At 46.5% G+C, this 72,089-nt stretch overlaps 2 non-coding genes across 2 annotated transcripts; both read right to left on the minus strand.

The window, feature by feature from the left end:
• Positions 1–39,730: 39,730 nt before the first annotated feature.
• LOC123414395 lies at positions 39,731–39,825 on the minus strand. The gene has a single exon (XR_006614369.1). It is a non-coding gene; the product is annotated as a small nucleolar RNA Z103 (small nucleolar RNA).
• Positions 39,826–40,143: 318 nt separating this feature from the next.
• On the minus strand, positions 40,144–40,289 carry LOC123414518. Its single transcript, XR_006614455.1, has one exon. It is a non-coding gene; the product is annotated as a small nucleolar RNA F1/F2/snoR5a (small nucleolar RNA).
• Positions 40,290–72,089: the final 31,800 nt, after the last annotated feature.

The raw sequence follows: 72,089 nt of genomic DNA on the forward strand, positions 1-72,089 counted from the left end.
ACACTACTGGCGTACTATGATTGACATAATGGCTGAGGCCATAAGGCGGTGTGTTCAACCTCTCCAACAAAGATCCCATCCACTCTGGCAATTCAACGACTCAAGTGATGCCACTCGATACAAGCGGGAAGGCCCGACGGATCCGACAACATTGGCTGCCGTTTGGCCGATCTTTATAAAGGGGAAATGGAAGATTTTATGAGTCAAAACACCAAGGGGGATAATCAAACCACAACCCCATCTAATGGTTTAGTATAGTTTAATTCCCCTAATTCGGATTCTTATAGCATCCCTGATCTAACTGAATCCCTGAAATTTTGTTCAAACAGGAATGGAGGCGTGTGGTAGAAAAAATTAGCTGCCCTCCTCCTCATCCAGAGAACTATGCCAAGGATGACGACCCGAGATTCCATGATAATCCGGATACGTCGATCATCTTTGAAAATGGTTTATTTTATCACATGAGTATAAATGACACCAAGGTCATCGTCATTGCTGACTATCCGAAGATACCTCCTTCATCGAACAAGGAGAAAAATAGGAAAGCGCCTTCCCAAAAAGGTTGCTTGACTGACACAACAACCCCTCCTGCTATGATGGGTCGCTGTTCCACGCGTCGAACACTTATTATTGTAGGGTGTGCCGAACCCGCGCCGAATAATGTCCGGTCCTCTAAACATGGAGCATCTACAGGGACCGCTCCAACTGCTCCCCCTTCAAGAGGTATCAATTTTAAAATAAGCGTTGCTTTCCCAATAAACGACAAGTATTTACACCCATCGGTGTATTCGACAGGAAACGAACACAACCAACCTCTTGACGATGATGGACAATGTGGAACTTCCTTGTGCAGGTTAGTCCACCAAGGATCATGACGAGGTTTCAGTTACAAACTCCGAAGTGGAGAGTGTAATGAACCATTATCTGCGGCAAGAATCCTTGTGCCATCCCGAATTTACTAAACACAAGTTTAACACCTTGAGTTAGGTTGATGCGCACCTCGAAGCCGCCCGAGTAGGACTTGAAGGAGTAGCCAACCGTATGTCAACAAGCCTTAAGGTATGTATTCAAATTCTTGCCATTACATACAAATGCCAACCACTAGCCCCAAATCCTCAATTGGACAGCATGGCCGATCTGAGGGTCTAATCCTAACTGTCCATATGCTATTTAGGTTGCGAGGGACAAAAATAAGGAGTTGTCTTAGGAGATTGGGACGTATCGAACACAACTCGAGGTTGTTAAAGCCGAATTAAAACAAGTAAAGAGTTTCACAAGACAAGCACATGGTAAGAGTTTTTGTTTTGAACTCATATGCATAGTTGTCCTATTGTCCTTTTTAAACAAAAATATATTTTGTAGCAGCTGAATCTGTAGGTCAACTGCAAAAAGATCTAGAAACGACCAAGCAATCACAGAGATACGTCGTATCTTAGAATGAGGCGAGCTGCAATTCGTAATTCCAAGTGTAAATGAGAATGAAAAGCTTAAGGCGGAAAAAACAGGACATATAAGGGAAATTGAGAGTTTAAAGACTCAACTAGGACAAATCACTAAAGAAAACAAGAGATTGAAAGGTGGAATGTTCGGTAACTAATATACCAAATTTTGTGAATATACGAATATGAGTTTTGATATTAATCACATATTTCATTCCTTTGGTATAACACTCCTGACTGGGCGTCCTGAGGAAGAAGCCAGTTTGTTTAGTGGTGACCTTCTAAAGGAATTCTCCATAAGTTATGAGCGCGGGCGCAAAGTGATGAGGAGCATGCCAAAGGCAATATGGCCGACCGAGAAGCCCATGGAAAGGATGCCGGAACTAGATGAGCGCTTTAAAGGAGCTCGGAGCCGTTTCGAATTATGGAAGACATCGACCCGCCAAGAAGGTGCCCGGGAGGCGTGTGTGATGGTGAAGACGAGGTTTATGAAGCTTAATCCTGAAGAACTGGCATGAGTCAGGCCGGCGGGGCCCGATGGTCTGCAGGTGCCTCTTCGCGGGTTTATGACCAAGTAATGCCCGCCGCACTCTTGTCGCAACAAGATTATGACCTGGATACAGTAATAGATAGCTTGGGTCAGCAGCCCGATGCATGATTTTATGTAACTAGGTGTTTGTATTACTTTGTTCTTCGTCCGATGTGTTAATACTATCTAAACCGACCATCCGCGTATGCCTTCGTGGATAAACATGAGGAAGTGTTCCGTACTATGTAACTTGTGAATAGGTAAACTGTTCGGGGAACCAGACAAACCGACCATGTGGTGCTAACACATAGATAATTATCATGCAGTAATGTTATATTACTTTTTTACTTAAGAAGAAACATCTTCCCTTGGAAATATTTCCTTTATAGGTTCCTTTCTCGGGGTTTTGTGAGCATCCATTGTGTACAGAGCTAGTGTATACTTGGGAATTTTAACCCTTGGTTCTAACCACCTAATTATTATTGCCTTCCTTTGCTAGACCAGATTTTCATTAAGAACTCTATCTTCTGGCTTCACCCGACTGAGGTATGCATCCGAGTTACCCGGACGAAACCATCACAGAGGTGCTCCCTTTATCCTCTAGCCAAACAATCGTGAACTTAGAGGACAAACACATGAGCTGGGCAACCTAGCTTGGCAAAACCTTAAGTCAAATATAGTGCATATTGATGCTTTATGTGCAGGAATAACACACACATTACAAAAATGATGCACGAACGTATTATCATCGGCTTTACGAAGCCCCCAAGTGTCTACAGAAATGACATATTTCACAGACACAGTTCGGTTAATCCAAACATGAACTGGGATACATTAATCCCCTTGACATAAGAAAAATGATACAAGAAAAACTAAAAAAAGATAATGAGGAAATGAATAAGCGTAATTGTATCAGCTTAGCTGTAGAAACACCGAAGACGAGCCACATTCCATGGCTTTGGTTCAATACGATTATCCGACGTGTTGCGAAGATGATATACCCTTCTGATAAGTACATCATCGATGACGAAGGGGCCCTCCCATATGAGTGCAAGTTTATTATTTTTCTTCTAAGGGAGGCGCAACACAAACTCGCTGCTACGGCAACAAAAGTCCTTTCCCGGCAATGGTGCCAGAAATTCTTATGTCGTCTCTTGAGCTTGCGTTGGTTTTTCCCTTGAAGAGGAAAGGGCGATGCAGCACAGGAGCAGTAAGTATTTCACTCAGTTTGAGAACCAAGGTATCAATCCAGTAGGAGAATCTCTTCAAGTATAGAGTACCTGCACAAACACAAAGAGCTTGCACCCAACGCTATAAAGGTGTTGTCAATCCCTTCAAGATTGATTGCAAAGCGAGATCAGAAGGCGGAAAGTGCAACGAAGAAAAAGTGTAAGGCTGAAAATATGGTGTGGAGTAGACCCCGAGGCCATAGTGTTCACTAGAGGCTTCTCTCAAAATAGCAAATATTACAGTGGGTGAACAAATTACTGTCGAGCAATTGATAGAACCGCGCAAAGTCATGACGATATCTAAGGCAATAATCATAGATATAGGCATCACGTCCGAGACAAGTAGACCGATACTTTCTGCATCTACTACTATTAGTCCACACATCGACCGCTATCCAGAATGCATCTAGTGTATTGAGTTCATGACGAATAGAGTAACGCCTTAAGCAAGATGACATGATGTAGAGGGATAATCTCAAACCAATGATGAAAGCCCCATATTTTTACCCTTGATGGCAACAACATGATGCGTGCCTCGCTACCCCTTTTTTCACTAGGTGAGGTCACCGCACGGTACGAACCCAAAACCAAGCACTTCTCCCATTGCGAGAATCATAGATTTAGTTGGCCAAACAAAACCCACAACTCGAAGAGAATTACAAGGATATGAAATCATGCATAAGAGAGATCAGAAGAAACTCAAATAAGATTCATAGATAATCTGATCATAAAACTATAATTCATCGGATCTCGACAAACACACCGCAAAAGAAGATTACATCGGATAGATCTCCATGAAATCATGGAGAACTTTGTATTGAAGATCCAAGAGAGAGAAGAAGCCATCTAGTTACTAGCGATGGACCCGTAGGTCTATGGTGAACTACTCACGCATCATCGGAGAGGTCATGGTGTTGATGAAGAAGTCGTCCGTATCCGAATCCCCCCTCCGGCAGGGCACTAGAACGTGCCCCAGATGGGATCTTGCGGAGAAAGAATCTTGCCGCGGCGGAAAAGTACTTTCGATGACCTCCTGATTTTTTCTGGGATTTTAGGGAATTTATAGGCGAAAGTCCTAGGGCAGAGGTGGCCCAGGGAGCCCACAAGCCAGGGAGGCGCGACCCCCCTAGCCGCAGCTAGGGGGCTTGTGGGGTCCCTGCAGGCCCCCTGCCCTGATTCTCATGCTTCCCGATCTTTTTCTGTTTCGGAAAAAATCTTTTTGGCAGTTTCGTTCCGTTTGGACTCTGTTCAAAATCCTCCTCTAAAAGGGGTCAAAAACATGGAAAAAACAGGAATTGGCACTTGGCACTGAGTTAATAAGTTAGTCCCAAAAATATATAAAAGGCATACAAAACATCCAAAGTTTGACAAGATAATAGCATGAAACCATAAAAAATTATAGATATGTTGGAGACGTATCACTCGCCTACGTTGTAAGTCTTTGCCTGGACTTCGCTACTCTGATAGCGCCAAGCCTGTGCTTGATAGAAGGTGGATCGTGCCAGAGCTATCTCACGCTCTTCTTCCAGTGCGTCCAAGTCATCCGACCAATCTAACACAACTTCTTTTTCCTCATACATGTGCACTCTAGGTGCACTGTGGATAATGTCACAAGGGAGGACTGCCTCTGCCCCGTACACCATAAAGAACGGTGTGTATCCCGTGGACCTATTCGGAGTTTTACACAAGCCCCACGATATATACGGGGTCAAGCTCTTCTACCCAATGGCAATCAGATTATTTGAGAGATCGGACTAGTCGAGGTTTGATTCCGCTCATGATGAGACTGTTAGGCCGTTCACGTGTCCATTTGTTTGTGGGTGGTAGACGGAGGCGTAGTCGAGCTTAATGCCCAAGTTCGCACACTAGTCCTTAACTTCCTGGGCTGTAAAATTAGACCCATTATCCATGATTATACTGTGTGGAACGCCATAACGGTGAACGACATATGATATAAACTCGATGACCGGTCCGGACATGGAAGAATTTACTTGTTTAGCTTTGATCCACTTAGTGAATTTATCGACCATAACTAGTAAGTATTTCCTTTTCTTGGATCCTCCTTCGAGAGGTCCAACCATATACAACCCACAGACAACGATCGGCCAAGTGATTGGTATTGTCGGAAGAGCTGTTGCACGCATGTGCTCTGATTTGCGAAGAGTTTACACCCCACGCAATGCTGGAAAAGCGAATGAGCGTTTTCTCAAGCTGTTGGCCAAAAGAAACCAGCTCGGAACGCTTTGCCTACCAGAGATCTAGCTGCTATGAGATGGCCGCCCATACCTGCATGTATTCCAACCAAGAGTTGTTTACCTTCTTCTTCGAATATGCATTGCTCGAGGACACCGGTAGTGCTTTTTGTATAGAGTTCCCATTCATGAACTTTGTAAGACTTGGATCACCGAACTATATGTCTTGCTTCTGTTTCGTCATCGGGGAGTTCCTAGCGAAGGAGGTAAGGCAAAAATGTTCGTCCATGGCGCAATTACAGCCATAATCGCGTGAGCTAAGAGTGTTTCCTCTAAGGTAGACCAGTCGATGATTTGATCATTTGGCTCAACTGTAGGAGGAGTAGTTTGCTCCTTTTGTGGCTTCAATATCCTCATGCTCATCCTGCCATACCACGGAAGGCTTAAACAGTCGTCCCAACAAGATATTTTTGGGGATAGGGTCACGCTTGGCACCCATGCGGGCAAGGATATCGACAACATAATTATTATCTCTAGAGAGATGGTGGAACTCGAGGCCTTTGAACCGAGCTGATATTTTGAGGACAACGTTCCTATAAGTTGCCATCTTAGGATTTTTGGCATCAAATTTTCCATTGATTTGTGAGATAGCGAGGTTCGAGTCCGCTCGCACCTCCAGCCTTTGTATGCCCATAAAAGTTGCCGTCCTTAAGCCATGTAGCAGAGCTTCATATTCGGCCGCATTCTTAGAATCACTATACATGATTTGCAAAACGTACCGAATATTTTCGCCGGTGTGAGATGTAAGTATGACACTAGCCCCGAGGCTAGCAAGCATCTTGGAGTCGTCAAAGTACATTGTCCATTGGGAACATGTACTATACTCCTTAGGGAGTTTGGCTTTCGTCCATTCGGTTAGAAAGCTAGCCAACACCTTAGATTTAATAGCTCGGCGTGGCTTGTACATGATTTCAAAGGGTAATAGTTCTATGGCCCATTTAGCTATGCATCCTGTAGCATCCTTGTCGGTGAATACTCACAACATATGCCATAGGTAGACTAAAGTCGGTGAGAACCGAAGGGATAAAGGTGGGCGCTGCGAACGAGGTTGGTACACGCATGGGACACACAATGTACCCAGGTTCAGGGCTATCCATAGAGATAACACCCCTAATCCTGCTGGTGTGTTTGATGTATAGGAACAAAGTACAATGTCACTCCTGGAGCTGTGCTGGGAGGAGGAAGAGGGGAGCAGCCGGCTCGTGTCTACCTCTCTCTCTGTGGGTTGGTGAGTGTGTAGTGTTGAATGACTGGTGAGTGATCGGCCCCCTTGCATGGGGGGCGACCGGGGGTTTTATAGACGAACCCGCCGGCCTACAATATGGATAAAGGGTACAAGCGTGGGACCCGGCTGGCTGCTTCGCCGGCTGGCCAGGGGCCCACAAGGGTCCTGTCTTGTCGATGAGGGGCCCGCCGGCTGCATGGTCTCGATTGCCTGTGGGACCCGCCGGCTGGCCAATGGGACTCTCGCGTAAGGCTGACGCTGAGCACGCGTTGTAGGTCCAGCGTCGCCCCGCGAGATTCTTCATGGGCAGGTAGTACGACCGCCTCCACTGTTCCCCACACCGAGTGCAGTAATGGAGTGGGAGTGTGACGGTCCAACACTATGCTAGGTGATGGATCAGAGCCGGGGTAGGTCAGCGGCGTGGCCGCCGACCCTCGTACCTGCCGGGCGCCCTGATCATGTACCTTTGCTGACGCATAGCTACCTTTAATCGAGAGGTCTCTTCCTGACCTACGATCTGACATGACTTGTGATCCTCAAGCCGGCTATCCTGCTTGGTCAGCCGGCTTGAGTGCGGCCGGCACCTCCTTAGTCCGGCTGGCGGGACTAGGCCGGCTCTGAAGGGGAGGCCGCCTGGATTCTAGCCGGCAGGGGTTGCCTGGCCGGCCAGAAAGGTGGCCGCCTCGCCTTCCAGCTGGCAGTTGATGCCTATCCGGTCAGACGACTTGGGACTTGGGAATCTTCATGCGTTCATGTCCATTGAGCCGTAAATGAAGGAACAGGCTGGATGAGCCTACCCCGGGGTTATCCCCCCGACAGTAGTCCCCGAAGCTGGCGAGGTATGCCGCCTGCGAGCGGGCGGCCTCACCGCTTGTTGATTTGTCTTGATATTTTGGTTGTTGTTCGCGGTGAAGGACGCCGGCTTCGGAACCGGATGGCTTCGAAGCGATGCCTCGGTCCATTAGTAACTGGCCCGGAGAACGCCACGTGCCACGCCCCGCCTGGCGTAATGATGGCGATTACGGCTGACGGGACCGGGCCTGGGCCCTGGGTCCCGCCACGACGCCCCCTCGGCCTCCGCACGGGAGATCCTCTGTGGATTTACTCCGCGACGGTTGGGATTAGGGGAGCGTTACCGCCCGTAATACACGGAATTAATGGGGCCCGACGCGCACCGAATCCCCTCCCCACGACGCTTCTGGGGTTTAAATGGGATGCGAGGGTTTCGAGGAGGGCATTCGCCCCCTCTTCTCGCCCTGCTCCGTGCTCTCTTCCTCCTTGCGTCCTGAGAAGAAGAGCTCACGCCCTTCGTCTTCTTCATCTTCGCCGTCGAGACCTCCGTCGACCGCTTCGAGCTTTCGCCACCCGCAGCCATGGCCGGCGTTTCTTCCCCAAAGAAGCCGTCAACGCAGCAGGCGTCCTCGTAGGGGGCCTAGTTGAGCAGCGACGTCGACGAGGGGCACATTGATGCGCTTTGTCACCATCGACTGCTGCCCCCGGACTCCCAAGTGTCGGTGCGCCTTCCTAGCTCCGAGACCTCTCCTGCACCCACCGCGGGAGAGGTTGTGGTCTTCGTCGAGCACTTCTACTGGTGCTTCGGGCTCCCGGCTAGCTCCTTCTTCACCGAATGGCTCCAGTTCTTCAGCCTGCAGCCGCATCATCTGGCGCCGAACGCCATACTGCAGCTGGCCGCCTTCATGGTCCTGTGCGAGGGCTTCGTGGGGATCGAGCCTCGCGTCGATATGTGGCGCAGCCTATTCTTCTTCAAGCAGCAATCCATCGCCATGGATAAATCCGAGGTGGAGAAGCTCAAGGGAACGCGCCACATGACGCCGTGTGGGGCCGCGTTGGTGCATCACCGCCTGAAGTCCGGCTTCCCCCAGATGCCTCTGCAAGACTCCATCAAATATTGGCAGAAGGGTTTCTTCTACATGTAGAGCGCCGACCCGGCCCAGGACGGCCTCAACATGCCCCCGTTCTCCATCGCTCCTCCGACGTGGTGGAACTGGGATGTGAAGACTCCCAGGCCGCATCCTGAGGTGGGGCTTATCTGCGCCCACCTCGACATCTTGGGGAAGAGCGGCCTCCTCGGCTGCGACCTTCTCACCACCATGGTGGTCCGCCGGATTCTGCCTCTGCAGAGGCGGCCGCATCTGGTCTGCCAGATGAGCGTCCGGCTTGATCCATGCTGGCTGTCTACCAAGAGGTTCACCCCGGGCGCTATGGCGCGAAGGGTGAACCTGATCTCCACCGCCCGCATGGATGAGGGCGGGGAATGGACATGGGGGATGTCCCCGTTCAACCGGGCTCACCCGCCTCCGATGGTAGCCTTACTCCATTCTTATCTGTTGTTTTGTCTTGAAGCCGGTGGCGTTGCTGAGCCTGGTTGAATTCCTTTCTTGTAGATGTTCAAGACCCTAGAGGGGTCCCTCCGTCAGCCTGCTCCTGACGTGGAGGTGTCCGACGCCTCCGAGATGGAGGACGAGGGTGCGATGGAGCCCCGTTCAGACTCCTCCGCCGGCTCGGAAGATTCCCTGGAGTCGGAAGGGACCGAGCCGTCTCGTGAGTACCCGCGGCACACCGTAGCATACTGGACAGACGACAATGAGGAAGCCTCATTCTGTTCTGATGCAGCCTTCGAGGAAGACTCCGACGAGGTGGACGAGGTCACCAACCCACTACTGACGCGTGGCCGGCGTCAAGGTGGCGGAGCGACCACTGCTAACGAGGCAGCCGGGAAGAAGGGCAAGCGTGCCACAACTTCTGGGCCGGCCTCTAAGCGACCGGCGCCGGGTCCTCCAGCTGGGCAGCGAGCAGACAGCGCCAAGAGGCGCCATGGCGGTGGCCGGAGGCAGGTCCCGGTAGTTGCAGGGTATGATTTCCTCCTCTTTTCCCTTCCCCATCTTGAGATGAGCTTTGTTCCTGAGAAGCTTGGCTTGACAGGGAGGCGGAGGATGCAGATGAAGACACCGCCTCCGCAGCCGAGCGGGCCAGCTGGGCAGCAGCTGATGCTGCCGAGAGGGAGCTCGAGATAGAGTCCAAGCGCGGTGGGACACGGCTACGGGGAAGGCCGCCGTGGGTCAGCCCCGCCCCAGCCGGGTCGAGAGGCCGGCGGAGAAGCGTGCGAAGGCTAGACAGGACCCCTCCGCACACGCCCGTGCGGAGGAGCCAGCTAGCGAGGCCGCCTCCAGGCCGGCCCCAAGGACCGAAGGGGCCCAGCCATCTGAACCGGCAGCCTCAGAGCAGGTGGACCTGGAGACGATCCCTGTTTCTCCCAGGGCCGAAGCGGCTCTTGACGCGTCGGTGCTGGACCTGACAGCGCTGGATGCGGCCCCTGATGCCCCAGGGGCGACCATGGATGTGCCGGACGCGGCTCATCCGCCTCCTGCGGGGGAGGTAGCGCCGGTCGGGACGTTCCTCAGCACGGCCCTGTTGTTCCTCAGCACGACCCTGTTGCGCCAAGGGCCGGGGGCCGGGCTGGGAGCCGGCCCATGAAGACATGGCGGGCAGCGAACTTGGCCCGCCTGTGACTGCCCGCCGACACCGTTCTTTCCAGCGTACCAGAGCTGGTGACGCTGTTTTCCAGCGGCCGATCGAAGGTGGAGCAGGCGGCCCGTGTGGTATGCGGCGACATGGAGCGCTTGGAAGCCCGCACGCAGGTAGTCCTTGCCTTCTTTGGTTTTTCTTTGTACTTTTTCTCTTCTCTTGGCATCAGTGGGGGCGCGACAGCGCACCCACTGGGTGTAGCCCTCGAGAGTCGGGCGGGTTGATTGCCAACCGGTCCGAATCTCTTGGAGGCCTTTTTCCCTGCACAGTTTTCTTCAGTGGGCGCGCGCAAGCGCACCCACTGGGTGTAGCCCCCGAGAATCAGGCTGGTTAGGCTTTTAACCAGGTCGAATCTTAATCCTGTTCCCTTTCTCTCCCCTTTGGCAGGCGCTTTACGATGCTCAGGTACACGCGTACAATGAGCTACGGGACCAACACCTGGGGGATGATAGCCAGATTGCCGAGCTTGAAGCCCAGCTGGGCGAGGTTGCCGCGGAGCGTGATGCCCTGCGCGACGCCGGCGGCCGGCTCCAAGAGAAGCTGAACCTTCTTCAGGCGGAGAAGAAGGAGCTCGAGGCGGCTCGCCGGGTCGAGTTGGAGCGGCTGCGGGCTACGCTGCAGGAGAAGGAGGCCTCCTACTCTGCCGACGTGGACCGCCTCGCGTCGCTTCACCTCAAGGAGGTGGACCTCAAGGACGCCGCCTTGAGGGAGAAGGATGAAGCCCTTACCCAGAAGCAGACGCAGGTGGCCAAGGCTCTGGGGTCTGCCGTGACCCTCCAGGAGGAAATCGCCCGCCTTACTCATGCGAGTAAGGTGCGGGAGCGCGAGGTCCTCGAGGTCTCTCATGAGACCGATGGCGCTTTCCAGCGTGGGTCTATTTTCCTTGTTTTGTGTTTGGTGTTTTTGCCATCTCCTCCTCTTGCTGTGTTCTTACGTCCTGGTTGTCGTTACTCCAGATCTCTTCCCCGAGACCCAGGTCATAGCCGACACCGCCGTTGAGGTGTGCCGTGAGGAGCGCCGCGCGGCCGGGCAGGAGGTAGACACTACCTCCGGCTGGAGCGTGGAGGAGATCGGGGTGGGCCTTCGGGACCTCCTGCACGCCCTGGGCGAGTCTGTGGCTCAGCTCCAGGTTGCAGGTTCGTCGATGGTGGCGGCCCTATGGCCGGAGGGCGTGGAGCCAGCGTCCATGCATGAGCCGGCTTGCCCGCTGGCTCGCAGCGGGTGGAGAGCGCCTGGACGCCTGGCGTGCCTCCGCAGCGCGGTCTGGGGCTTATATGGCCCTACGCTTGGCCAAGTCATGGTATCGGAACCTGAACTTGGGCAAGCTGGCTGCCCAACGCGACGGCTCAGAGGCGGAGCTGCAAGGCATGGAGGAGGAGCTCCGTGTGAGAGCCAGCGCTATTGCCGAGTACGCAGCCTGGGATGACTTTGTCTTGGAGAGGGGTGAAGATGGCGGTGTGATCGCTGAAGATCTGCACGGCCTTCAGCCCTACGACGCCGACGGCAGCTCCGACGAAGCGGTCCGGGCTGCGGAATCTGCTGCCGCCTCCAGCGGTGCGGCGTATGCCGACTCTGGGATTGGCGGAGCTGGGGGCCTCAGCGGGGGAGATGGCGCAACCACCTCGGGAGGAGCCGGAGGTGGTGATGCTACCACATCAGGAGCAGCGGCCGAGACGACCACTGAGGCCGATGTCCCGTAACCGGTGTCCTTCTGTGTTTTTGGTTCTACCCCCGGAGGGATGTAACGAATGTGGGCCGTGGGCCAATGCTTTTATGAATGTATATATTCAGCATTATATTCGTCACCAAGCGTGTTATCTTATGATCCCGTCTTTTGGTTCCTAGTTGACTTCTCTTATCCAAAGCCATCAAGACATAAAGAATAGGACATAAGCCAATCAGAGGCCGTCTTGAATGAGCCAACTCGAGCCGGTCGTCTCAAGTATAGCCGGACTTTGCATGTATTCGACCTGACGTGGCATCACTTCGCAAGCTAGGCGACCGGAGCCAGCCCGGAAGCTCGTATGAAGGACCAGGAGTCAACCGGTACACTATGTGTCCGTCTACAAGGGAGGACCGTCCGAGCGGCTGGCGAGCCCCCGAGCTTGTTTAAAGCCAGCAAGGGGCCGCGTGGCTGTCACGCCCAAGATGCAACCCTATCCTCAATTAGGCACGAAGGCCTCGTCAGGGATAGAAGCGCATCTCGTGGTGTCACAAGAATGGATATCGTTACAAGTACATGTACTGAAAAGAAGAGATATATATAGAATTGGCTTACACTCGCCACAAGCTACATCAGAGTCACATCAGTACATTACATAATCAACAAGAGTAAGAGCAGGGTCCGACTACGGACGAAAACAAACAACAAAAGAAGAACGACGTCCATCCTTGCTATCACAGGCTGCCGGCCTGGAACCCATCCTAGATCGATGATGAAGAAGAAGAAGAAGCAACTCCAAATGAACAATCAATGCGCTCGCGTCAAGTAACCTTTACCTGTACCTACAACTGGTGTTGTAGTAATCTGTGAGCCACAGGGGACTCAGCAATCTCATTTCCAAAGGTATCAAGACTAGCAAAGCTTATTAGGTGTGGTATGGTTAAGTGGTGAGGTTGCAGCAGCGACTAAGCTTATATTTGGTGGCTAAACTTACAAGTACAAGAAATAAGAGGGGGAAGATCTACGCATAGCGGACGTGACTACTGATGATCAAATGAATGATCCTGAACACCTACCAACGTCAGACATAATCCCACCGTGTCCTCGACCGGAGAAAGAACTCACGAAAGAGACAGTCATGGTTACGCACACAGTTGGCATGTTTTAATTAAGTGAACTTCAAGTTATCTAGAACCAGTGTTAAACAAAGTTTCCACGTTGCCACATAACCGCGGGCACGACTTTCCGAAAAGATTTAACCCTGCAGGGGTGCGCCAACTAGTCCATCACAAATTACCACAAGCCGCATAGAAATCCTCAATCACGAAGCTCGCGATCTCGTCGGATTCCCTAGTGGAAAACCTCAACTCTGAGATTACCCAAAGCATCACCGGAATCCCGATGCACAAGATATCTCATCAAAGGTAAAACCAATCCAGCAAGGCTGCCCGGCGTGTCAACGATCCCGATAGGAGCCGCGTATCTAGTTCTCAGGACACGATGGATGAGCGATGGTTACCACGCCAAACGCCGAGTTGCCCCGGGTAGCGTTAGTAAGCTTCACTGTTTTGGACCAGCACTATCAGGACTGGCCCTCCCTGTATTATGTGAAATTACTCCTCGGGTTCATGACGCCCTATGCTTTCAGTATTAACAAAATTATTATATTGGGAAATGTAAAACCAATGTTGGGCCTTGCCGGACCAGCTTTAATCTAAAACGAATTAACAAGGGGGTGCCCATAACAACCCCGATCATGTTAGGAGCGCTCATTTATGGAACATAAGACCGGTAGCCGAAACTAAGGGGGCAAAGGTGGAACAAAACACCAGGCTAGAAAGGCTGAGCCTTCCACCTTTTACCAAGTATATAGGTGCATTAAATTAAATAGCAATTAATATGGTGATAAGACAAGGAACCCATGTTATCACATGGAAGCAACTATACCTGCAACTAGCAACACTATCAACAGGGTTAAGCAAGAAGTAACATAGCCAATCAGTGGTTTGCTAGGTTGAACAGGTTGAAGGTAATCATGGCATTGATGAGAGGTTGATATTTAACATGTGGTAGGCAACGAGACATGAACGATAGAAGCGATAAAACTAGCATGGCAATGGTAGTAATGGTATCTGGGGAAATGGTCATCTTGCCTGAGATCCCGCTTGGAAGAAGAACAACTCGGTGAAGTCGGCGAACCAACGTAGTCGAACGGGTCCTCACATTCCGACACGCTTGCGGAACTCTATCGGGACGGAGCAAACCGGAAACAAGCATCAACACAAATATTCACCACACGATGTACAACATGATGCATAACCTACTATGATGCATGATCAGTTCAAAGATGGAAGTGATGGCATGGCAATTCACCTCACACAAACTCTACACATTAAGTGAAACTCGATATGAAACGGGTTGCATATCGTTGAAACTCCACGTTTAATTATTTAATTCACTCCCGATTATTTACACGGCAATATTTAATGTGGTTAACATGGCAAGGGGTAACACGCGAAACAAAGATCGGAGCTACGGCACAAGAACATGCAACACAAGATGTATGCCATGAATGCGTCATGCATGCGAGATCATCAACACCACAGCAAGAAGAGAAAGAATCAAGTGTCACCACGGTGAGCGAGAGGGAACCATGGCGGCAAAACGGAAATGATGCCACGGCAACGTTCCTATCCCGGTAATCCCATCGAGATAACGTGCCAATGAATAGGGAGCGTGTGGGGGAACGCTAAATAAGGAATGGGGTGATCCCGGTTACCGGGTTACCATGTGTCGAGGCACAACAAAAGAAGTACACGTGCAACGGGCAACATACGGTGCATACATATATTTAACTCATATATCATATGTGTTCGGTACATGACACGTCCCATCGGTATACCTTCGACGCGTGCGAATCGGAGCGGTTCGGTTCGGTGAAGGAGAACAACGATCGTCGTGGACGTCGTGGAAGTCGGGGTACTCCGGTCCCGTCGACGGTAGTCGTTCGCTCGGCGTCGTGGTTCTCGGGTCTTCGGCGTCGGTATTCGAACTCATTTCCGGGGTCGTCGGGGACGTCGTGGTACTCGTGAACTTGGCCATCCCACGCGGCGGGGACGGTATAAGCGGCGACGGCAAGCGGCAACACTAGCATCAAAATGCAAGCCTCACGCAAGGCAACAGCAAGCGGCGACGGCATGCAGCTATCGCACCTAGCATCGGCTAGCAGCAACAGCAACTAAGCAACCTAGCATCTAACAGCAAAAGCAACTAAGACTAGCTATAGCGGCTAGCTACCTACAGCAAGAGCAACAACAACTAAGCTTTGACAACCAAGCAGCAAGCAGGTCGCACGCTAGCAAGCAAGCTATGCAGCAAGAACAACATGCATCGGCAGCTATAGCAACCAGGCAGCAGGCAAGCAAAGCACGGCACAAGCAGGCAGCAGGAGCCGATGGCATGTCGACAATAACAACAACAACCTTCAGGCAACGACAGCAACAGCACTGCCTCGTGGCAGGCAGCGGAGGCAGCAGCAAGCAGCAAGTATAGCGCAGCAGCAGCAACTCGGCAGCGGGAACGGCGACAGCCACAGCAGGCAGTTATGAGCAAAATGCAACAGCAACAGCATGCAGCAGCAGTAAAACAACACATGGCAGCAGCTAGCTTGGCAGCGGCAGCACAGGCGAGCAACATCACATGGTAGCAGCAACTTGGCAGCCAAAGGCAGGGGCGACGGCAAGGGAACAAGCGGCAAAACGGCTACAGCGAGCACGCGGTGGCGCAGCGAGGTCGGTGGCGTTTGCTCGGCATGGGGTGAGGTCGGGCCTCGGCATCGGACTGGCAACTGGCGAGAGCGACCACGATGAGGCGGCGCCGCGGAGGCGCAACGCGGGGCTGCTGGAGGCACACGGGGGACGGCGGCTCGGGTAGGAGGCGACCTGAGCGGGCGGCGCGGGGAGCAACGAAGCCACGGCGGCGCGGCGAGGAAAGGAACGGCGAGCGGCTGCGCGGCCTAGGACGAGGCCGACGGGGGACCTCGGGGCTGCGTGCGGGGCTGAGGGGAACCGAGCGGCTGGGGAGCAGGGTGGCCAGGGCGGCTCGGCCATGGCGGTGACGGAGCAGCGGGAGGGAGATGGGAGGAGGCTGGGGATCGAGGCCTGGCTGACTGCGCACGGGGAGATGGGCGAGGAGGAGAGGCATCGCGCCTTAGCGCTAGGGCAGGGGAGGGCTGGCTGGCCTGGGCCGGCTGGCCTACTGGGCCTCTCTATTTGTTTTTTTTAATAAAAACAGTGAACAAACTTTAAGGAAAATATGTTTTAGCAAAATAAATAAATAAAATGCATTTTACTCCTTTAAAAATAAACCCCAACTATAAAATAGATTGGGCCTCTTTTAACAAATAAAACTAAACTCTTTTGAAGAATAAAATTAAACCCTGTTTTTACAAAAGAATAAAATTAAACCCTTTTTACAAAAGATTAAAATCAAACCCCTTTTGAAGAATTAAATAAAACCTGTTTATTTAAAGAATAAAATAAAATCCCTTTAAAAGAGAAAAGGATATGAGAGGGTTTTTAAAATAACACACAAGGAGAAATAAAATATTAACCCAAGGGTTGCGCCCACATTTAATAAAAAGATTTTTTTTAAAGAAGACGCACCCTTTTAAAAGAGGGGTTTAAAACGGGAAACTTTAGCAAAACCACAAAATGAAATAAGAGGAGGGAGAGGGGAAGTTACTATCGCACTACGACTTGGTGATCACTCGAAGCACAACACTCAAAACACCACACGCGACATGCGATGCAAGATGCCATGCATGATGCGACGATGCAAACTAAATGATGATGCAACTAATAAAACTAATCACACGACGGAAATGGAAATAACAGGGGAATCTTCTAGGGCGTCGGCATCGGGCTGTCACAGTGGCGTAGCCTCCGAGCTTGATTAAGCCAGCAAGAGGTGGTACGCGGTGTAGCCCGTACACTGAGTGAAAACTCTTAGCAAGAACAAACATGGAGCATGCTCTCTTTTTGTCGCTTTTGTTGTTCCCGGTAGTTAGAGGCCGTCTTGAGTCTTGAAGGAGATCGTATATACGATGGAGCCAGCCCGAGCCGGTCGTCCCAAGTATAGTCGGACTTTGCATGTATTCGACCTGACCTGGCGTCACCTCGCGAACTGAGCGACCGGAGCCATCCCGCAGGCTCGAGCGAGGGACCAGGAGTCAGCCGGTACACTATGTGTCCGTCCATAAGGGTGGACCGTTCAGGTGGCTGGCGAGCCCACGAGCTTGTTTAAAGCTAGCAAGGGGCCGCACTGCGTAGCCTCCGAGCTTGATTAAGCTGGCAAGAGGTGGTACGCTGTGTAGCCCGTACACTGAGTGAAAACTCTTAACGAAAAGAAACATGGAGCATGTTCTTTTTATTGCCTTCGTTGTTCCCTCAAGAGGGAGGAAGATACATATGCATGCTCTTTCCTTTGCTTGACTTCCGCCTTTTAGCAATAGAACGGGCGAAGCAACTCCGCGTTCCATGGGCGCTCCGTTTCTTGGCCGGAGTCGTCCCTCTTGCGCTTCCTTGGCTTCTGGGCGTCAATCAGGTAGTAAGCATTGTTGTGCAGTGCCCTACTGATGATGAAGGGTCCCTCCTAGGGAGACGAGAGCTTGTGCTGGCCGGCAGTGCACTGGATTCTTCTGAGGACCAAGTCTCCGTCCCTGAAAGAGAGAGGCCTGATCTTTTTGCTATGGTAGTATCTCAACTTCTGTTGGTAGATGGCCGTCCAGCTCAAAGCTAAGTCCCTTGCTTCTTCGAGGAGATCCATACCGTCTTCTCTGGCCTCCTTCGCCTCCGTTTCTGTGTATAGGGTGACCCGAGGCGAGTCGAACTCGACATCCGTGGGGATGATAGCCTCAGACCCATATGCCAGAAAGAATGGAGTGAAGCCGGTCGACCGGTTGGGCGTGGTGCAGAGGCTCCATAGCACAGCCGGTAGTTCTTCAATCCAGCAGCCGGCTGACCTGACCAGTGGTGCCACAAGCCTTGGCTTGATGCCGACTAGGATCAGGCCGTTGGCCCTCTCTGCTTGGCCGTTTGACTGAGGGTGTGCCACTGAGGCCAAGTCGAGCCGGATGCCTACCTTGGAACAGTAGAGCGCCTGGGTGCCCTTGGCAAAGTTGGTGCCATTGTCAGTGATGATGCTGAGGGGAACGCCATATCGGACAAAGATGTCGGTGATGAACCTGACAGTAGTGGGGCCGTCAAGCTTCTTGATAGGTCAGGCTTCGATCCACTTGGTGAACTTGTCGATGGCTACCAAAAGATGTGTCATCCCTCCGTGAGCCGTCTTGAAGGGCCCAACCATGTCCAGTCCCCAGACGGCGAATGGCCATGATAAGGGAATGGTTTTCAACGCTGAAGGCGGCATGTGGCTTTGGGCACTGAAGCATTGGCAGCCTTCGCATTTGTCCACCAGATCAACGGCCTCCTCAAGGGCGGTGGGCCAGTAGAATCCATGGCGGAATGCTTTGGACACAAGGGTTCTGGAGGCAGCATGATGCCCACACTCCCCCTGGTGGATGTCTCTGAGGATCTCCTGCCCTTTTCTGATTCGACGCAACGTTGGAACACGTCGGTCGTGCTTCGTCGTACCAGTTCGCGATTGATGATGGCGTAGGTGGCGGACCTGCGCTGGGTCTGTCTCGCCTCCGCCTCGTTCTGAGGAAGTTCGCCGTGAAGAAGGAAGGCCAGAATGGCCTGACCCATGATGGAGCCGACACGAGGGTCGCCTCTACTTCGTTTTGACTCTTGGAGGTTTTTGCAGCCCCCGAGCTTGATGGTGTTATTACTGCAGCCGGTTCACCGTCTATCTCCATGACGTCCACCCACTGGGAGGATTCGAGCCCGGATAGAGCCGGGGTTGTTGTTGTAGCTGGTGCCGCTATTGGAGTCGGTTGGACCAATGGAGCCGGAATAGGATCCGAAGCCGGCATAGTTGGTGGAGCCGACGGCGCTTGCACCGTAGACTCAGTCGGTGCCGCATTTGGAGTCGGTGCCGTCAGTGCAGCCGGCGTGGGGCCCACAGCCGGCGTAACTGGCGGAGCCGGCGGCGCTTGTATCGTAGAGTCGGCCGGTACGATTATTGATCCCGACTCAGGAGATGGCTTGATAGACGGCTTGTGGAGTTGCTCGAGGGAGACGCCGACTGGGATGGCCTGTCTCGTGGAGCCGATTTTCGCCAGTGTATCGGCCGCCTCATTTTCCATCCAGGGAACATGGTGGAACTCACAACCCTCGAAGGGGTCGCTGATCTGCTGGATGAGGAAGCGATAGCTCGCCATGTTGGCGTCCCTGGCATCCCATTCTCCAAAGACCTGCTGCACCACCAATTCTGAATCGCCAAAGCATATGAGCCGCTAGATGCCGGTCTCCTTGGCAAGCCGGAGGCCATGAGCCATTGCTTCATACTCGGCGACGTTGTTGGAGGTGGCGAAATGGATCTGGAGAGCGTACTTGAGCTGGTCCCCTTTCGGAGACATCAAGATGATGCCGGCTCCCAGCCCTGTCCGCATCTTCAAGCCGTCGAAGTGCATCCACCAATGCGTGGAGTCTGGAGGCGGTGGCTCGAACTGGGTCTCGGCCCAATCGACTAAGAAGTCGGCCATCACCTGTGATTTGATGGCGGTGCGAGGCTCGTACCGAATATCATGGTCCGCCATGGCGATGGACCATTTGGCAATTCTGGCATCACGGTTACCCATGATCTCTGAAAGCGGAGCAGTGCTCACCACAGTGATGGCATGCTCTTAGAAGTATTGTTTCAATTTCTTTGCAGCAAGGTAAACACCATAACACATTTTCTGATAATGAGGGTAGTTCTGCTTAGAGGCGGACAAGACCTTGCTAAGGTAGTAGACATGGCGCTGCACTGGCAGGGCCTTGCCTTCCTCGTTGTGCTGAACTACCAACACTATGCTGACCACGCGAGTGGTCGCCGCAATGTATATGAGTATGGGTTCCCTTTCAGATGGGGCTGCCAAGATTGGCAGGCTCGAGATTACCCGCTTGAGGTCGCGGAAGGCTTCGTCCGCCTGGTCATTCCACTCGAACTTCATCGTCTTCTTCATGAGCTGGTAGAGTGGAAGAGCCTTCTCGCCGAGCTGACTGACGAACCGGCTGAGGGATGCCAAGCAGCCGGCGAACTTCTAGACGTCGAGGATCCGAGCCGGCCGCATCATCCGCTCGATGGTGCTGATCTTCTCAGGGTTTTCTCCGATGCCGTGGGTGGATATTAAGAACCCCAAGAGTTTGCCGCCTGGGACCCCGAAGACGCACTTCTCAGGGTTGAGCCGGATCTTGTATTCGTGCAGATTGGCGAATGTCTCCCGCAGGTCGTCGAGGAGGCTGCTTCGTCTTGACGGTGATGTCATCCACATAGACGTGGATGTTTTTGCCAATCTGTGGTAGTAGGCACTGCTACATGCAGCGTTGGAATGTCGCACCTGCGTTCTTCAGACCGAACGTCATGGTGGTGTAGCAGTAGGCCCCGAAGGGCGTGATGAAGGAGGTCTTCAGGCGATCAGCTGGATCCAGCTTGATTTGATGGTAGCCCGAATAAGAATCCAGAAACGACAGCAGTTCGCAGCCTGCAGTGGAGTCGATCACTTGATCTATCCTAGGCAACGCGAAAGGGTCTTTCGGACAGGCCTTATTCAGGCTAGTATAGTCGATACACATTTGCCATGTGTTGTTCTTCTTCAGCACCAGGACCGGGTTCGCGAGCCAGTCTGGGTGGAAAACCTCCATGATGAAGCCGGATGCAAGGAGCCGGGTGATCTCTTCTCCAACTGTGCGCCGCTTCCCCTCGGCGAAGCGGCGCAAAGGTTGTTTCACCGGCTTTGCATCTGGTCGCACGTGAAGTTTGTTCTTGGCGTACTTCCTCGGGACACCCGGCATGTCCTTGGGGGACCATGCAAAGATGTCCCGATTCTCATGGAGGAAGTCGACGAGCTCGCCTTCCTATTTGGGGCTGAGGCCAGCCCCGATGGTGAGGCGCTGCTTCGGGTTGGCAGGGTCGAGTGGGACCTGCTTGGTCTCTTTAGCCGGCTTGAAAGAGCCTTCGCCGGCCGATTGGGACGGAGGAGAAGGAATCGTCGGCTGCTCGGTAGCCTGGGCCACGAGCCGGTCGATTTGTCGCTTCTCCTCAGCAATCACCAAGGCGTCAGCGAGGCAGCTGCTATCTTGGGCACACTCGAGCGACTTCTTGTAGTCGCCAACAATAGTGATGATTCCCTTGGTACCCGACATCTTCATCTTCAGGTAGGCGTAATGCGGAATAGCCATGAACTTGGCCAGAGCCGGTCTTCCCAGCAGCGCGTGATACGGGCTGCTGAGGTCCACTACCTCGAACCATATGGACTCTCGGCGGAAGTGGGCCTTGTCGCCGAAGAGGACGTCCAGCTGGATCTTGCAGATGGGCGAGCATGACTGCTCAGGCACGATGCCATGGAAGACAGTGCTGGTTGGCAGGACATCCGTCTCCTTGAGCCCGAGCTTGAGGAGAGTGTCGAGGTAGAGGATGTTGATGGTGCTATCGCCATCGACTAGCACCCGGGAGAATCAACCGGTGAGCCTTTTGGAGGCGAAGGTGGGGTCGAGGACGAGTGCGTATGACCCCGGGTTGGGCATCACCGCAGGATGGTCCACCCGGCTCCATGTGATTGGTTTGTCAGACCAATGCATGTACTTGGGTACCGGGGGGGACAGTGGCGTTTACCTTGCGCCGTCTTTGGCGCAGGCTGTGTTTGTCGTCGCCTTCGCTGGTGAAGACGATGAACGCTCCGTCTTGATGAGGATAGTCGTCAGGGTGAGGACCGTCATCGCGAGGCGGTGGCGGCGGAAGCGGAGCGTGATTGGGAGCCGGTGCACGGGGCGACGCCTGCGCACCCGGAGGAGCCGGCAGGCCATCCCCTTGCGACAGCCGGCGTGCGACGCTGCACTGTCGAAGGGTATGGGTAGACGGCGTCGGCCCAGAATGTATCTTGAAGGGGGCGTCGAGCAAGTGCTCGAGGGACTGCCTGGGCAGCCAGTTGGGGTTGCCCTGATTGTGACGCTTTCGTGGAGGGCCGGCTTGAGAAGCCGATGCCTCGCCCCCCACATTGGCCACCAACTTGTTGTTGGAGCGGGGATCCATCTGATCCGCCATGCGCTTGTAGTTGTTCTGGCCGCCTCGGTTGTCCCCAGCCGGCTTGGGAGTAGCCGGCACAGGCACAGCCTTGTCCAAGGCGGTCACCTTGATGCGCATTGCAGAGTCGGCCGTGGCGTACTTGTCCGCCTTGGCCATGAGCACCGCCAAAGAGGTGGGCTCGGCGCACATGAGCTTGTGCTTGAGGAGGGTGCCGTCTCGGCATCCGTCGATGAAGTACTAGATGGCCTGTACCTCATGCACCCCCTCGCAGGAGTTGTGGAGCTCGGTCCACCGGGTGACGTAGTCACGAAGGGGTTCGTCAGCCTTCTCGACGCACATGGCCAGCTCGCGGGGCCGGCCAGGGCGCTTGTAGGTGCCAGTGAAGTTGCGGACGAACGCCTCCTTGAAGTCCACCCAAGATTTGATACTGCCGGCCGGGAGGCTGTTAAGCCAAGTCCGGGCCGAGCCGGCCAACATGAGTGGCACGTAGTGAACCGCTACGCGCTTGTTGCCCCTGGTGATGCCTATGGCCGTGGTGTAGTTGATCAGCCAGTCTTCTGGCTTGGCCATGCCGTTGTATTTCGGTGTATCCCGAGACAAGGTGAAACCTCGGGGGAACGGCTCCCCTCGGATACGGGGGCCAAAGCATGCCGGACCGACGGGTCCGTCTTCCTCTAGGAGGGCCGACTGGGCCAGGGCGATGATACGCCAACGAGCGTCCCGCTCATCCTGGGTGGCGTGGGCGCCAACCCCGGTGGCGAGAGGGGAGGTGCCTCGTGAGCCGGAGACGTGAGTCCTTCGCGGGGGGTGAACCTCACGCTCCGGATCGCCCTCATCGCCTCCGCGACGCAAGCCCGAAGTATGCTCGCTCTGGCGCAGGGAGCGCTGGTCTTGGCTTCCCTCGCCCCCAGCCGGAAGGGCGATGCGAGGAAGATCCTTCTGCGTGGTGCTGGCCGCTAGGGTCGCGGCGAGCCCCCGAGTTCGGTCCCGGGGACTCCGATTGAGCCTGACCAGGGTCAAACCGAGCGTGTTGCTGGTTGGCAGCGTCAAGGAGATCCTTGACACGCTTCTCCTGGAAGGCGCGCTCCTCGCCTTCCAGGCTTGCCATCTCCTCCATGGCTGCCTACGCCGCTCGCATGTTGGCCGCAGGAGTTCCGTAGGTGGGCACATCACTGCCTAGAACATCGGCAACGAACCGGCCGCGGCTGCGGACCGATCCAAGCCGGCTGGGGGCCTCGGAAATCGGAGCGAGACCATATGCGAAGTTATACTCGCGCCGTGTAGCCTCCAACTGACGTTTCGCCGATGCCACGGCGATGCCTTCCTCCAAGATGCGCTTGCGAGCCTCCTCCAGCGAGGCTCGAGCGTCAGCGGGCTCGGCGGAAGTGGTGATAGGTGTCTTCAGGCCGGTGATGGCGTCCCGAAGAGTATCAGTGGGGGCCGCAGCGGGCTTGCCAGCGCATGCGGAGGCCTTGCCGGGAGCCGTGCTGGTGCTAGCGCCGATAACCATCACCTCCACGGTGTTGGAGACGACAGCAACGTGGTATGGGGTGAAGAACCCCACCGACGGCGGGGGGCCGTCGAAGATGAGGACGTTACTGGGGTAAACGTCGTGGGCATGCATCTCAGTGATAGAGAGCCTTCTGAAGCGGGCGCAGAGTGCCTCAACGTCGAAGTCCTCGCCAAAGTAGCGCGGGCCGTCGTTGAGGCGAAGGTCGCTGAAGAGAACGATGAGGTTATCCATAGCCGCGACGACGACGCTAGGGAGCGCCTCGTCATCAGAATCTTCATCCGAATCTGCATGGCGGACGGGGACGTCGATCATCATGGGTGTCGCCTCATCGAAAGCGAGCTCCACGGGCATGCAAACTGATCCGGACGTGATGCATCCGGTGGTGTAGGTGCGGGGCCCCGCCTAGCGCGTAAAGCCAGCCGATGCCGCGATCGGCCCCACGGTGGGCGCCAAATGTCAGTGAATACTCACAACATATGCCGTAGGTAGGCTAAAGTCGGTGAGAACCGAAGGGACAAAGGTGGGCGCTGGGAACGAGGTTGGTACACGCATGGGACGCACGATGTACCCAGGTTTAGGGCTCTCCACAGAGATAACACCCCTAATCCTGCTGGTGTGTTTGATGTATAGGAAAAGAGTACAATGTCGCCCGTGGAGCTGTGTTGGGAGGAGGAAGAGGGGAGCAGTCGGCTCGTCTCTACCTCTCTCACTGTGGGTTGGTGAGTGTGTAGTGTTGAATGACTAGTGAGTGATCGGCCCCCTTGCATGGGGGGCGACCAGGAGTTTTATTGATGAACCCGCCGGCCTACAATATGGGTAAAGGGTACAAGCGTGGGACCCAGCTCGCTGCTTCGCCGGCTGGCCAGGGGACCACAAGGGTCTTGTCTTGTCGATGATGGGCCCGCCGGCTGCAGAGTCTTGATTGCCTGTGCGTCCCGCCGGCTGGCTAATGGGACTCTCGCGTAAGGCTGACGCTGAGCACGCGCTGTACGTCCAGCGTCGCCCCGCGAGATTCTTCATGGGCAGGTAGTACGACCGCCTCCACTGTTCCCCACGCCGAGTGCAGTAATGGAGTGGGAGTGTACGGTCCAACACTATGCTAGGTGATGGATCAGAGCCGGGGTAGGTCAGCGGCGTGGCCGCCGACGCTCGTACCTGCCGGGTGCCCTGATCCTGTACCTTTGCTGACGCGTAGCTACCTTTAATCGAGAGGTCTCTTCCTGACCTACGATATGATGTGACTTGTGATCCTCAAGCCGGCTATCCTGCTTGGTCAGCCGGCTTGAGTGTGGCCGACTCCTCCTAAGTCCGGCTGGCGGGACCAGGCCGGCTCTGAAGGGAAGGTCTCGTGGATTCTAGCCAGCAGGGGTTGCCTAGCCGGCCAGAAAGGTGGCCGCCTCATCTTTCAGCCGGCAGGTGATGCCTAGCCGGTCAGACGACTTGGGCCTTGGGAATCTTCATGCGTTCATGTCCATTGGGCCGGAAATGAAGGAACAGGCTGGATGAGCCTACCCCGGGGTTATCCCCCCGACAATCCTTGTTGTTGATTATGTCATTCAAGGGTACCTCAAATGCTACCGTTACCTGATAGTCTTGAAAGTAGTGTTGGAGCTTGCGATATGCCATGAAGATTGTATATGCCATCTTTCGATAGTTAGGGTTGCACGTCTTGCACATGGTGAGGACTTCAGACACATAATAAACTGGTTTTTATACCCTTAATTTGTGGTCTGCCGCCTCTCGTTCAACCACGAGTACTGCACTGACAACCTGATTCTTGGCCAATATGTATAATAGCATTGGTTCCCCTATTGTAGGTGCTCTCAATATTGGGTTGCTGGCCAGCAATGTTTTAATTTCTTCTAGGGATGTTATTGCCTCTTGAGTCCACTCGAAATTTTTGGTTCGGTTGAGCACGCAATAGAGCGGTAGTGCCTTTTCATCGAGACGGGAGATAGAATGGCTTAACGCCGCCATCCAACCTGCCCACTTTTTAACATGTTTCAGCTCCGTCGGGATCGCCACTTGGAATAGAGCTCGAACTTTTGCCGGATTGGCCTCTATTCCCCTATGGGAGACGATAACACCGAGCAGTTTACCTACGGGGACACCGAAGACACACTTGTTTGGGTTGAGTCATCTGTCATATTATTGGAGATTGTTGAAGGTTTGTCGGAAGTCGTCCACTAGCTCGCTGACGTGTTTGGTCGTGATGACCACACCATCCACATACGCTTCTGCTGTCTTGCCAATTTGTTTCGATAGGCATGTTTGAATCATGCGTTGATACGTGGCGCATGCTTTTTTTAACCCAAAGGGCATTGTGTTAAAGCAGGATGGCCAGTAGGGAGTGATGAAAGCGGTTGCAGCTTGATCGGATTCCTTCATCTTTATTTAATGGTATCCGGAGTAAGCATCGAGGAAACATAGTGAGGCGTGTCCTGCGGTGGTATCAATTATTTGGTCTATGCGAAGCAAAGGAAACGAATCCTTGGGGCAGGCTTTGTTGAGGTCTTTGAAATCGATCCATAATCGTCAGGATTTGTCCTTTTTGGGACCATGACAAGATTTGCAAACCACTCCGGATGTTTAATGTCCAAATGAATTCGGCTTCAAGCAACTTTGCTAGTTTTGTGCCCATGGCTTGACGCTTGCGTTTGGAGAAGAGACGTAGCATTTCTTTGACGGGTTTGACGCCGTCTATTATGTTCAAGCTTTGCTCGGCCAGTCTTCATGGGATTCCTGCCATTTACAAAGGGTGCGAGGCGAATATATCCTAGTTTTCACGTAAGAATGTGAGGAATGCTTCATCGACCGTCGGGTCGAGCTATGCTCCGGTGGACGCTGTTTTAGCAGGGTCCATCGGGTGCACTTGGAACTTGATTATCTCATCGACATGCTTGAAATATGTGGACTTGGGTCTCTTGCTAAGAGTCACGTCATCCCAGTCGACCATAGATCTTAGTTTGGTGAGTTCTTCAGCTGCTAAGGCCTATGAATGTGCCTCGAGGGTGAGCGATGCGGTTTTATTTTTAGCCCGCAGGGCTCTATCTGGATCGCTTATCAGGGTAATGACACTGTTGGGTCCGGCCATTTTGAGCTTCATATACCCATAATGAGGTACGACCTAATATCTCGTGAACGCCTACCTTCCCAGAAGGGCATGACAACCGCTTTTGAAGGGTACAATATGGAAGGTGAGCTCTTCGGACGTGTAATTCTTGTAGGTGTCGAATACTACATCGAGGGAGACCTGAACTGCGCATCGAACTTCCCTTCTGCGTATAATTCCTCGAAAGGTTGTGCTGCTGCGTTCAATGCGGGATTTATCAAACTGCATTTTATCCAAGGTGTCTTCATAAATGAGGTTTAAGCCGCTACCGCCATCCATTAGCATTTTGGATAGTTTGAAACAATCTATACTGGGATTGAGGACTAATGCGACGGGTGTTTGATTAGAATGTATTCCAGGCTGGTCCTCCTCCATTAATGTAATGGGTGTGCTTGTTCATGGATGTGTCGCTGCCACCATAAATACTTGGCCAGTTTCTCGGAGGGCCCTTTTCCTTTGATTATGTGAGGAGAAAGTCTCATAAATTGTGAGTACGTCGACGCTGTCATGGGAAAGTTGGAGTGAACGCCTTTTTGGTAGTTGGGCCTCGAGAATAGCCTATCCGCTTTTAGCCACGTGCGTGATGATCCAACATGCTCGAAGCCTGTGGGTTGAGACACTGTGAGGCAATGCGGAGTGTATGGGACTTGGGCTGTCTAATAGCTTGCCCAGTATGGTTTGAGATCCATCGAGGGACTTGTTCATTTTTAAAGGCCCAGATTCAATTAGTTGCTACTGGAGTATGCGCTTCCTCCAAGCTTCTCTAGGTTGCTCGGTGTTTACTGGTTCCACATGCAGTTGCTAAGACCGCCAGGTACTTTCCATGGCACAATATTTATGTATCAATGTCAAAAGCTTAGTGAGACTTTGGATGTGGCGACGGGCGAGGGAATTCAAGATTCCCTCCTCGTGGCATTTATGCTAGAATATGTTTATAATATCCTCGCTGTTGTAATCTGGTATCCGATTTATGTTCAACAAGAATCTAGCCCAGAAGTGTTGGACTGATTCTCCTGGCGTGTGTCGGACATGGTGGAGGTCCCGTATGCTAGGCCTTTTGGTGATACTCAGATGATTCCTAGACTCGGAGGTGGATGGGGGTAAATTTGGTGTTTCGACAAAACATGTGCCTCCAATACCATTGAGAAGTTCGGAGCGTTGGGTTCAAAGCCCGTACGGTTGGCCGGACATGATAGCTCGAGGTCCGAATGAGTTTGGGGCATGACTCGATCGCCGGAGAATCGTGGTTACCAGATACCGGGACGCAGATGGTTCTCAGTTCCGGTGGTTGGGAGGACGAGCCCCTCGTTGGTTCTTCAATAGTGGCGATCAGGTGGGTAATAGGTGGGACATAGATTTCCGTGTCATCAGGTTTAATCCCGATCTGCTCGTAGACCGATGGTTGGTCATTGGATACTCACATGACCTAGATTTGGCCAAGCAACTCTTCTAGTTCTTTAATATTCACGACGTTTGTAATTTTGAAGTTTATGGGATCAACCGGAGGTGTTGCCACCTATGGAGTATTCGGAGCTGTGCCTGAACCGTGTTCACCTGCTACTGATTCACAGAGTGCGTCCAATTTGGGATTTGAGACCGGAGCATGATCAGGAGGCGTCTCAAGGATGAGATACACCCCCTCTGATGCTAGCGCATCGTGAGTGAGGGGTGTTTTCAAAATAAGGTTTCCCCAGGGATCTGCGACGAACTCTAAGTTCCCGAACCGAATCTCTTGATTGAGTGTGAGACTTACGACCTGGTCTAAGTGACCGGTGGGATCGACATGCAACACCACACCGTCGAACGTGAAAATCTGCCCAGAGACAAAGATATCCCCGGTGGGGATGTCATCATTAATGATGAGGCAAGCCATCGATATTTCTTGCAATCCTACAAAGGAGCTCTGAATGACAACACCAGTGTTGGTGTCAAAACGAGTTGATCTCGAGTAGGGGGTGCGAACTGTGGAACTAGGGTCGATGTGTAACAAGAGACGAAGGAGACAATGTTTTACCCCGGTCCAGGCCCTCTTAATGGAGGTAAAACCCTACGTCATGCTCTTGTTATTGAAGGGATAGTACAGAGTACAAAGTTGATCTAGTGCGAGATTGGATGTTGTGGTGTAAACCCTATTCGTAATGAGTTTTATATGTTCTATGAACTAGAGTTCCTGGCTTATATAGATGCCAAGGGTGCACATGTTTACACAGGGTCGGTTATAATAGAGAAGGAATATTCCAATTATTACATCGCCTTAGATTGTAGGCCAAGTCTTCGGAAGAGTCCATCTGGAGTCCGATACTTCCACTGATAGTCAAACAAGCTCGAGAGTCCAACCCATTAGAATAGGTAGACGGCCCAAGGACCCCCTAGTCCCGGACTCCCTCAAATGTTCTCAGGAATTTATTTTTGGGACATTTTTTATAGCATGGGAATTAAAATAAAGGAATTTTTGTATTATACTTTATTAAAATCTTTAATAACAAAAAATAAAACTTGGGACATAGTAGGTTGTGTCTACTAAATTTATCGACCCCGTGCTTCTAAAAAAGAATCTATTAATAAGGTTGATCAAGTCTTACTAAAAACCATTTTTGAGCGACATGAAACTGATTGTTTGGTATAGAACTAAGTTACTTCAATAGGGATGTGCATCTCCCCAACAATAAGAAGTTTATATTTACTTTGATAGTAGGAACAGGAAATTTAAACCCACCAATAGTAATTGTGGCAATTTGCTCAATGTAATTGATATTATTTACCGAAGCTTGTTTCTTAAAAAAATGCATTGTGTGTTGTTTACCATTGACATGAAAGGAAACCTTGCTTTTGCTACAATCAATAGCAACACTTGCAGTATTCAAAAATGGTCTACGAAGGATAATCGACATGTTGGCATCCGCGGGCATCTCAAGAATAACAAAGTCCATTAAGATAGTAATATTTGCAACCACAACATGGACATCCTCACCAATTCCAATTGGTATACCAATGGATTTATCAGCAATTTGCAAACATATTTCAGTAGGTGTAAGCTTATTCAAATCATGCCGTTTATATAAATAGGAAGGAATAACACTGACATCAGCTCATATAACATAAATAAGTTTTACATAACTTTGTTTAATGGGGCAAGGTATTGTGGGTATCCGAAGATCTCCAACTTCGTAGGCACTCCACTATCAAAATAATATTTAGCAAGCATGGTGAAAATTTGAGCTTCATGTATATTTCCTTTATTACTAATCATATCCTTCATATACTTAGCATAAGGATGCATTTTCAAAATATATGCCAAGCGTGTTCGTAAAACAATGGGCCAAGCATTTGAACAAAGCGCTCAAAATCTTCCTCGTCCTTATTATTAGAAGGCTTAAGAGGGAATGACATGAGTTTTTGAACCCATGGCTCTCTTTTTCTATTGCGTTTTCTAGCAATGAAGTCCTTCTTATCATAGCGTCTATTCTTAGGATGTGGGTTATCAAGATCAATAACTAAAAGTGCGTTATATCGACTAGAGGGGGGGGGGTGAATAGGCGATTTTTAGAATTTCATCGCTGTGGAAATTCCTTGTGAGGAAATTCCTCAATGATGAATTAAGTGCAGCGGAAATAGCGAAGGATCAGAAGAGCAAAGTCTACTACAACAAATTACTTGGTCAAGATTATGAGAATCGTTTTGCACAGTACTCAGGAACAAAGAACGGAGGTGAAGATTAACTCGAGTGAAGAATTTGAGGTTGTGGAAATTCAGAGAAAGTCTTGAGACAAATTCTTCAAACAAGAAAGATCAAAGTATTCAACATACAATTTTGAGGAAATGAAATAGTTGAAGAAATAGAACCCGTAGCTCGATGAAGACAGTTGTTGATGACCCAGTTCCAACTGTTGTGACAGTTGTACGTCTGGTTCGGAGCGGCTTGGTATTGAAACCAAAGGACACATAGTCCCAGGACACATAGTCACTACCGTATTCTCCTTGAGCTAAGGACACACAGTCCTCGCCCAACACTCATGGTAAGTCTTCAGGGCAGACTTCCAAATTCTCACAAACTCGGTCACCCGACGACCCACAATTGACTGTTGGATGCTCTAGACCATGACGCCTAACCGTCTGGAGGATGCAGAGTCCTCAAAGGTAAAAGGCTCCAGTTCCACAAAGGAACAAATTCTTCAGTGATGCTCAATCACTAGGTTTTTGGTTTGGGGTATTTCCTCACTTGATGATTTTCTCTCGAAGACTTTGAGGAATTTGGGTTGCTCTAAATGACAAGTGCCAGTTTCTCTCGGAGCAGCCAACCAGCAAGTGGTTGTGGGGCGGCTATTTATAGCCTGGGAGCATCCCGACATGATTTGACATAAAAGCCCTTAAATATTGTGACCATTGGGTGCATAAGATTAGTGAGGTGGCGCGTGTTGCGGCAATGGTAGGAACTTTCAACTACGAAAGTCCTCATGTCGCTTATATTCCTCACTTTGAGGCTTTGGTAGGTTTAGGCTTGGGTTGAGAATCATGAAGAAATTCATTCCGTAGTATTACTTCGACCCCCTTTAACAGTACGGTGTTCCTATGACTCAAGAGTAAAGAAAATGAAACAGAAAGAATAAATATTCACGCTTCAAAGTCTTCACACTGTTTTCTTCAGGACACACCGAAGTCCTTATTTTCAATATCTTCATGAGGAATATCAATTTCATCGCAATTTCTTCGCGATCAAAGTCTTCAAGGTAAGACCAAATTATTCAGCCAAAGACATTCATTTTTAGGGGTCGATATTCATCGTATAACTCAGACTCCTCAGCGACTTATAGAGCATGTGTACACTTACAAACACATTAGTCGCTTAACCTATAAGTGTCCAAACCACCAAAATCACTAAGGGCACTAGATGCACTTACAATCTCCCCCTTTTTGGTGGTTGATGACAATTAGGTTATGTTTTCAAGGGGATAATAATATGATATGTAAGTACTTCGTTTGAGGAATTTGAAATCAAGATACCGACACACTCCCCCTGAAGATGTGCATATTTTGAGGAATTTGCTTTGTATAGTAGATGCACATTGATGATTTATATCATGGAGATCTCCCCTTGTATCTTGTAAATCATGCATACATTTGATATATAATATGAGGAATTGAAAATTCATGATGAAAACTGGTGGCTGACGAATTTCAGCATGCCTGCACTAATAGATTTTGAGGAATAAGCATGCGAGGAAAAACATTCACAAGAATCAGAGCACCATCGGGCTTAAGTTACAACTCATTACATCAAACACTTCAGAAAAGCCAAGAGTTTGTAACTTAATAAAGTTTATAAGCCCCAAAATAGACCACACTTGAAGACTAGCTCTCATATTTCTCCCCCTTTGTCATCAAGTGGCGAAAAGGGACAAAACTGAGGACTAACGCCCTTGGAGAAATTCACTTCTTGGTTGATGTAGAGGCGTGAGGATCCTTGGTGACACGCTTCTTCCTTGGACCAGTCCCAGTGTCCTCTTGTTCTTCATCTGATTCACCAGTGTGAAATGAAGAAAATGAACTTTCCTCCAAGTCAGGAACTGGAATTGGCTTGAATTTCTTCTTTGGAGGCCACGACCAGTCAAAGTCTTGACTGAACTCCAATTTCTCAAGTTCCTCTTGAGTCTTCAGATAAGCCAAGGTTGCGCAAGTGCGATCAAACAACTCATGAAGATAATAATGATTTTTCTTCACTGCATTCTAAGTTTCGTTGAGGGTTTTCACAATGGCACCAAACTAGTGTTTAACCCACTTGTGATTGCGATCGACCTTTTGATGAAGACTGAGGAGTAGCTCTGTGTTATTCATCACTCTGGGGGCAGTTGGGCTTGGAGGATCTTGAGTAGCAGTGTCATCATATGAAGAATAGGAATCTTCCTTGCGAAATTGGCCATCGAGGGGCCGATTTCCTTCATCAATTACAGACTTGCCTTTGCCTTCAACATGTTCAAATGATTTCTTGATGACTTTGATAGGCGGCAGATATTCGAGGTGATTCTGAAAATCAGCTTGATAGTTGATGCCTGAGCTGTTTCTGATGAATCTCATTATGCAAGGCGCATATATCTTCAATTCAAATGGTGACAAGGCATTGTCAGCCAAAGTCCTCAAGAAGAAATCATGAAGATTCATAGGTATGCCATGGATGACATTGAATAGGATATTCTTCATGATGCCTACGACATCTTGTTCATCATCACGCCCTTTGATAGGAGCAATGGCATAAGACATGATTATATACACTGTTCTGGGTTCATACTTCAAGTCCTATACCAGAAATCAAGTCCTTGGGGGTTGGTCCTTGGCCAAAGGCTTCATGAGGACTTCCATCACGTTGTTGGGCAGTTCTCGTTCATCATACATTAGAACTGCATCCTCTAAGGGAATTGAAATTGGAAGAGCTCGAAGCAATTCAGTGGCTGGAGCTTGGTAGTGCGTGTGCTGAGTCATCCAATCTAAAACCCAAGTGTTGACATTCTTTGGGTTGCCAAAGATGTGCAGTGTGGCGTAGAATTGAAGAGTGATGTGAGTGTTCCAATCTCCGATGTCAGTACAGGAAGTCAGTAACCCAACTTCGTGAAGAACGTTGAGGACTGGAGCAAAGCAAGATATTTCCTCCATATCACAGTGAGGAATATGGGTATGCCGAAATATCTTGTTTCTCCCACAGAGCACAAAAGCATAGTAGTTAAGCTGATTTCTTGTCCAGAACTTCCTGTGTCTGATGCGAAGCTTGTCATATGGATTTTTGCGAGTGAAGTACATGCGTTCTTCATAGAATGATTCTTTCTGAAAATTTGGCCTTTTGGAGAAAGGCTAATTTTGCTGCGGTTGAAGATGTGTTACTGTTCTTGAGGAGTAGCCACTACCATTGTTGTTTCTGTGTTCACCACAACAATAGCGGTTTCAGTGTTGGATGCAGTAGCATTTTCTTCAGTTTGAGTATTTTCCTCAGTTTGAGGATTCTCTTCAGCTTGAGGAATTTACTTGTTGGAGGAGGCATTTGCAGTATTCATCACTGCATTGTCTTCAGCTGATGCGGTTGATTCTTGAGCAGATTCCTCATGAATGCTTATTCTGTCAGAGCCGGTGAAAATATCAGTTGCTGCAAGAGTTGGAGGGATTTGAGTCGACCTTGGTGAGCGAGGATGAGTTTCTTCCCAGAAATCATCATGGATTACTGGTGTGGTGCACCCAATGTCATCATCACCCACTTCTTCTTTAGTGGTATTTGGAGGAGTGGTGGACTGAGGAATATCATCTATTTGTATTTCCTCATCCATTACTTCATCATCTTCAGCATCATTCATTTCTTCATCTTCTTCAGGAATGACATAGTCAACTCCGAAGGGAACGACCATGTATGATGGTGCTACATTCAGAGGAGTAGCATCCACCGGGGATGATGAAGATTATGTCTGAGTGATCTTCAGATGTTTGGCCTCTGAGGATTCTGAGGCCATTGAAACTTTTATCTTTTTGGCTTCTTTCTCAGCCGCTTTGTTTTTCTTCACGTATGATGCAGACAGAGTCACTTTCTTCACCTTTGAGGGTTGCGGCGAAGGGAAAATTTCATCAGGCACTGGTTCAGTGTCAGGCCTGGCAATTTCTTCAGTTGGAATATTTTGAGAAATTTCCTCAGCAGCTGGTTCATCAATTTCATCTTCCTCACGTAGCTGAACATTGTAGCTTGGCTGAGGTGGGGTTTGCTGCTTTGGAGGGGCAGTCCTCTTGTTGTATTCATCAACAACAGTTGTTGCAGCCTTGATGAATTTCACTTTTACACCTTGATGATCAGAGTGAAGACTTGTATACTTGTGTGTGAGGGTTTTGAGTTCAGCCTGAGTTGATACAAGTGCTTCATGCGTCAGGTTGATGCGATTCTGCTTGAGGAATTTCTCCTTTTTCATTTAGCAGCCTTTGCTTACTTGGCTTGCTGCTCTTTCCACTTTGCTTCATTTACGAAAGTAGCCACCATATGGATGACACCAGGGGGAAGCTTTAAGTCATCAACCATTTTGTTTGGATCTTTATACCAGAGGTCGATGAAATCCAGCAAAACCGACTGATGGAGCTGCCGGAGGCTTGTGCAACACGTTCCTGTTTGTTTCTGATGATTGCTTGGAGTGTTTCATCATCAAATTCTTTACTCCCTTCTGATGCAGAAGGAACGTTGATGACTTTGCTAGGACTTGGCCTGATGCCCCTACCATCAGTCATTTCAGTCTTCAACAAAGTGGGTGAATACTTTGCACCAGAGCTAGTGGCAGATGGCACTAGAAACTTGATTGTGCAGGTTGAAACTTACTGAGCTGCTTCTGTTGTGGAGGTGAAGACTATGGTGCTATTGAACATTTTGCTGCCGTTGCACCCTTTTGAGGCAATTGCTCTTTTGGCACAGGAGTAAAGGCTTTGGGTTTCTTCAGCAAAGTCTTCTTCTGAGGAATTTTTGTAGGAGAGGCCTCAACAAGTTAGGAAGTGGCAGCACTTGCTGCAACAGTAGAATCCTCATTGAATTTCTTCATAGTTGCTTCTGCCTTCTTCTGTAACTTAGACAAATATTTGTCTTTCTCAGCTAGGTAATCCTCAATAGTTTCTACACTTGAGGGATGAGCGACTCGTTGATCACCCTGTGGAGGCCTTTTGCATGGTGGCTTGAGGGCGAATTTCTTCGCATATTTTGGAGTCACATATTTGTACTCCTTCCACTCCTTAGCCCACCTACGCTCAATCATCTGAAGCCTTATTTTGCGCTTCTCCATGGTGTCTTGCCATGTATTTCCTCATCCGGAGTAAAATAGTCAGCATATATATCTTTAGGTATTTCAAATGCTCTTTTCTATTCAAGCTTCGTTCCTCCTTCCTGCTTCCGGTCATCCTCCATTTTCTTCAATCGAGTCTTTTGCACAGGAATTTGAACTCTTGGTGATTCCGAAGACAAAGGTAAAGTTTCTTCGAGGAATGCTGCAAATGAGTTAAGTTGATGAGAACCTAGAAATTCATCAGATTGCATTTTTGTACCTGTGAACAGAGTATAGGTGCGAAGAATTTGAAGAGGTCATATGCATTCTCAGATTTGAAGAAATTGATTTTTTTTGAACTTGAGGAATTTGACCAGTGAGTTGTGGAATTTGACTAAGCATTCTGATCTTGGGTTCGAGAGTTGTGCAGATTCTAGAATTTACAAAATTGAGGAATCTCATAAAGAATTTTAGTGGCTTAGTGAAATTTATCAGGTGTTTGAGGAATTAGTGTGCATGGCTAACAGACTCTCCGAGGGAAAACAGATTTCGTGAGTCTTAAGTGAATGAAAAGATCAACAGAGGCACTAAAATAGGATTTTACTTACCCTGTGTGAGGAACACAAATAACTGGAGTAGTAAAAGAGAGAAGTTCCTCGGTTCAGATCTTCAGCGCCCTAACTTGGCAACTGAAATCAGCTACGGCGGCGGCGGAAGACGATTTTCCGCGGATGGCATGAGTCCGGCGACGGCAAGGGCGATGCAGCGAAGCTTTTCCTTACCGGCGGCGAGGATGCTAGCGGTGGTGCTAGGGTTGAGCTCGAGTGGAGAAGACGAGAGGACGAAGAGTTTTGACTGAGGGGGGTAAGGGCTTATTTATAGCACAGGTGAAAAACTGTTCGTCTAAAATATTCGGACAGAACTGCCCTTGCCCTTTGTCTCCGCATGACACATGGTGCCCACGACTAAAGCGGTGGAGTTCGTGGTTATCCGATCGTGAGAAGTGGGTCCATTTGCTGTGTAACCTTATAAAAACAGTTTTTGAATTTTTGAGGATTTTGTTGCAAAGTCCTCAGATGACAAGGACAGAGTGAGGATTTTGAACAAGTGTTAAGTAGAACACATACGAAGAAATGAGAATAGACTGGGTTGAGCTTAGCATAGAGGGGAGTCACGTCCGATAACATTCACTTAGATGAAATATCAAATTGAAGACTGAGCTATAAGTGAATGTTGTCGTGGACTTTGAAATCCCAGTCTATGTATATATGCAACTAAAAATCGTCAAACATTTTGAATAATTTGAAGATTTTGAGAATTTGAGGATTTTGTGACAAAGTGTCAGATTGATGAATTTCAACTTTGAAGAAAAACAGCTTGAAGAATTTCAAAGTTGGGTGGTGGCATGACCCACCGTTTAAGAATGATGATTTCAGGCGCCGCGTACAATTGTCGTAGGGCCCTGAGAACCAAATTCTTCATTAATTTCTTCAAACTAAGAGTGATATTCTTCATTGATTGAAGAAAATCGGTTCTTCGTGTGTTGCACATCTAAGTCATCAATTTTGCATAAGTGTCAGGATGTGTGCATGTTTTTACAAAACATTTGAAGACTCTAGGATATTTAGCTCACACCACAACTTGCAAAACCTTCTCTCACCCAAGAGCTTAGTGAAAATATCTGCTAGTTGATTTTCAGTCTTCACATGGTCGATGATGATATTGCCCTTGAGGACATGGTCCCGAAGAAAATGATGATGAATCTGGATGTACTTAGTCTTCGAGTGTTGTACTGGTTTGTAGGCGAACTTGATTGCCTCACATTGTCGCAGTAGAGGGGCACATTCTTCATGTTGATGGCATAGTCTCTGAGGGTTTGTTTCATCCATAGCAGTTGAGGACAGCAGGATCCAGCAGCAATGTACTCAACTTCGGCAGTGGAGAGAGAAACAGAGTTCTGCTTCTTTGAGGACCATCAAACTAATGATCATCCGAGGAAATGGCAAGTGCCTGATTTTGACTTGCGATCCACACAGTCACCAGCATAATCAGAATCAGAATATCCAACAAGGTGAAAATTTGAGCCCTTGGGGTACCATAATCCTAGTGTTGGTGTGTGAGCTAAGTATCGAAGAATATGTTTCATAGCCTTATGGTGTGATTCCTTTGGTTTTGCTTGAAAACGAGCACACATGCAAACACTAAGCATTATATCTGGCCTAGATGCACATAGATACAATAGAGAACCAAAATCTTTACCATTTTCGTCAGTGCAGAGGTGGCCATTGGTAGGCATAGGGATCTTGGCGCCTTTGTATTCATGCATGTTGAATTTCCTCAGAACGTCCTTGAGGTATTTCTCCTGAGATATGAAGATACCATTGCGTTGTTGACGAATTTGAAGACCTAAGAAGAATTTCAGCTCCCCCGTCATAGACATCTGATATTCTTCACTCATCATGTAAGAAAATTCATCACTGTCACATTTGTCAGTACAACCAAAGATAATGTCGTTGACATATATTTGGCACACAAATAGTTCATTGTCATAAGTTTTTGTGAAAAGAGTTGGATCGAGTGAACTAGGTTTGATGCCTTTCTTCATGAGGAATTCCTTCAATGTATCATACCATGCCTGAGGGGCTTGCTTGAGGCCATATAGTGCCTTTTTGAGTCTGAAGACTTTGTCTAGATGCTTTGGATCCTCAAAACCTGGGGGCTGAGCAACATATACTTCTTCCTCAAGCTTACCATTGAGGAATGCACTTTTCACATCCATTTGATATAGAGCAATGTTATGATAATTAGCATAAGCTAGCACTACAAGGAATATGCTAATACACGACGCTATTTTTTTGTCGCTACATCGTCATGGTTTTTAATTTACGACGATCTCACGACGAAAAACCAAGCGTCAAAAATGGAGCATCACAAATGAACAACAACGACGTTTTGATTAAAATCATCGTAACTTTTACGACGATTCCTGGATTGTCGTAACCTTTACGACAATCCTAAATCGTCGTTGGCAATCAAACTCAGTCCTATGTGGCAGTCCTACGTGGCAAAATTACGACGAAATCAAAACGTCATGGTTGAAATCAGCCCAACCCATTTCAATTGATCACATGGGCTGGTTTTAATTTTTTGGTCTTTTTCTTATTGGGCTTCTTTTTGGGCCTTAGCCTGTTTACAGCCACTTCTAGTATTTTTTTGAATTTTTTTATATCATCATAATTTCGGCCCTAGCCTTTTAGAGCCCAAATACATTTGGTCCAGTTTCAGTTTTGGCCCTTTTTCATTTTTGAATTCAGCAACTTTTTGTTACAGAATTTGGATTCATTTCTATTTGTTGGGCCTTTTCAACCCAATTATTTATACAGTATTAAATCCAACACTATTTCATATTCAAATCAAGAAAACTCCAAATCGAATTAAAATCATCCATCATATAACATCATCTCATGAATACATTTCCTTACACAGGAATATAGCAAGAACGAACAAAATTGCAAAAAAGAACAATGGCACATGTGCTACTGTCCCAACAGTACAGTGGACTTCATTCCGCCCTCTAATGAGGCATGCTCGAGATGCCACAACTTGTCAACCTACAAAAACATTACAGTGCACATGCATCAATCAAAAGGAAACAAATATAAAAAATATTAGAAATAAAAAGATTTGTTTTCATCGTGAAGATGATGTTAAAAATCCTGAGATGTAAATTCTGGAGTATAATTAGTCCAACCTAAACAGGTCATAGAAACTGAAAATTAAATTTCAAACTATCTAAGATTGTTCCAGGAAATTCTGGACAAAGGAAATGCACAGAAGCAAACTCAATATCTTTATGGTATTTTCGCTTTACTGGAGGAATTTAAGCACTGACACAAGCAGGAGTCAATGACACAATAATTAGCAGACATGTAAGATAATACAAAACAAGCTACTCCACATTACTGTGATAACCAAGTGCAAACCAGGGTGTAAGAATATTAGCCCAAAAAATCCTTTCGGCAACATACATCACTAAATTACGCTATCAATAAGTGCACCAGAGACTCTAATTTATTACCTTCAGAACTTTTAGATTGAATCAAATGAAAACATGAAAAAGGGACTACCAAAGAGCATTATTGATTTAGATAGAGCTTGATGCTGAGTTGATTTCTGGTGTCAACTGGGTAATTCTTTAGCCAGATTGGAGAAAGGAAACCTGACTAGCACTCAAAATATTAACTAGAAGACAATAGTAAAACATAAAAGATGGATCAGATTTCTGGCTTGGAATCCTGATGGGATTACATTTGCGCATTGTACAGTCATAGTCGATAATTTGGGGAAAGTATCCTTAGGTCCATATAATCCAAGGAAAAAAGAAATTGATCATCACAGTAAGTGCAGAAACGTGGTATGGATATGATATCATCACTTCTCACAGCAAACAAAAAATGGTGTAGGAGTTTCTATTTATTTAAGACAAGACAACTATACAGCATCCATGACAGAATGTGCTGCTTACTAGACATTTAGAATAAGTAGAGATACAAAAACAAAACTTCTGATGCCGAATATGCACAGTTTAATAATATACTGTATGATGAGACACCTAATAAGTGTTGATCATCACTGATGAATCAACCACAGAAACCAGGTATAGAAAGAACAATATAGTTGATATGTGTAAACGAGGGTATAGTAACAGGAAGCTCCTTGTATGAGAGCAGCCAGTGTCGCAAAAACCTGTTTCCTTTTTGATGTATGCCAATCTAACGAGAAACAAGGCCATGAAAGCAGACCAAGCATCATATACCTCATGGCATCCCAAATACCACTATCCAAACAAAATTCAGTTCAGTGCTAAGATATGTATGGAAAAGTTGAATGCAAAAACCATCTCAAAGAATGGTTCGTGCTATAATCTTAATCCAAAGAAGGCAAATAGAGTTAAGCAAAAATATCGACATTCATTATTGATTTTGATTACATGCAAATAAGTAAAAATGCCCTACTCTACCAATAAGACATAAGTAAAGAGCTGACAACACTAGACTGTACAACTACACAAACACATGAGGTGCTTCTAAGAAAAAAATAAACCTGAATTTAGCGTCAGGACTAGCCAATTCAGAAAGTAAAAAACACATTACTGAACAGTCACACTTTCCAAAACACTAGACAATCTAGAAAGTAAAAAACACATTAGCAAAATTGCAGGACAACACAAAGGAACAATTAATTTGTGTAGGTGACTGCACAAATACTATTCATCTGGACAGCAGAAAACTGATCAACAAATCCTTTTCGGACAATTAATTCATCAAAAGGAACAGGACATATCAGGTACTGAATTTGGTAAACTGAAATATACCCAACAAAATACCGAGCACAAACAACATGTTTTAATATTCATATTCAGTTAGGGGAAGAAAGTTGGCATACATTTGTACATTAGAAAGTCCACGACTAACAAAACATTCATGGTAACACAAAAGGCACAATCCGGCGAAGTGTTGTAAATTCCCTTGTATCCGAGTGGCACAAATCTGCCTATTTATGAAGTAAATCTAGGCCGGAATTCCTAGAATCTCGAACCCCCGAAGTCGTTGAATAACCAATTTATTAGCAGATCCAACGGGCTAAACTTGTCAAGTACTAGAAACATCTATCTAAACGTTGTCCCATGTAACATCAGATCCGGAAAATCTCTAGTTGGGACGTGTCCCGCTTACTTGAGGTAGTCGTCGTTGAAGAGGTCTTCCCGTCGTCTTCCTCCTCATCGAGGAGAACGGTGGTGTCGTCGTCCTCGGGGTGCACATTGGGGTCGACCTCCGCCTCACCATCGTCGTCCGAGTAGGAGGATGGGTCGATGGCACCGCAGTTGGTGGTGGTATTGGGAGGCACCCGGTCGGTGCTGAAACCCGGCGAGCCCAATGGATACAAAACTGAATATTCAGCAGTTATAACAGGTTTTAATTAATATACAATGCAAATGTCTTCCTAATTGGTACATCCTGAATTTTCTCGACTGTTCATTTTATTTACAAGAGAAAGAAAGGAAAGCAATATGTACACTATTTTCCACAGAACATTCTTCACTGCAGTAATTAAGAGCCCTTCAGGAACATAGAAATTTTACCGAAACGGTTCAATCCACATTTCCCTTGTGGGAAATGGAGAATAAATGCTGCATTCCAACAGGGCCTTAAATCACTGGCTAATCGAAGACACCCCAACCACATTAAGGACGCTAAAATTTATGGACAACAAGTAAATTTTTTGCGGCATTCTGAACATTTTCCACCGAGTTCCTTCCGTATTGGCACACCACTTGCTTCAAAAGCATCAGGTGGTCGTCTTTCAATCAGTACATCCTGATCCTGGTGGTTATGTGATGCTGGCACATAGGGCAGCGCACCAATTTTTTCCTGCAGTCATAGCAAATCCGAATTAAACGTGTTAGCAATTTGTATATACAACAAGAATTATGAATAAATGTTCAGAGGAAAGCAAGGGGATATTTTTTGCACCTGATGTCCACATCCAAATGCGAGATCCTTTGGTTTATCCATACATATGTCGCATGAGTGCAATCACAAAAATTGCAAGGCTTAGTTCCTTTTCCACAAAAATTAGAGGGTCCTTCAGTTACCAAAAAGTTTCGGTATACAGAAACTTAGTATTACGAAGAAGAACTCTATTTCATGATCTGGTCGTCGGCAAAAGAAGCAAGTGTATGTGTCAAAGTACAGTAAAAGCTCAGAATATGATCTGGGGAGGTGGTGGCGAGGCGTGCACGAAGTAGGCCCAGCGCGCGCCGTCCCAGACAAGGAGCCGGCCGTCGGCGACGCCCGTGTACGACCCACGGCCGCGCACATCGAAGGCGATGCTCTCAGGGCCCTGCTCCTCGCCCGGAACCGGATCTCCGCGCCGCGCAGCCGCTCGCCCGAGTCCGCATGCTGGGGCATCTCCGCCGCGTCCGGGAGGTCCACCGGGTGCGCCTCGAAGCCCGGGAAGTCCACCATGGAGCCCAGTCGCAGCGGGTCCGTCGCGCAGATTGGGTCGGAGGGAGGCGGGGCGTTGGGTGGGTGGGTGAGAGGCGAGAGGAGGGACCGCGTGGGGCTGGGTGTCGGTGGGAGAGAGGGAACGTGGGGGGGTCGGTCGATCTGGGGGAGGGAGATGCCGAGGGGTAGGTGGGGCGAGCGGGTGCGCTGGGTGGGATGGGTGGCGGCGGCCAAGGGAGTTGGGAGGGTGAATGGGTCAGTTAGGGTTAGCCCCGTGGAGGGCTTTATACCCGAGGGTGGTTATGGGCTCGGGCGGTTGATGGCCAGCTGGGCCACTTGGCCCAGTTGGGCCAGAGGGCTCTTTTTCTTTTTCTTTTTTTTTAAAATACTTTTTTCTATTATTGTTTTATTAGTTATCATTATTATTATTTCTTTTATTAATTATATTTTAAATATATAGAATTTTAACCAATTTTAAAATGTTCGATTTATAATTATAACCTATTAGGGAATTTTCATATCACCCCCGATATCTTAATCTTCGCATTCGATAATTATTCCCGCTTTGTTTTATTTTTAAATCTCAAATTCAAATTGTTCTGAACAGCCTTCAGATTCTCATGAATAATGCAGACTTGATCTTCGGCATGTTGGATAATATCCGACATCATTACCTCTGTGAGATTTGGGAAAACCAGTGACGAAATCCATTTTAACATGGTCCCATTTCCATCACCTTTCCGGGTGAATAGACAATGGTGTGTCGTGAGCTTCTTTCATCACCTTTCAAGTCATCCTGAGATTTTTCTTTTTATTTGGGACGAATAGGCGACCCTTGAAATAACAAACTTGTAATACGACAATTATTTTTAAAAAGTATTCTCAAAAATGAGCTATCATGTGTGAAGATTCATGGCTTTCAAGCCAAATGATCAATCTTATGGCCACATTCATGGCATAGTTTGTTCAAAAGATCTAATATTGGGCACAAGGGTGCATATTGGAATGGCAAACAATGTTGATTAAGGAAGTTTTCATTTTCCTTGTATGAAAAATTCGTTTTCCATTTTTCAAGTGACCAAAATGAGGTTTTTTGTGAATAACCTACCATATATTTGTAGCAAAATTGGACCAAATAATTTTTCTAACATACTAGGACATATCTAATGTACAATTTACCAAATGGTTGGGTGTTAAAGGCTTTTATCGACCTCTCGTAAAAAAGACAAATTTTCGTTGAATCAGCTGAAAGCAGGTCAAATTTGAACTGCAGCTACATTATAGTTTTCTCTATATTTTCCTAAAAACAATTTCTAGGTACACAAGTATCTATTTAATCATAGAAACATCAAAACATTTCCAAGATTCAACAACTAGGTATGAACGGTCATACCCGCTGTTTTGACCGCGTTTTGAAATGACCATGAAAAATTCAAAACAAATTCAAAAAAAAGGAAAACCATTGCATTGTGTCATTATATGTGACAAAGTTACCAAGAAAAATAATAAACTAGTAATACGACAATTATTTTAAATAAGTGTTCTTAGAAATGGGCTATCATGTGTGAAGATTCATGGCTTTCAAGCCAAATGATCAATCTTACGGCCACATTCATGACATAGTTTGTTGAAATGATATAATATTATGCACAAGGGTGCATATTGGAATGGCAAACAATGTTGATTAAGGAAGTTTTCATTTTCCTTGTATGAAAAATTCATTTTTCATTTTTCAAGTGACCAAAATGAGTTTTTTTGTGAAGGATCTACCATATATTTGTTTGAAAATTGTATCAAATCATTTTTATAAAATACTAGTCCATATTTAATGTAAAATTGAAAAAATGGTTGGGTGTTAAAAGATTTTATCCACCTCTCGTGAAAAAGACAAATTTATGTCGGTTCAGATGGAAGCGGGTTAAATTTGAACTGCAACTGCATTAGAGTTTGCTCTTTATTTTTCCCAAAAATCATTTATAGGTATATAAGTATCTATTTAATCAGAAATACATGGTGTGGTGCCATGACGTCGAGGTTTGGATGGTGGTCGAGGGCCCCAACTCCAGAGCGCGTGAACTTGCATGCGAGTCGCATGGTCACCGCCTGACCGTTGCATTGCCACACGTTCTAGGTGGAATAGACATGTCTCGTGGGTTGGACAATCCCTCGATAGGTGTTAGCAAGAATAATACAATAGAAGAATCTCACGAGGAGACTGAACTAAGCACAAACATGAATTAGCAGCCAAGTGTTTGATTAGCGGTGCGGGTAATTCACATAGACAATGGGCCTAAATATTGGCTGAGGATGATTATCTACTAAGGAAACTCTCTTGGCAAATTTTTATCTCAAATGGATGAATCTAGGTGGCACTTGCTTTGCAAAGTAACACATTGCGCAGAAATATGGATGTTGAAGCTAGGATCAAATGAATGAATGGATTGATCCAAAATTTGGTGTATGATGTTAATTTGGGCATATGAAGGCACTGTATAAAAAGTATACCATTTGGACATGCCAAAGTGACACTTCCTTCAGAATGTGCCAATTTGGACAGAAAATGGTAATTGAAACTGGCCTCACATAGATGATTGGATTGACCTTAAATTTGGAGGATGACGATAATTTGGGCACATTAAGGTACTGTAAAAATTTCATAAAATTTGGATAAACAAAAATTGTACTTCCTTCACAATGCTCTCTACTGAACAGAATATTCGGAAAAATATTGAGAGAAACTGGCTGAATTAAATGAGCTAATATTTGGTGGAGTGAGGTTATATGGTCAGTGTCATCCCGTGGTAAATTTTCATCAACTATAAAGCAATATAAAACATAGTTGCTTCACAAAATGAAAATATTACCAAAAACAAAGATTGGATGATGAGCTCACATGTATTGTTAGATGTGGCTAAACTTTTATGGAGAGCTATGTTTTGGGCACGTAGATGATGTGGAAACAATTCAACTCATCAAGATATTCCTATCTAGTACTTCCTTCACAAAGCTGTTAGCTGAACAAAAACTTTGGAAATTTGCTGAGAAAGATTTAGTAGGCAAATCATTACGAAAGTTTTCATGAGGCAATGATTTGGATTGGAAAGAGTGCTCAAACAATATGAGGGTAATCAAAGAAATAGAAATAGCACTTCCTTCACAAAGTGCTATTCTGAACAGAATAGGAAAATGAATATTTTTCAATTATTTTTGAACTATGGAAGGGAGGGTTTTCACATATTTGAGAAATATATGGTCCAAAGTATTTATGAGAATTTTTCGAGAATTTTCGGAATGACAGAATAGTAGGTTGCTTCACAAACTAGGATCAGGTGGGATAGAATGGACCCACGAGTGACATGTCAACATAGTTAGAACATGTTACGACATTTTTACCATCATCGTAAAAATTATGACGATCTCATCTTACGCGGTTACGACGTTTTTGACTCCCATCGTCGTAATTTATATGTGGATTTGATCCCCTCAAACGGTTTACGACGATCTCGGATGAAATCGTCACAGATTTATGATGAATTCTTCAACGACGTCTTAGAAAACGTCATGTATGAGCATATTTCTTGTAGTGAAGTAGTATTCGAATAGCTTCAAGTCTAGCAACATGTACAAAAGTTTCATCAAAATCAATTCCTTCAACATGTGTGTAGCCTTGGGCTACAAGCCGTGCCTTATTCCTCACCACTTGACCATGCTCATCTTGCTTGTTTTGGAAAATCCACTTGGTGCCGATGATATTGTGCTTGCGAGGATCTGGTCGTTTGACGAGTTCCCACACGTCATTTAGCTTGAATCGAAGAAGTTCATCTTGAATGGCTTGAATCCACTCAGGTTCCATGATGGCTTCAACAACTTTTGAGGGTTATGTGATAGACACAAAAGACGAATGCCCACAAAAGTAAACTAAATGTGAAGCTTTTCAGCGAGTGATAGGACCTGGCGCATTGATGTCATCGAGGATTTTGTCAAGTTCCACTTCATTTGCAATTCTTGGATGAGCTGGTTGAATATTTTGTCTGGGCTGAGGAATTTGATCTGGAGCAATTTCCTCAGGTGCAGCTGCTTGAATTTCATCAGTGCTAGGGACGATTTCTTTTGCAATTTCCTTAGTAGGAACGATGTCTTCAGTAGCTTTGAACTTGATAGCTTCCTCAAGAGATAATTTGTCTGGCACACGAGGCAATTGCTCTCTGTGCGAGCCATTAGTTTCATCGAACCGCTCATCTACAGTTTCAACAACCTTGTTGTGATAGGTGTTCAAGACTCTGTAGGTGTGCGAGTCCTTTCCATAACCAAGCATAAAACCCTCATGTGCTTTAGGTGCAAAATTTGAGCTATGGTGAGGATCTCTAATCCAGCATTTTGCAGCGAAGACTTTGAAATAACTTACATTGGGTTTCTTGTCAGGGAGGAGTTCATATGAGGTTTTCTTGAGGAATTTGTGAAGATATACCCTATTGATGATGTGGCAAGCAGTGTTGATTGCTTTAGGCCAGAAACGACGAGGAGTCTGATATTCTAAAAGCATAGTCCATGCCATTTCAACAAGAGTCCTGTTCTTACATTCAACGACGCCATTCTGTTGAGGAGTATAAGGAGCAGATAATTCGTGAGTAATACCAAGTTCATCAAGATAATCATCAAGACCAGTGTTTTTGAATTTTGTCCCATTGTCACTCCTGATGTGTTTGATCTTAACGCCGAAGTTCGTCTAGGCCCTTGATGAAAATCGTTTGAAGACTTCCTGCACTTCAGTTTTATATAGAATGATATGTACCAAAGTATATCGAGAATAGTCATCAACGATGACAAAGGCATATAAAGATGTTGCATTGGTTAGAGTAGCATAATCAGTAGGTCCAAATAGATCCATGTGAAGCAATTCAAACGGATGAGTAGTAGTCATGATAGTCTTCGAGGGGTGTTTGGATCTGGTCATTTTTCTAGACTCACAAGCACCACAGAGGTGGTCCTTGAGGAATTTGACTTATTCGATGCCAATGACATGCTTCTTCTTTGCCAGCCTGTGCAAATTCCTCATGCCTACATGACCAAGTCCTCGATGGCATAGCCAGCCTTCTGAGGTTTTTGGTAGTAAGCATGTGGCTGGTTGAGGACCTGTGGAAAAATCAACAATGTACAAATCTCTTCTCCTAAAGCCTTCGAAGACTTTGGATCTGTCAAATTCCATGATGACTACACATCTCTATTTTACAAAGATAACAACCATATCAAGATCACAAAGAATTGAGATGGCATGAGGTTAAACCCAAGGGATTTGATACGTCTCCATTGTATCTAGTTCCCAAACTCTTTTGCCTTGTTTTGGACTCTAATTTGCATGATTTGAATGGAACTAACCCGGACTAACGTTGTTTTTAGCAGAATTGCCATGGTGTTGTTTTTGTGCAGACATAAAAGTTCTCAGAATAACTTGGAAATTTACGAGGATTTTTTGTGGAATATATAAAAAATATTGGCGCAAGAATCAACCAGAGGCGTGGAGCGAGGAGCCCACAAGCCCAAGAGGCGCGCCCCCTGGTCGCGCCTAGCAGGCTTGTGGGGCCCTTGGGGCTCCGCCGCCTTCAACTCCAGCTCTATTTAGTCCCTTTCATCCAGAAAAAATCAAGGAGAAGAGTTCATCGCGTTATACAATACGGAGCCGCTGCCACCACCTGTTCTTCCTCTGGAGGGCAGATCTGGAGTCCGTTCTAGGATCCGGAGAGGGGAGATCATCGCCATCGTCATCACCAACCTTCCTTGATAGCCAATTCCATGATGCTCTTCACCGTTCGTGAGTAATATCATCGTAGGCTTTCTAGACGATGATGGTTTGGATGAGATCTATCATGTTCTGAGATTGATCCCTAGTACCCACTATGTTCTCAGATTGATCCCTAGTACCCACTATGTTCTCAGATTGATGTTGCTACTATTTGGCCATGCTTAATGCTTGTCACTAGGGCCCGAGTGCCATGATTTCAGATCTGAACCTATTATGTTCTCGTCAATATATGTGTGTTCTAGATCCTATCTTGCAAGTTGTAGTCAGCTACTATGTGTTATGACCCCGCAACCCTGGAGTGACAATAGCCGGAACCACTCCCGGAGATGACCTTAGTATGAGGAGTTCATGTATTCACTAAGTGCTAATGCTTTGTTCCGGTTCTCTATTAAAAGGAGAACCTTAATATCATGTAGTTTCCATTAGGACCCCGCTGCCATGGGAGGGATGGACAATAGATGTCATGCAAGTTCTTTTCCTTAAGCACGTATGACTATATACGGAATACATGCCTACATTACATTGACGAACTGAAGCTAGTTACATATCCCCCCATGTTGTAACTATTGCATGATGAATGTCATCCGACATAATTATCCATCACCGATCCAATGCCTACGGGTTTTTCCTACTGGTCCTTGCTACGCTACTGTTACCGCTACTGCTGTCACTACTGCTACTGTTACTGCTACTGCTGCTGCTACTGTTGCTATCACACTACTTTGCTACTGATACTTTGCTGCAGATACGAAGTCTTTCAGTTGTGGTTGAATTGACAACTCAACTGCTAATACTCGAGAATATTCTTTGGTTTCCCCTTGTGTCGAATCAACAAATTTGGGTTGAATACTCTACCCTCGAAAACTGTTGCGATCCCCTATACTTGTGGGTTATCAAGAATATTTTCTGGCACCGTTGCTGGGGAGGCATAGCTCTATTCTCAAAGTCACTTAGGATTTACGTCTGTTGATCACTATGAGGAATCCGAGAGATCCAAAAAGTAAAGTCTTGCCCTCAACTACGAGGACAGGTAAGGAACTGCCATCTAGCTCTGCACTTAATTCACCTTCAGTTATGAGTAAGTTTGCGACACCACCTCCTGCTAGAAATTTTGATATGCCGCCTGTGCTTGACGATGCTACTTCTGCTATCCATGATGCTTGTGATGATGCTTTGCTTGATACTGCTTTGCCACTAGGTGCATTCCTTGATGCACAAATTGCTAGAGTTGCTACTGAATGTGATGATACTCCTGAAACTGCTTAGATTATTGAAGTAGAACCTGCTATTTCACCTGTTAGAACTAGCTGTCCTAGATATGAATTGCCTGATATACTTGAGGGTTATGTTATGGAGGGAGAGATAGCTGAGGACTTTCTTGCTTGTAAGGATAGCTATGATCTTGAGAAATTACTACGCAAGTGGAAAGAAAAATTTCTGAACGCTAGGATGAAATACGACCCGAAGTTTCCTACTTCGCCTATCTTTGTGACCAATAAGGATTATGAATTCTCTGTCGACCTTGAGTTAATCAATCTGGTCGAATATGATTCTTTTCATGGTTATGAGTCTGAAACGGTTGTAGCACATCTTACTAAGATGCACGATATAGCCACCCTATTCATGAGCGAGGAAAAGATTCGCCACTACTATATCCTTAAGCTGTTTCCTTTCTCGCTAAAGGGTGATGCTAAGACTTGGTTCACTTCTCTTGCTCCTGGTTGTGTGCGTATTCCCCAGGATATGATCTACTACTTCTCTAAGAAATATTTTCCTGCCTATAAGAAACAAGCTGCCTTGCAGGAAATATATAACTTTGTGCAAGTTGAAGAAGAGATCTCCCACAAGCTTGGGGGAGGCTTGTCCAGCTGCTGAATGCTTTGCCTGATCACCCTCTTTAGAAGAATGAAATACTTGATATCTTCTATAATGGACTAACAGATGCTTCTAGGGATGACCTAGATAGTTGTGCTGGTTGTGTTTTCAGGGAACGAACTGTGGAACAAGCTAAGATCCTATTGAATAATATCTTGTGCAATCAGAATGCTTGAACTATTCCTGAACCACCTATGAAGAAAAGAGGTATTCTATTCCTCAGTCCTGAAGATATGCAAGAAGCTCAGAAATATATGAAAGAGAAAGGCATTAAATCTGAAGATGTCGAAAATCTACCACCTATCGAAGAGATCCATGGTCTTGATAACCCAACACGGGTAGTAGAGGTAAATTATCTTCGTAGATTCAATGAGAGTGATATTCCTTTTGATAAACCTACTAGCTTATGCCTGGATGAATTTGATAACTTTGTTGCCAAACAACAAAGTTTCAATGATTATGTTAGCAGACAATTGGAACAGAATGCTCGTATGCTTAGTCATTTAAGTGCTTGTGTGGAAAGAAATGTCAATGATCTTAAGCTTTTGAGTAAACATGTCTTTATGGTTACTACTCAGGTAGAACAAGTACTTAAGGCTCAGAATGACTTGCTCAATGAGTTGAATGACAATTCTGTTAGAGTCGTCACTAGAGGTTGTAGAATGACCCAGGAAGCTTTGTATCCTGAGGGTCATCCTAAGAGAATTGAACAAGATTCTCAAGGAGTTAGCACCGAGGCACCTAGTCATCCTAGGAAGAAAAAGAAAGATGATAGGAACTTGCATGCTAGCAACCCTGTTGCTGTTACACCTGAGAATCCGAACGATGTCTCTGTTTCTGATGCCGAAACGCAATCTGGTGATGAACATGAGCCTAGTGATAACATCGATAGTGGTGTTCATGATGATGCTCAACCTAGCAATGATAAGGATTTGGAGATTGAACCAGTTGATCTTGATAACCCACAACCTAAGAATAGGAGATAGGATAAGAACGATTTCATTGCTAGGAAGCATGGTAAAGAAAGGGAACCATGGGTTCAGAAACCCATGCCCTTTCGTCCCAAACCATCCAAGAAAAAGGATGATGAGGATTTTGAGCGATTTGTTGAAATGATTAGACTTGTCTTTTTGCAAATGTGTTTGACAGATATGCTCAAAATGTCTCATTATGCTAAGTACATGAAGGATATTGTGACTAATAAGAGGAGGATACCTGATCTTGAGATTTCCACCATGCTCGCTAATTATACCTTCAAGGGTGGAACTCCAAAGAAACTAGGTGATCCCGGAGTGCCCACTATACCTTGCTCCATTAAAGGCAACTACGTTAGAACTGCTTTATGTGATCTTGGAGCCGGTGTTAGTGTTATGCCTCTCTCTCTTTATCGTAGACTGGAATTGGACAAGTTGACACCCACTGCAAATGGCCGACAAATCAACTGCTTTCCCTATCGGCTTTTGCGAGGATGTGCCTGTTGTGGTTGCTAACGTTACTATCTTAACGGACTTTGTTATTCTGGATATTCCCGAGGATGATGCCATGGCGGTCATCCTTGGAAGACCTTTTTTAAACACTGCAGGGGCTGTTATTGATTGCAACAAAGGCAATGTCACTTTCCATGTCAATGGTAATGAGCATACGGTGCACTTTCCGAAGAAACAATATCGATTACATTGCATCAATGCTATTGAAAAAACTTCATCGATTCTTATTGGGAGCTTTGAATGCCATATACCTACTGTTAAGATGAAGTATGATTTGCTTGTTGGAGATATGCACATCCCCATTGAGGTAACCTAGTGACTATTCGAAAATCCTACGGTTTTATGCGATTTGAAAAAGTTTATCAAGGAGACTTGATCAACCTCATTGACGGATTTCTTTTGATGAACATGAGATGGATGAATCTGGGAGTCACAACCCTCTGTTCCAAACCTTTACCTTCGGTTGCTTAGACGAAAAATGATAGATTTAGCTTTAGTTTTTCCTGTTTTCTACTTTTTGCGTCCCTTAGAGAAGTGTCCCGAAAATAAAAGTTCTCCGAATGCCTAGAAAATCAAGTATGATTTTTTCTAGAATTTTTGAAAAATTATGAGACGGAGAGCTAGTCAGGGGATGCACCAGTGGGCCACAAGCCGAGGAGGCGCAAGCACCCCCCTGGTCGCGCCTACAAGGCTTGTGGGGCCCACGTGTCCCCCCTCCACTTATTCCAGCTCCCATCTCCTTCTCCTAACTCCAGAAAATTCATTCTACAGCTCAAACCCGTGTTCTTGCTCTTCTTGCTATGATTTTCGATCTCCTTGTGCAAAGCCCCATTCACCAAACTGTTTTGGGGAAATTTTTCCTTGGTATGTGACTCCTCCATTGGTCCAATTAGTTTTTTCTCTAGTGCCTTATCGTTGCGTATTTTTGCTGCCTTGGTGACCCTGTTCTTGAGCTTTGCATGCTAATTTTAACTTGTCCTAAGTAGTTTTGACGCATGACATGGCCTCTAGGCACTTGTAGGAGTAGTTGCTATGAGTTTTGTTGAGACTTGTTCACTTTTCCTTTGAGTCACTAAATTATTTAGAAAAGGAAGATGTTTAGGAGAAACTATCATGGTGGTTCCTCAAGCAAGAGGGGTCCCCGTCTCGCGATTCGGGAGCCCGATCCTTACCAACCGAGGAACGCACAGGTACAACCATGTGAATGGTCTTCTGGTGAATTCATGATTGATGCAGGCTTCTAAGATGAGTTTGATGCATTTGTTCACAACGCTGGGCTTGTAGAATTCATCTCCGATAAATGTGAACAGTATACTACTCTCACTGCCTCTTTTGTTCGTAGATTCAAATTTTCAGCTAGCCGTGACACATCCATACTATTTGATGTGTATGACAAATCGTATACCATGGATTTAGAGGATTTCAATTGAATTTGTAAGATACCTGATTGGGGTAGTCTCAATGATCCTACTAAGTCTTCGGTTAGAGATTTATCTCTAGTATAACGGTCGGAGAAACTAGAGATATTACGCAGGCTACCATGGGGAGCATTCATTTTCCTGCCTTGCATTACTTTGCCCTCTTCATAGGTAGATGCATTAACGACAAGATTGAGCATTGTCACCTCTGCGCACCTGACCTTAGTTTCCTTAAGAGCACAGTAACGGGTGATAGAAGTTTCAACATGGGAGCTATAATCGCGAGGAGGCTAAATAATAATTCTAATGAAGGGGATTTCTTTGGTGGGATCTATGCCACTCACATAGAAAATTTTCATGGAGTACCCATCCACGGAGGAGATCCCCCGCTCCATACAGCTTTCCTTGATCGCGCCGCCATGGCACGTTATCAGTTCCTTGAGAGGGATAATGAATCCCTCCTATACTGGTTAATATTTAACGACAGCGTGTTTTCCATATTACCCTTCCTGCTCCTGCCTTCTTTGACTTTCTGGTAAAACGGAGATATTACATAACCAGAGGAGAGGCAGAGGAGTATGAGAGGGAGGCAAAGGCTGCTCGCCTCCGTGAGGCAGCTATTCACGCGGTAGCTGTCGCGCTCCCGTACAACCCCCATTATGATTTTGGATATCGCCTGGACCAGCCATGGGAGTAGACCAACTTAGGCCAAAAGCCTAAGCTTGGGGGAGCACGTGTTTCTCACCGACTTTATATTCATGCTGACACTTTCACTTTGTTAGTCGGTGTTCACACTTTTCCATTGTATCATCCATGCTAGTTTATTTCTTTTTCACGCTTTCTTCTCGTGTGTTTGGTTAGATTGAGAAAACCCAAAAAAGATTTCTCGTTCTTCTTTTGCTTGTTGGGAGCTTTCCCGTGTAAATAGTTTTCTTTTTCTTTGGGTCAAGGTAGAAGACCATGGTTACAATGTTTAGTGGCTCTTGCATGCTTATCTGTTTATCTATCAAAGAGCCATATTACTTTGTCTTCTCCTTTGTGTTTGCTTTCAGATTCCAGCTTAGTCCAATGCACAAACACTCTCATTATGATTCAAATCATTCGGTCGTGCAAGTGAAATGCAATAATGGCGATATATGATGAAGTGACTCAGCGTGGAAAAGCTGGTATGAACTTGATCTATTTTGTTTTTGTAAATATGACTAGCTCATCGTTCCTAATTCAGCTTTGTTATGAGAGAAACAAGTTTGCAATGATAACTTAGAGATCATAGTTTCTGATGCCATGCTTAATTAGCTAGGAGCTTATAATGGTTTGTCTTGGATGCCAACATGAATCTTAAGATGATTATGATGTAGTATGATAGGATGGTATCCTCCTTTGAATGATTCAAGTGGATTGACTTGGCACATGTTCACGCATGTAGTTGAAACAAAATCAACATAGCCTCTATGATATTCATGTTTAAGGTGATTTATGTCCTAGACGACTCCTTTGATGATAGCAGCATGTGCTTTGTGCGACGTATCCAGGAGTGTGAGGTTAAGGAGGCATTAAAAAGGATGAAAGTAGGCAAGGCGATGGGTCCTGATGGTATCCCCATCGAGGTGTGGAGAGTCCTTGGAGACATAGCGATATTATGGCTAACTAAGCTTTTCAACCTCATTTTTCGGTCAAACAAGATGCCCGATGAATTGAGGCGGCGTATTTTAGTACCAATCTTTAAGAACAAGGGGGATGTTCAAAGTTGTACTAATTACCGCGGAATCAAGCTGATGAGCCATACTATGAAGCTATGGGAGAGAGTCATTGAGCACCGCTTAAGAAGGTTGACAAGTGTGACCAAAAACCAATTTGGTTTCATGCCTGGGAGGTCTACCATGGAAGCCATCTTCTTGGTACGACAACTGTTGAAGAGATACAGGGAGCAAAAGAAGGACCTTCATATGGTGTTCATTGATTTGGAGAAGGCCTATGATAAGATACCTCGGAATGTCATGTGGTGGGCCTTGGAGAAACACAAATTCCCAGTAAAGTACATTACCCTCATCAAGGATATGTATGATAATGTTGTGACAAGTGTTCGAACAAGTGATGGCGACACCGATGACTTTCCGATTAGAATAGGGCTACACCAATGGTCAGCTTTGAGCCCTTATCTTTTTGATTTGGTGATGGATGAGGTCACAAGGGATATACAAGGAGATATCCCATGGTGTATGCTGTTTGCGACTGATGTGGTGCTAGTCGATGATGCCGAACGGGGGTTAATAGAAAGTTAGAGTTATGGAGGCGGACTCTAGAATCGAAAGGATTTAGGCTTAGTATAACTAAAATTGAATACATGAGGTGCAATTTTAGTGCTACTAGGCATGAGGATGGAGAGGTTAGCCTTGGTGGGCAGGTGGTACCGGAGAGAGACACGTTTCGATATTCACTACTTGAAAACAACTTTTTGCCATCTGCCTAGTCTTTGCCGTCTGCTAGCTGATGGCAAAGAGTGTCTTTGCCATCAGCTTCAACAAAGCAGACGACAAAGCACTGGCTCATGGCATAGAGTGTTTTTGCCATCAGTCACATCTTTGCCGTCAGCTAGCAGACGGCAAAGAGTCTCACAGCGGACGGCAAAGATGTAGATGGGCCCACCTGACCGCGGGGGAGTTAGGTCAAATTGGAGTCCCTTCTTTGTCGTCTGCTAGCGGACGACAAAGAGTCCGGAGGCAGACGACAAAGAGTCTAGACTCTTTGCCGTTCGCCGGCAGACGGCAAAGCGCTAACTCCGTTAACGGCTCCTTCCCATCCCCACCCCGCCGCTCTCTCTCTATAACGGCTCACCCCGCGCGCCCCTCTCTCTCTCTCCCAATCCCCGACGCCCACCGGCCGCCGCCACCACCATCGCGTCGCCGCCCCCGTCGTGCCGCCGCCTCCGTCACCCTCGCCGCCGCCCCTGTCGCCCCCGCCGCCACCATCGCGCGACCACCACCGTCCCGCCGCTGCCCCACCTCGCCCCCGCTGCTGCAGCGCCACCATCGTCGTGCCGCCACCCCTGGCGCCGCCCCGCCAATCCAACACCCCCGGCCCCGCCACAGCCGCCCCTCCCGGTGAGCCCCCACACCCCCCAGCACTCGCATTATTTTTTGGAATTAGATTATAAGTATCGACATGATTTTTATTGTTGTTGTAGTAGTTGTTCTTGTTAGTAGTATTAGTGGTAGTAGTTTTATTAGTTCTTCTTGTTAGTAGTTTTAGTAGTTTTTCTTGTTAGTAGTATTAGTAGTTTTAGTAGTTTTAGTAATTGTTCTTGTTAGTAGTTTTAGTGGTAGATTTAGTTAGTTGGTAGATTTAGTAGATAGTTTAGTGGTAGATTTTGTTTTGTTAATTAGTGGTAGTTTGTTAAATTAGTTAGGTTAGTTAGATAGCTTGGTTAATTAGGTGGAGGAGGAGAAGAGGAGAAGAGGAGGAGGAGGAGGACGAGAAGAGGAGAAGAAGAATAGGAGTAGGAGGAGGAGGAGGAGGAGAAGAAAAAGAAGAAGAAGAAGAAGAAGAAGAAGAGGAGAAGAAAAAAAAAGAAGGAGAAGAAGAAGAAGAAGAAGAAGAGAAGAAAAAAAGAAGGAGAAGAAGTAGAGAAGAAGAGAATAAGAAAAAAATAAGAAGGAGAAGTTAGTTAGCCTGGTTAGTTAGCTAGATTCTTTTTTAGTTACTTAGTGGTAGATTCTGTTTTTATTATTTTTTTGTTGTTTAGTGCTATCTAGGTTTAGCGATAGCTTTAGTTAGCTTGGTTAGTTAGGTTAGTTAGTTAGTTAGCTTAACAGAAAGAATAGGAAGAAGAAGAGGAGCAGGAGGAGAAGAGGAGAAGAGGAGGAGGAGAAGAAGAAGTAGAAGAAGAAGAAGAAGAGGAGGAGAAGACAAAAATAAGAAGGAAGAGAAGAAGAGAAGAAGAGAAGAAGAAGAGAAGAAGAGAAGAAGAATACCTTCTCCTCCTTCTCCTTCTTCTCCTCCTTCTTCTCCTCCTCCTCCTTCTCCTTCTTCTTGATATCTTCTTCTTCTTCTCCTCCTCCTCTTTCTTATCCTTACCTTATTTTCCCCAACAATGAGATAATTAGCCCATTTAGCTACAAAATGGCATAAAAACCTTGGTTAGCTCATGAATACTATATGCTTAACTTGTTTTCCTCTAAAATGACATAATTTGAATATTTGTGTTGATCGGGTGGATTTACATGTGATAGTTGTCTCGTCGCTGTGAGGTCTGCTGTGCGAAGACCTCCCCGTGCGTTGTACGAGCTCCGCCCCTGCTTTCATGGGTCTGTACAAATTTCATCTCCTCCCCGCCCCTTCATTTACTCTGGCTCGGTTCCCGGATGAAACTTTCTAGATTTAGGTAATTAAATTAATTTATCAGTATGCGTGACGAGTATGTGTCTCCCGTTCGAAAGGGCGACATCTATAAATATGCATGTATTTGCATATTTATAACCGCCATCCTTTCGAATTGTCCAACAATATCCATGGACAGCCCGAGTATGTGTAGATTGGGTTTGTTTTCCCGTATGATGTGCTCTGGATCCGATGCGGAATTTCGTCAGTGCCTCCCTGTTGTTCTCCGGATGCACATCCTCTCTGTTTATTGCGAAGACGTGTATCAGGAGAACAGCGGGGAGGTGATGCCGAAATTTTGCGTTGGATCCGGAGCAGAGCATGGGAAAACGAGCCCAATCTACACATACTCTGGTGGGATTAGGACCTATCTTTACCTATTAGCGTGTAAGTTGCCTGGACGTAATAAAAATGGCGAACCTGATTAAGCGATGAACATAAATGCTAAATTACATATAAATATATTTCTTCTGTCTTTATTAGCTAGGCAAGATGAGTGATCGTGCGTGGATGTATACCGGTCAACCTAGTCAGAAAGAGATGACGAAAGAATGGTTTATAAAAACAAAGGAATTTGTGAAATCCGCATTCGCAAATGGCCAGGAAAGAAACTATTGCCCCTGTCCTGGATGCGACAACTGTAAAAAGACGACAGAGGCTGTAATGATTAAACACCTACAGCGGAGGGGTTTTAAACATAATTATACGGTGTGGACATTTCATGGTGAGTCTATACAACGCACAAGAGCTGAGGTGGTCCGTCGTCGCACGGACGAGCATGATACCGGGATCGAAGACATGGGGCAAGACTTTGATGATGCTCCGGATTCGGAAGATGAGATGGAGGAATCTGCAAAGGCATTTTATGAAATGTTGGAGTCTTCAAGATGTCGTCTCCATCAGCACACTTTGCTCTGTTAGCTGGATGCAATTGCACTAGTAATGGCTCTGAAGGCTCAGTTCAACTTGGGAAGAGAATGCTACGACGCGATGATGACACTATTTGGACGCTTCCTACCCAAAGGCCATGTCATGCGTGCAAACCTATACCAGTTGGACAAAATACTTCGTGTACTTAAGATGCCCTATGAGAAGATAGATGCATGTGAGAAAGGATGTGTCTTATTTAGGAAGGAGTATGCACACTTGGACTATTGTCCCAATTGCGAGTCTTGCAGGTATCTTGTGGTAGACAACGGTATGGGTGAGAAGAGGCAGACCAAAATCGCAGTTAGTGTTCTTCGGTATATGCCAATCGTACCAAGACTTCAACGTCTTTTCATGGTCGAAGAGACAACCAGACAGATGACATGGCACAAACTGGAAAAAAAATGAATTAGATGCGGATGGGAATAAGATGGTGGTACACACATCGGATGGGGAAGCGTGGAAACATTTCGATGGATTGCATCAGGATAAAGCGGTAGATCCAAGGAATCCTCAAGTCTGCATCGCCACAGATGGTTTTAATCCCTTTGGCATGACAACAACCAAATATAGTTGTTGGCCTGTATTTGTCATTCCACTAAATCTCCCCCCCCGGACAGATTATGCAAAGAAAGAACATATTTCTGACGTTGATAATTCCAGGGCCCAATTATCCGGGGAAGAATATGAATGTCTACCTGCAGCCGCTTAAGGATGAATTGGAAGACACTTGGGATAATGGGGTCAAGACATACGATGCCGCTAGAAAACAAAACTTCAAAATGCATGTGTGGTACATGTACTCTATGCATGACTTGCCGGCGTATGCGCTATTCTCTGGATGGTGTGTGCATGGAAGGTTCCCGTGCCCCCAATGCAAGGCATCTCTTCAGTTTCATTGGTTGCAGGAGGGTCGGAAGTATTCTTGCTTTGACTTGCATAGACAGTTCCTGGATCCTGACCATCAGTTCAGAAAAGAGCAGAAGAACTTTACCAAAGGTAAAGTTGTCAAAAACTTGGCACCACCTGCGTTGATAGGCCAAGAGATCCTGGATCAGTTAAACGCCCTCGAGCCTGATCCAGAGCGTCCAGGGTATTTCAAGGGGTATAATTCAAAACACGCGTGGACTCACAAGTCATGCTTCTGGGATCTGCCTTACTTCAAAGACCTCCTTCTTACACACAATATCGACATGATGCACACTGAAAAGAATATCGGAGAGGCTATTTTTGGTACATTATTCGACATAGATGGGAAGACAAAGGATAATACTAAGGCTAGAGTCAATCAAGAGACACTATGTCATAGACCGTTACAAAACATGCGAGAAGGCAAAGGAAAGCAGAAGTGGTCGAAGCCAAAGGCCTGGTTCAATCTTGGAGCTATGAGGGAAATTATCTTGTGGGTCAAAATGCACTTGATGTTCCCCGATGGGTATGCAGCGAATCTAAAGAGGGGAACGAGTCTTGAAAAATTAAAAATATTTGGTCTCAAGAGTCATGATTGGCACATATGGCTAGAGCGGGTAATGCCGGTGATGTTACGTGGCTTTATTCCTGAGGATGAATGGCTAGTACTGGCAGAGCTGAGCTATTTCTTCCGCGTTCTTTGTGCGAAAGAATTGTTGCCTGGCGTGTTAGAAGACATGGAGGAGTCTGCACCGGAGTTGTTGTGCAAGTTAGAGAAGATCTTTCCACCGGGCTTCTTTAATCCAATGTAGCATTTGATTTTACATCTACCGACCCACGCAAGATTGGGTGGGCCCGTGCAAGATCGTTGGTGCTATGCAAATGAGAGGATGCAGAAGACCCTTCGAGCTAAATGTAAAAATAGGCATAGAATTGAAGCATCGATGGCTGAGGCATTCATTACTGAGGAGGTGGTGAACTTTGTGACAGCACACTACAAAGCCAAAAATCATCATTTGCATAATCCGAAGCCTCGGCGCAATGATGCAGACCCTAAAAAAGGTGGGTCCAACCTCAGCCTATTCAAAGGGAAGCTCGCACCAGCCGGTGCTTCGAAACCAATAACGTTGGATGTCGAAGAATGGCGGAACATTTCGTTGTATATCTTCAACAACCTAACATAAGTGCGGCCGTACATCGAGTGAGTTCTCGGCACATTTCCCCGTAACTTCTAATTCCTTTGAACTGCTCTTATTCCCGGATATTTCAAACAACCATTACATCGCCAAATTCTCGGATGGAGCGGTGATCGAAAATGATTCCGTCGAAGAGTATGAGCTTCTGTCAAAGACAGGAGGCGGCTATCCCGGTTTCATCTCTTGGTTCAAACAAACGGTAATTATCAATAATGGACCATTTCATTTCTTGGTCTAACTTGCGGCTAATGCAACAATCATTTTGTATTAAACTTGTAGGCTAATTCAGAGTCTGTGGACACCGAACTGAGACAAGTCGCTAATGGTTTTGACTATAAGGTCCGTTCGTTTGAGAAATACAACATCAACAGGTATCTCTTTCGTACCTTTTGGAAAGAGCTATCTACGCCCGACCGGTAATCTAAAAATTGTGGTGTCTCTGCTATTGGCAAAGGTGTTATCGAGTATTATGGAAGAGTTGAAGCAATTTATGAACTTCAATTCTATGGTGAAAACCCACCGAACGTCGTAGTCTTCAAATGTTATTGGTTCCAGCCGAAGGAGACTAGAAGGACTCATGAACATATAGGACTAGTCGAAATCAATCCAAACACCCATTTAGATGTTCCCGCTGTCTATATTACGGCTCAACAGGCGACCCAAGTTTTCTATCTACCGTGGGCATGCCAAACGGATAAGAATCTGGAAGGTTGGTATGTTGTTTATGAAGTGCCGCCACATGTTAGACCACCTCTCCCAAATGAACAGGATTATGAACCTCACATTAACCCAGACACATATGATGGAGAGTTCTTCCAAGAAACACGTCTTTCCAAGAAACGTTTCAAGAACCGCTGTGCTTCACCCAAGAACATGGAAGTAGACAGCAACAATGAATCCGACTCCACCCCTGAGCCGGAACCAGAAGACCTGGAACTCGTAGAGGTTACTGATGCGGATGATCTTTCAATGCTTCAATGATTAAAGAAAGGCCTTTCACAACTTCACGCCGTTGAACCCGACGAGCACGTCATTCATGAAGACATGCGTGATAGTGATGATGATGATGCATTTATTGATGATGATTATTAGTTTGTAAGATTCACAACTTAAATTATATATTTTTTAATCTTTATTATTCATGTACATATTATTATTCATGTCAGTTATTCAATTTTTTTATGTTGTACTAATTTCTTTTAATCTTTATCATGGCAGGTCACCAGGTGTTGAAAGATGGTGGGCGCTGGTCCAGAGCGCTCGACGGGTTCTTCCCAGCCGCCCCGCACGAGGGGTGGTACTTCCCTTCCACCCCTATGTCTCCGTAGAGCCTTGGCAGATAGTGTGTCGACACCACCCGTGGGTTCTTCTTCGTCGACGGCATTGCCCACTTGGAGAGGTGCTGGTTGGATAGGGAAGAAGGGGAAGGGTACAGGGAGAGGTGGTGGCCGCGGAAGATCCAGGAGGACTATTGAGCCGTCCTCGCCACCACCACCAGCTCATTCACCCGAGCATAGGACTACTATGGTCGACCCGTTTGCGGAGGAGGCTACGGGGACTCCGCTCCAGGAGCCTAGTGTTGACGGGCATTCGTCCCATGAGACTCCGGTCCAGGATCAGCCTCCGTTCGAGGTGCATTCGGCCCACGAGACTACGGTTCCGGAGGCTTCACCCGACATGGAGAGGCCCGGATGGGATACCTGGCCGGATCGGACCGAGTTGTCGGATTGGACCGAGGGTCCGGATGGCTCAGGGGGCGGGGATGGCGGGGATGAGTTTACAGATAGTGAGGTCGATGTGCAGGTGGACGGGGCCATCGTGTACAAGCGTGGTAGTACACGTCTCCCGGTCGTGCCGGCTACCCGTGAGCAGAGGCCGGTGATTAAACCTGAAGGAGATAGGTAAGTACATTTACTCTTTTTAGGTTTTGCCTTCAAGTTTGTTCAAATATCTAATGCGTTGACCTTATCATACTGCAGGGGATGGGTACACCCTCTTCGAGTCCGCAGGCCGAACTCTGTCCTTGGTGTGCTTTGCCGGAAAAATTTCCCGGGGTTTGTCAAGTTGCCTGGTGAGGGTCAGGTTCCTACACTAGGATTTTCCTGGGAGCACTACCAGGCTACGCAGGCCCCGCCGGAGGAGATTATAGATGGTGTCTTGTGCCACACGAGGGCCGAGATGGTGATCAAGAGATTTTGGGTAAATTATCCTTTTACACAATCTAAAATTAACAATATAGCTAATTATTGTACTAATCGGTGTTTTCACATTTGATTGCAGACCTTCTATAGGTGTGAGGATGGATATGAGGAGGAGGCGGCCAAGGTTCTCGAGGCCAAGTGTAGGCGGTTACTACAAAACTTACGCCACGAGGCTCGGCCGCAGGCTATTCGAGACTACTACGCCACGCGTGGTATTAAGAAGCAGAAGAAGGATTGTCGCAGAAAGTTTCTCAAGAAGGAGCAATACATGAAGGTAATTACCTATTCTTAAGTCCTCCTACGTAGTTTTCTTGATTACATTCATAGGTGTAGCGCTCAAAATTCTTTCTAATAACTTACAAGTGCCCCCGAGATGGTGTGCGGATAAGATGGATTGTTGGGAGGTGTTGGTTGATGAGTGGTGCACAGGCAGCTGGCGAGCCGTCCATGAGAATGCGAAGGATCGGCGTAGCGAAATAGTTGGTGTGCCACACCATCAAGGCAGAGCAAACTTACTTCAGTTCGGACGAAACTGGGTATGTGATTTGCTTCATGATTCATGCAATTCATTCTTCATGCTAATATTTTGTTCCTCTGTTTTACGCGCATCACAATAAGACGGAGATGCCACACTTGTACGACCTTTATGGCATGGCCCATACTGCCTCGTACAAGAAGGCGAAGGCATTCTCTGAGTCTGACCTGGATGATCCCAATAACTTCACCAACATATCATCCCACCACAAGCTTGTGGCATACAGGGCCGTGGGGAAGGCTACGAAAGGGGATGACTTTAACCCTAGCCAGGAACCTTTGGATCCAGAGCTCATGATGATATCTGGTGGCGGGAGGCCCCATGGCTCGATAGCCATTGGAGATGGGATAATACGTTGTCCACTCACTCTCCCGGAGACCAAGGCGCGCCAGTGGAGCAGCTGTCCTGAGATAACGTGTCGTCCACGGCCACTCGATCTTGCCATCGAGGTTAGTTGTATGGACTAAGAACACTTTCATCCATTTCATTATGTGTGTCACCATAGATCATTACTATGGTATCGAGGAATGGTGTTTTAGGCTGCTCTTCAGAAAGATAGATTGGCAAACCAGGCTGCTCTTGAGAAAGAGAGATTGGCAAACCAGGGTGCTCTTGTGAAAGAGAGATTGGCAAGCCAGGCTGCTCTGCAGGCTGCTCTTGATGAGAGGGACCAGACCACGACACGATTGATTGAGGAGGAGAGGTCCCGGAATGAGGCAGGTCAACGGGCCCTGTACGAGCTTTTTGTGGTAAGTTTTTTTTCACATTAGCCAAATCATGTGTGTAATGTCTATTTCATTATTAACTAATACGACACACTCTTCAGGGTCTGTGCGAGAAGAGCGTTTAAGTCCCTCCGTCGATGCCCGTCTTCTCTTCGATTGGCACGGTGAGTTTCATTATAAACTAGTATTAATAATTTAGTGTCATCATGCTAACTGAGATATTGCAAAATATCTATTCTGCAGAATAACTCCCGAGCGGCATCGCACGACCCTTCTCCACGTGTTTGTCCTCCTTGATGACCACTACGGTAAGTTTCTGTTCTCCTCTTTCATATAATGACATAGTTAGCTAATTTAGCTCCAAGAAGAGGAGAAGAGGACAAATGAAAAGGAAGAACAAAAAGAAGAAGAGAAAGAGAAGAGAATGAGAAGGAGAAGAAGGAGGAGGAGAAGAAGGAGAAGGAGGAGGAGGAGAAGGAGGAGAAGGCCAAGGACCTTCCAGTATTTCTCCTCCTCCTCCTCCTTCTCCTCCTTCTTTATTTCTTCTTATTCTCCTCCTCCTCCTCTTTCTTCTCCTCTTTCATATTCTCCTTGCCTTAATTTCCCCAACAATGACATAATTAGCCCATTTAGCTCCAAAATGCCATAATAACCTCAAAATGGCATAAGAACCTTGGTTAGCTCATTAATATTATATACTTAGCTTGTTTTCCTCTAAAATGGGATAATTAGCCCATTTAGCTCCAAAAAGACATAGTTAGCTAATTTAGCTCCAAGAATAGGAGAAGAGGAGAAGAAATAGGAAAAATGAAAAGAAAGAAGAAGAAGAAGAAGAGAAGAAGGAGAAGGAGGAGGAGGAGGAGGAGGAGGAGGAGAAGGAGGAGAAGGCCAAGGACCTTCTAGTCCTTCTCCTCCTCCTTCTCCTCCTTCTTCTTTATTTCTTCTTCTTCTTCTCCTCCTCGTCTTTCTTCTTCTCTTTCATATTCTCCTTGCCTTAATTTCCTCAACAATGACATAATTATCCAATTTAGCTCCAAAAAGGCATTATAAGCTCAAAATGGCATAATAACCTTTGTTAGCTCATTAATATTATATACTTAGCTTGTTTTCCTCTATAATAACATAGTTAGCTAATTTAGCTCGAAGAAGAGGAGAAGAGGATAAATTAAAAGGAAGAACAAAAAGAAGAAGACAAAGAGAAGAGAGGGAGAAGGAGAAGAAGGAGGAGGAGAAGAAGGAGAAGGAGGAGGAGGAGGAGGAGGAGAAGGCCAAGGACCTTCTAGTCCTTCTCGTCCTCCTCCTCCTTCTCCTCCGTCTTCTTTATTTATTCTTCTTCTCCTCCCCCTCCTCTTTCTTCTACTCTTTCATATTCTCCTTGCCTTAATTTCCCCCAACAATGGCATAATTAGCCCATTTAGCTCCAAAATGCCATAATAACCTCAAAATGTCATAAGAACCTTGGTTAGCTCATTAATATTATATAATTAGCTTGTTTTCCTCTAAAATGGGATAATTAGCCCATTTAGCTCCAAAAAGACATAGTTAGCGAATTTAGCTCCAAGAAGAGGAGAAAAGGAGAAGAAATAGGAAAAATGAAAAGAAAGAAGAAGAAGAAGAAGAGAAGAAGGAGAAGGAGGAGGAGGAGGAGAAGGAGGAGGAGGAGAATGCCAAGGACCTTCTAGTCCTTCTCCTCCTCCTCCTCCTTCTCCTCCTTCTTCTTTATTTCTTCTTCTTCTCCTCCTCCTCCTCTTTCATCTCCTATTTCATATTCTCCCCGCCTTAATTTCCCCAACAATGACATAATCACATAATTAGCCAATTTAGCTCCAAAAAGACATTATAAGCTCAAAATGGCATAAGAACCTTGGTTAGCTCATTAATATTATATACTTAGCTTGTTTTCCTCTATAATGACATAGTTAGCTAATTTAGCTCCAAGAAGAGGAGAAGAGGAGAAATGAAAAGTAAGAACAAAAAGAAGAAGAGAAAGAGAAGAGAAGGAGAAGGAGAAGAAGGAGGAGGAGAAGAAGAAGAGAAGAAGGAGAAGGAGGAGAAGGAGCCCTCCTTATTCTCCTTCTTCTTCCCTCCTTCTTCTCCTCCTCTTCTTCAATTTAGCTTATTTTCCCCAACAAAGACATACTTAGCCAATTATCATCCAAAATGACATAATTAGCTTAGTTAGGTAAAAACATCATAAGAACCTTGGTTAGCTCAATAAAATGACTAATTAAGCTCCTAAAAGTCATAATAATCTCAAAATGGCATAAGAACCTTGGTTAGCTCATTAATATTATATACTTAGCTTGTTTTCCTCTAGAATGACATAATTAGCCCATTTAGCTGCAAAAAGACATAGTTAGCTAATTTAGCTCCAAGAAGAGGAGAAATGAAAAGAAGGAAGAAGAACAAGAATAAGAGAAGAAGAAGAGAAGGATAAGGAGAAGGAGAAGAAGAAGAAGGAGGAAGAGAAGAAGAGAAGAATAAGGAGAAGTAGGAGAAGAAGGAGAAGGAGCCCTCCTTCTTCTCCTTCTTCTTATCTCCTCCTTCTTCTCCTCCTTCTTCTCCTTCTTCTTCTCTTCATTTTTTTCTTCTTCTCCTCCCCCTTCTCCTTCTCCTCCTCCTCCTCCTCCTCCTTGTTTTTATTCTCCTTGTTCTCTTCTTGCTTCTTCTCTTTCTTCTTTAATTTAGCTTATTTGTCATATATATATGTTGTTGTTGTTCTTCTTCTGACTTTCTTATTCCCATTTTGCAGATTGGATGTACTACATGCATGGAAGCTAGCATTGGAGTGCTTTAGTTCCCGTTTTTATTTGAGTTGATGAACAATGTGGAACTATATGTATATGTATATGTATATATGGATGAACAATATATGTGCAACTATATGTATGTATATTTGGATGAAACTTTGTATGTGTTGGTTCTTTTGATGTATGGGATGTACGTTGATGAACAAATGGCATTGATGAGCTTTATATGTATATCATATATGTGTTGTGATCTATTTATCATATATGTGCTATGAATTATATATATATGTGGTTCTTTTGATATATGGGATGTACGTTGATGAACAAGAATGTGACAATATAGGCTCTTTGCCGTCTGCCAGCTGATGGCAAAGGCCTTTGCCATCAACTGACCAACGGCAAAGGTGCCACGTGGCGCCCAGCTGTGCAACTTGGGCAGCAGCAGCTGGCCATATAGTATCTTTGCCGTCTACTTCAAGGGGGGCAGACGGCAAAGAAGAGGGCACAGAGGAGGGGGAGGAGGAGGTGGAGGCTGACGGCAAAGAAGAGGGGGAGGCAGACGACACAGAAGAGGGGGGAGGCAGACGACAAAGAAGAGGGGGGAGGCAGACGGCACAGAGGAAGGGGGAGGAGGAGGGGGAGGCAGACGGTAAAGAAGATGGGGGGAGGCAGATAGCATAGAAGAGGGGAGGCAGACGACAAAGCCTCCGTTATCCCCTAACGGAGGCAACGCCTGCCGGCTGTCGTCTCAACATATTTGCCGACTGCTCTCATGGAAAGCTGACGGCAAAGCTCTTTGCCATCCTCTTTGGTGAGGCAGACGGCAAAGAAGCTACAATGTCGTCGTAGGCTGACGCAGAAATTTTGCCGACAGTGAGATTCTATGCCATATGTGATATACTCTTTGCCGTCTGTGATATACTCTTTGCCGTCTGTGATGGCAGACGGCAAAGAAGCTAACTCCTGTAGTGATTTGGGGTCCATGTTGCTGAAGGATGGCGATATAGATGAAGACGTGGGCCACCGAATCAAGGCTGGGTGGATGATGTGGCGCCAAGCTTCTCGCATACTCTGTGACAAGAGAGTGCCACAAAAGCTAAAAGGCGGGTTTTATAGGACAACTATCCGACCTGCATGTTGTATGGCGCGGAGTGTTGGCCAACCAAGAGACGATATATCCAACAGTTTGGTGTAGCAGAGATGCGCATGTTGAGATGGATATGTGGCCACACAAGGAAGGATCAGGTACAGAATGAAGATATACGAGAGAGACTTGAGGTAGCACCGATTGAAGAGAAGCTGGTCCAGCATCGTCTCAGATGGTTTGGACATATTCAACGGAGGCCACCGGAAACGCCGGTGCATAGCGGACGGATAAAGCATGATGAGAATGTTAAGAGGGGTCGTGGCAGACCAAACTTGACATGGGAGGAGTCCGTTAAGAGAGACCTGAAGGTTTGGAATATCGACAAAGACTTAGCCATGGACGGGGGTGCGTGGAAGTTAGCTATCCACGTTCCAGAGCCACGACTTGGCTTCGAGATCTTATGGGTTTCAACTCTAGCCTACCCCAACTTGTTTGGGACTGAAAGGCTTGGTTGTTGTTGGTGGTGGTGGTGAGTTATGTCCTACTCATGCTTGCACTCAATGTTGGTTAATTTCAATGCATATTGATGACTATTGTCGCTCTCTAGTTGGTCACTTCCCAGTCTTTTGCTAGCCTTCACTTGTACTAAGCGGGAATACTGCTCATGCATCCATTTCCATAAACACAAAGTTGTTCCATATGAGTCCACCATACCTACCTATATGCGGTATCTACTTGCCGTTCCAAGTAAATTTGCATGTGCCACTCTCTAAATCTTCAAGAAATAATCTGTTTTGCAAGCCCGAACCGCTCATGTGGCGACAAGGGGCGATCCGTATCTTCCATGCTAGGCGTGTTATCTTCTATACGTGTTTATTCACTATCACACACGAGAAAGGGGCCGGTAATTGGAATGCCCAGTTCCATGCTCAAATCGAAAAGATAATTGCAAACAAAACTCCCCCTGGATTGTTGTCGGTATGGACGGCACCCGAGTATTCAGCTAGTCGTGGAGTGTGATTGATCGGTGGTGGGGGAGTCAAAACTTTACTTTTCTGTTTGGGAACCACCTATAGTATGTGTAGCATGGAAGATGGTAAAAACTCTTGTTCATCGCTTTGAAAATGAAAGCATGCCACCCAAAATTATTTATCTCTCTCTTCAAAGCTTGAGCTCTGGCACCTCTGCAAATTAATGCTTCCCTCTGCGAAGGGCCTATCTATTTACGTTTCTGTCGAGTCATCCTATTCTTATAAAAGCACCAATTAGAGAGCACCTCCCTCATTTTTATGCTTGGCTTTTAATTGTTATTGAGTATGACTATGACTGGATCTTCTTTGCCATTAATTACAGTGTTCAGTTAGCCCTTGGTCTTCGAAGGTGCTCTGCATTTATGTTTTGCGGTCTCAGAAAGAGCTAGCAAGATACCATCTGTTCATATTGCTTCATGATTGTTTTGATTGAAGTGTTGACGTTTGAAACTTATTATTATTGCTCGCTAGTTGATTATGCCATTGATATGAGTTCCTCTTGAGACCTAAATGTCATTGCTTATGTGGTTAGCTTATGATCTTGCTGGATATTTGAATATGAGTTAGACATAATTACAACAACAAGATCAAATAGAGTTCGTAAAAGTTTTTCTTTTGTCTCTTTCAGTTTGTTAACTGAATTGCTTGAGGACAAGCAAGGCTTTAAGCTTGAGGGAGTTGACACGTCTCCATCGTATCTACTTTTCCAAACTCTTTTGCCCTTGTTTTGGACTCTAGTTTGCATGATTTGAATGGAACTAACCCGGACTAACGTTGTTTTCAGGAGAATTGCCATGGTGTTGTTTTTGCGTAGAAATAAAAGTTCTCGGAATGACGTGGAAATTTACGAGGATTTTTTGTGGAATATAAAAAAAATACTGGCGCAAGAATCAACCAGAGGCGTGGAGCGAGGAGCCCACAAGCCCAGGAGGCGCGGGCCCCCCTGGCCACGCCTAGCAGGCTTGTGGGGCCCTCGGGGCTCCGCCGCCTCCAACTCCAGCTCTATTTAGTCCGTTTCATCCGGAAAAAAAATCAAGGAGAAGAGTTCATCGTGTTTTACAATACGGAGCCGCCGCCACCACCAGTTCTTCCTGTGGAGAGCAGATCTAGAGTCCATTCTGGGCTCCGGAGAGGGGAGATCGTCGCCATCATCATCACCAACCTTCCTTCATCGCCAATGCCATGATGCTCTTCACCGTTCGTGAGTAATCTCATCGTAGGCTTGTTGGATGGTGATGGGTTGGATGAGATCTATCATGTAATCGAGTTAGTTTTGACGGGGATTGATCCCTAGTATCCACTATGCTCTGAGATTGATGTTGGTTCTACTTTGCCATGCTTAATGCTTGTCACTAGGGCCCGAGTGCCATGATTTCAGATCTGAACCTATTATGTTCTCGTCAATATATGTGTGTTCTAGATCCTATCTTGCAAGTTGTAGTCACCTACTATGTGTTATGACCCGGCAACCCCGGAGTGACAATAGCCGAAACCACTCCCAGAGCTGACCTTAGTATGAGGAGTTCATGTATTCACTAAGTGTTAATGCTTTGTTCCGGTTCTCTACTAAATGGAGAACCTTAATATCTCGTAGTTTCCATTAGGACCACGCTGCCATGGGAGCGATGGACAATAGATGTCATGCAAGTTCTTTTCCTTAAGCACGTATGACTATATACGGAATACATGCCTACATTGCATTGATGAACTGGACCTAGTTACATATCTCCCCATGTTATAACTGTTGCATGATGAATGTCATCTGGCATAATTATCCATCACCGATCCAATGCCTACGAGTTTTTCCTAATCGTCCTTGCTACGCTACTGTGTCCGCTACTGCTGTCACTGCTGCTACTGTTACTGCTACTGCTGTCACTGCTGCTACAATTACCATTGCTACTGTTTCTACCACACCACATTGCTACTGATACTTTGCTGCAGATACTAAGTCTTTCAGGTGTGGTTGAATTGACAACTTAACTGCTAATACTCAAGAATATTCTTTGGTTTCCCCTTGTGTCGAATCAACAAATTTGGGTTGAATACTCTACCCTCGAAAACTGTTGCGATCCCCTATACTTGTGGGTTATCAGGATTCGACAATCATGACTTTGTCCATGTGCCTGTCGTTGGAAATAGCCACTTTGCCAAGTCCCAATACCTTGCTTTTACCTTTATCAGCATAAGTGATTTGTTTCAGTGGTGATGGAGTCAGTGGCATATTCATCAATAGGATTTTATCACCAGTCATGTGATTTGTGCAACCACTCTCAAGAACCCACTTTATATTCTTGGATTTGTCATCCTGTAGATGAATTAGTACATCTTACCATCTCATATGCTTCAGAGTTGAATAATATGATATCAATTTCATCAGTTAAGTATTTCATCATAAACAGTAAATTGAGGACGTGTGAAATGTTATCATTTCATCAATTTTAGCTTGCGTCCAATCAAGCATTTTCCTCAGGCCTCCAGCAAATTCTTCAGATGATGATTTTCATGTGGAGACCTGACCTGCAGAAGTGATTATTTCAATTTCTTCACCAACCACATTTGAAGGGGTGGCAAAGAGTTCATTATCCTGCGAGCACCATAAGAGAAAGGGGGCATTGAAGCTAATGTACTTCTCTTCACAGTAGGGGGATTAGAGTACTCAAATGAATAGGGAAAGATGTTCTTCGAGGATTTATGAACATAATGATTTGAGGAATAATGCTCATATTCATATCCCTTGTAGTTTCCCTGCATATCAGAAGCATTAGCACGAGTACGAGTATAATATTGACCATTTGAGGATTTTGATCCTCTTGAAGACTTTGGTCCACCTGAGGAATTTGATCTCGGGTTTGCGTTCTTCAGAGGTGGTGTCATGAGGACATTCACCTGAAGATTTTCCAAGAAACTTTTGGGGACCCAGGTTTTCCTCATGGGTGGTCCATTCCTGCAGTTAGTGCCAACATATCGAGCAAATACTTCACGAGATTGATTTTTGAACAGTTTATAGTTGGAGTCAAATGACTCATCTTATGTATAGGATAGTTCACATGCAAAGCCTGTTAGAGAGGATGGATCGACGGGAGGACCTTTAGCAGCAACCCATGATGTTTTGGGATACTGCTCAGGTTTCCAGTATGATCCATCAGCATTCAATTTCCTCTCTAAGGCAATTCCTTCTTTCCTCGGTATCCTGTTCAAAATCTTGTTTTTGAGCACATCACAAAGGGTTTGATGCCCTTTGAGACTTTTGTATATGCCTGTCACATACAATTCCTTCAGCCCTGCATTTTCGTCAGTAGC

Source organism: Hordeum vulgare, chromosome 7H, assembly GCF_904849725.1.
Source record: "Hordeum vulgare subsp. vulgare chromosome 7H, MorexV3_pseudomolecules_assembly, whole genome shotgun sequence".
Taxonomy (NCBI): domain Eukaryota; kingdom Viridiplantae; phylum Streptophyta; class Magnoliopsida; order Poales; family Poaceae; genus Hordeum; species Hordeum vulgare.